We start from the raw sequence: 72089 nt of genomic DNA on the forward strand, positions 1-72089 counted from the left end.
GACTTACAGGTACTTGCTGTTGAAGAACACATAACTCATCTTTGCCCATGTTCTGACCTGCTGTTTGGGGCCATCTGGGGATACTGCAGCTGGAGCACCAAGGAGTAAGTGAGCTTATTTTCCAGATAACCCTTCAGAAGCAGCAGTCACTGGAGTTTGCATTCATTACCCATCAGTAAAAGTCTTCAGAAGGAAGGAAGCAGGCCTAAAGCATGTAATTCTCACAGCATATTTGGACATACCCTCATGCTCTGCCTGTGGCAGCCTGTGCTCCCCTCACTGTGGAGCTGTTCCCTGAGGAACAGCTGAGCATGAACTCCACGTTAGCAACATGCTGCATCATTTCTGCTCTTGGGAATGAGATTTGGAGAAAGCCACAGCTAAGGCAAAGCAACACTTTGTTAATTTAAGACACAGCAGAAGAATCCCAGCTCTCAGCATACAAAAGGACAGCTCACATGGCTCCTCATCCCGTACTTTTCACCCAGGTCCTTGCTGGGAAGATCACACTGCTGTGCTGCCAGTGCTGAGAGGCAGCAGCTGACAGTCACATTCATCTCCCAGCTGCATCACTACTCTCAGTGCATCGCAGCTGGGGAAGGAAGTGTCCTCCCTCTGTTTCCTTCCCTTCCTCCTACCCCCTTTACAAATGATGTTCTTGTACCACCTTGTGCTCTCCTTTTTACAAAAGTGATGAAAGTATAAATCCAACTACTTACACTAATACATTCTATTTGCAAGGCCATAAATCACTGTCATAAATCAGTACTAGTAGTAGCACTGTTTTAATATGAATAAATATTGGAAATTGAAGACTCCATCTGCTTTTTCTTCCTTTGGGGGAGGGGGGTGTGGACATGACCTTGTAGCACTTGTAGGAGTGTTATTTATTTACAGCATCTCCAGATAACATGATTTAACTCACTCATGTGCATTCTTACACAGATTTTATCCATTTACACACACGCGCACGCACACACACGCACCAACACCAGTGCCCATGTGGTTTAACCAGGATTACTTGTGTATGACACAGATTGGGATGCCAGCGTTGAGACCCCATCACACCCCTAAGGGCATGTTCCCTGTGCTTTCACACATGCTCCTGTTCACACTGCAGTCATTGCCACCTTGATATTGCTGGCAAGAACCTCGACATTGGGAATGGCTTCTGCCTTTCTCTGCTCTGCAACTCCCATGGCTGTGCTAGCAGGCATTCACTTGACTTGGCTTTCTAACACCCTGTTCTGTACCAGTCCCAGTGGGGACTCCGCTCCCCTCTGCTGGAGCCATGCAGGGCATAGCTGAATCACTGCTGTGTCTCCAGGGTGGCTGAAGAAAGCATGTGCTCTTCCCCACCAGGCCCCCGCAGCAAGAGCCTGCACAGCTCAGTGGCTGGAGGCTGTCCATGCCCTGCACCCCAGGCTCTGCTGCGACAGGGATCTCAAACTCCTCCACCCCAAGCTGAGGAGCCCTTTCCAGTATTCCCCTGCTCTGGCAGGAAGTGGGGAGCTGCCCGAGTCTTGTAAATCCCCTTTTTCCTGACAGAGGGTTGAGGCAAGGGAGAAAGCTCACAACCAATCCTTATTAGAAGACCTTTTATTCATTAAGCTGTCGCTACCCGGGGAATCAAGCTCTTACCATGCACAGCGGATAACCAGCCCCGCATCCTTCTGTCAGCCACACGATGGCAGAAGAACCAAAGATCATCGCAAAGTTCTGTGCTCTCATCTACGCTCCCGTTAGCGCTCTGGGGAAAATCATGGGGGAAATCACACAACGGGACATGCAGTTATTTGCTGCTTGTGCCACATGGGCTACCTGATCGGGGAAGCTCTTTTTTTAGAGTAAGGTGCTTTAAGATGGACGATTCCCTCCTAAAAGACGCATGAGCTAATTCAGCTACTACCAAATCCAAACTCAAAGCCTACAAGCTCTTTCACAATACAGGAAATTCCAGATTAGTTTATTTTCCTTCCTCTTTTACAGCTGGATCCTGGCTGAGACAGGGGTTTTGCTGCCTTGCCAGGGCATTGTGTCAACCCTGTAAGTAAGGGAGGGTGACAACTGTCTCTATTTCTTAGGTGAAAATAATAGGTTTGGCTAACACAGGGTAAAATAAAGCAGATGCACCAATGTAAACACTCCCTTACATGGTGTTACACTTACCTTTTTACTGTGGTTAAATATGTGGAGCCAAATACTCTTCTAGCTTCATCCTGTGCATCCTCCCCAGTTTTCTTAATTCTCTTCATAAGCCCATCCACACAGCCTCTGAAAGATGATCTTGCCATGAAACATGGCAAGGCACAGTAGAAAAACACCTATTGGTAACACAGAGAGAAGCTCTGTTAGGTGTGAGCTTGAGTGAGCTAGCAGGTCATGCCCACATCCAAGATTTTATAACAACCTCAAAGGTATTTACATGTGCCAGTGGATGTCACAGCACCGCGGGGCTGATGTGAGTCCCGTGGGTGCTGGATGGGCATCATTTGTGCATGCAGGCTTTGGGACTACAGGCAAGCATGACTGCCTGTTCAGGCTTAACATTTCTTTTGCTTAGTTCTGTTGTGCATGATTTCACCACACCTGAGGCAAGAGAAGGTACGTACTGTAGCTTAAAAACTCCTCTCCCATTCTAACATTTTCTAATTATGACTTACCAAGAAGATACCATGCTTCCACGGGTGCCTGGAAGAAGCAACTCACAACAAAACAAGAATATATGAGTCCATTTCAAAGCAAAGAATACTTTAGAAACAGATCTTCAGAAGAAATGTGGGTCTGGAAAGTGGCATGCTCATTGGAGACTTCCAATCCTGTCGTCACTGCAGACTGGAAATCACCTGCCAAGCATAGCCCCAGCAATTCTGGGTTTTGCTGCTGGGAATAAGCTCCTGGTCCACCTCTTCCCAGTGCAGGAAAGCGTGCAGATGAGGAGAAACTCTTCCTAAAGCAACAGAGCACAGAATACAACAATATAGGCATTTTTTCAATGCATTGCACTGGATGTAAATGCCAGATGGCATCCCAGAGAGGCTGAAATGCCATTTCCCCATGTCAGTAATGCACACACTACTGTGCCTGGGTTCTCCATAATCCAGTCCTGCCACTCTTACATTTTTACAACATGATGCACTTTTTATATAAACTAACACCGATTCATTATTTTGCAGGGGTGTCCTTGAAGAATCATGAACAGGACAATCCTGGATTTCAGAACGACTCTATACTCTTCACAGTGGCTATCATTTTGCTGCTCATCCTTTTTGCTGTCTTGGTCTACCTTTTGGTTCACAAGTGGCTCAACATGAGGGGAAAAAGTAATTTCCAGAATTCACATACCTTGTAAAGCAGTAAGTAGCAGAGCAGCTCCAAATGTCAGTATCTTCCTGGTTTTAGGCACTTACAGACTGATTCATCGTCCATCCAGAGCAACTCCCTCGGCTGACCCTCAACTGTACAACTACATTCTGCTCAATAGTCAGTATACAAAAGAAAGATGGGCAGAAGGTGACAGCAAAGTGTTGGTCTTAGTGCTCTGCCCTCATTAGAGGCAGAGCTGAACACAGCTAACCAGCACTGGTTTCTGGTTTCCTCTGCTGCAGTTGGGCTTCCATGCTGAAGATTGGTACCAGCACAACTGCAAAAAGAGTAGTTACGAAGTTGCTCAGAGTATTTATATTACTGATACCTGTACTTCTAAAGCTTCATGGAAAGCTTACGTTCTAAGGACAGAAATTTTGACCTTTCCAGATGCAGCATCAGACCAAAGACTCAAAGTGTTGTTATTCTCTGAGGGGATTTTGTTGGCCAATAGAACAAGTGACAGCTGCTTACCATGGTGTACAAATGGGACTGCTTTCAGCCTAAGTAAAACCAGCACAGTATGACTCTTGAGTTCAGAAGGCCAGGTAAAACATCTCTGTACAATTTTTAGGTCTCCATGGAAAGACATTGATGCATCTGCTCCCCAGACTGTTTCCCACTTCAGTGAGGTGAGTTTTAGTCTTTCTCCAGAACAAAAAGCTCCAGCTGAGGTGGTGCAAAAATCTGAGCAACACAGAGCTTATCTGGTAATGCATTATGCCCAGCCTTCTGCAAATCTGCAGTGCCCCTGCTTCAGGCATTTCTCTAGGGTCAACAAGCACACGCACCTGCAGCACCTGGTGAGACCAAGAAAAAAATATCCAACATGGCAGTGCTGTTCACTTACCCCTGGCTGCTACAGAGAACATAGCTCTGCCCATCAGAGGCTTTTGTGTTGCCAGGTGACAACAATGGCAAAAGCAGAAGAGCCAACAGTTCTGTTAGGTTACACTTCAGCAGTTTCAAGTTGGGGGTTGGGTTTTGGGCATCTTTCTGTGCTCAAATCTTCTCCTGCTCTGTCTCCTTTGGAGCTGGACAATATTTCTTTCAGAAAGCTGCTTCAGGCAACCACTGCTTCCATTTCAGTGCCATAGATCAAAAAGAAGAGAAAGGACGCAGAGACGTGCCAGATGCAAAGGGATCTGAACCACCAAACAGCAACAAGGCCAGAGCTGGTGAGATATAGGACTTGCCATGGATCGACATGGGATTTTTGGCTGTGCAGCAGGAGGTGGGCATCAGGGCCACTGAGTTGCAAGTAGCAGGAGACTAACTCTGAAAATCACTTCTGTCAGGGTCTGGCAGAGCCCCAGGGAGGCACTGGCACATTTGCCCAACAAGCCACTTAATTCCATGTCCAGGACTCCACAGACCAACACAGATAAGAGCCTTCTGCCACTGCTCAACTCCACCACCTCCTCCAGAGTGCTGCAACAATGCAATGAAACATCCTTCCTTCTATCCTAGTCATACTGGACTCCTCCATCTCTCTCAGGTCTGGAAGATGATCTCACACAGTACATCTGGTTGTGAGGGGGTGGTGAGAGGAGAATCAGAGTAATAAAACTAAAGAGAGGATCTCATGCAAGGGGGAGGTGCCATTTATTTGAAGTATCTCTAAATACAGTGGTGTGTCCCACTCCAACACATCCTTGCATGGATTTAATCCTTTCATACACTCAGTACAATCCAACCACGCTTCTGGACTACTTTTTGCCACTTTGGTAGAAAAGTCTTCTAGCCCAAAATCCAAGTAGACTTCTATAACGCCAGCTATGGTCAAGAGGTGCAGCAGTTGTAAACATGCTGATTGCCTGTTTTCACATGCTTTTGTCCACAGACAAGATGTTAAAAATCTTCAGTGTTTGACTACTTAGAGGTGTCCTTGTGACCTCCTCGCTTGGACTGAGTTTTGTAATTTGTCATTTTCTTTCCATGTCACTTTTGCTCTGCAACAGTGATATTGCCCCAGCAAGTCTCCTTTTCTCCTCACACAGATGTGTTATTTCTGAAATACATCCTAGCCTGCAGGCTTTCTGGGCAGGGAAGACAACTCAGGGCTTGTAGCACAACTGCTGGCTTCTTATCACAGCAGCAGTTAAATTGCACCTCAGAAATACAATTTCTTCTCCTTCACAATTGTCTGAGTTCTACAAAAGAATAAAGAGGTATCAGCATTTATATTAAAACTGCATCATGTCAACCTGGCCTCTACTAAGATTTGATAGCACATAGCAGCTATAAACTAGTATATTTTAGCTCACCTGTTTGATCATTTTTAGGCTGCAGCAAAGGCCAGCTGCTCTCCAAGGGATGGGGAACCAGGACGCAAGGGGATAACCCAGCCAGCAGGGTAGGACCTCACCAGCCAGGACCCACCCTGCCACCCCCAGCTTAGGATCAGGTCCAGTAAAAATATCCAGCATCAGACACAGCCCTAGGATGGCCAGGCAAGTCCATGGTGATAAGACAGATGCCATATTGGTCCAGGACATGAGTCTACAGATCAGGGTCCAAGAGACAACCAAGGTATTGCTATGGCTGAGCCAGAGACTAGTTCTTCTGCAGAGCAGTTCAGGCAGACACTGCAAGTCCAGGGCTCAGATTAAAATGGGCTCCTGAGCCTATGGGCAGGGTGTGGAGAGGAGGCCCCAGGTGAGGCTGCTCAGGGCCATTAAGGCCTATTAGTGCCCTCAGGGCTCTGACAGTCAGCAAGACCATATGCTGCAGAGAGGGTCCCGACTCACAGACAGATCATTTTTAACAGATTATTTTTTGCCATTCACCATTTAAAACAGAAAATTAATGGTTGGTGTAAATTAAAATTTTTCTTCCGAATAATAGTGGCAATTAGCTGCTCTTTACCTGCTGAAATGATCCGCTAAAGGCTTAGGTTACAAAAATATCAGAACTGCATCTTTAGTACTCATTTTAGATCATGCAGTTTTGCATGATGTCAGTATTATAGACATCTGAAAGTGTGCTTCTTCTCCAAAAAACAAAATAAAATATAACATAAAATTTTCTTTACATTTGAAAAATCAAAACAGCAGAGGACTCACGTGCAGTGAATTCCTTTTCCTAGACAAACTGTAGTAATCCCAGGTGCTTCTCCTCCTGTAGCACCCTGGTCATCAGTGACAGCTGATGAGGGCAGTATTTGAGCTCTAGCCTCAAGCTGAGCAGCTGAAAAAAATCTGGAGGTGAGGTTAGATTAAATTATTACAGGTAGCTCCTGCCTGCCTCAAAAGCATCTTGCTCAGTGTGGTACCTGCGGCAGGTGGCGCTCCCCGCCTACAAATAGGAGAGAGCTGCGCCCCGGGCGCACGCTGGAAGCCGGGCGCTGGGCAAGGGCCCCTTCCCCAGCCACAAACTGGATCCAGCTCTCAGCTAGCAGAAGGAAAGGCAGGGTTAGCGGCGGGCACTGGACGCCTAGAGCCTTTTGGAGAGCGAAGTGAGAGGGGTAACGGGCATTTTGTGCTCTGAAAAGTCCGGAGGTTTGGCAAAGGCAGATGCACCCATCAGCTGGGCTGCCTCCTGTAAACTGAAGTGCCCTCTTAATGCCACTGCAAAGAGAAAGAAATGAATGCACTGGAGAATAAATAAGAAACCAGGCTAAATGTGGGATCGTTGTGCTGACATTAGCAATTATCACCCTAAACACTGCTGCAGACACTCAGCATCAGGAATAGGTGATCTCTTATAACAGAAACCTTTATGCTGACTTCCTCAGGTGTGGGCTGGGGTAATTTCTTTAGATGAACCACATCGCAGATAGCAACCGAAAAAATGTAGGAGATTGTTTGGTGAGGGACAGGCAATTCATATGTGAAACTCGTCAAGAGAAATCAGGCGCAATTTCATCCAGCAGATTTTCTAGCACTTTTCCAACTTTCATAGAAGCTTGGGTTCTGAGGTCTGTGATGGGCAGCATTAGGGTCACCTAGCCTGACCGCCTGTGTATACAGGTTACAAAATTTTTCCCAGAAGTTGAATAAAGTATATCTTGGAGATGTATTCCAAACAATGACATTCTATGAGCTCACCCGAGCAAGAGCTCTCAATGTACAATCCCCTTACTGGTAAGAAATGGCACCTTCACTGAAGGTAGCAAATTTCTGCTTCTAGCTGTTAAATCTTGCTAGGCCTTTTATAAACACACAGAGAAAGGCCTCCTTTCCAGATATCCTGTTTTATAAGTAACTCAATACTCAAACTACCGCTCTACTATTTTTTTTAATTAACTAAAACCAGGCAGTTTCTCAAATTTAACCTTAAAGACTTTAAGTTCCATTCTTTCAAGTTCATTTGAACTCTCACAAGATGTTCCAGACCTTCCTACAAACTTCTACACCAGAAATGGGCTCCCATTCAAATATACAGGATCCCATTCCCCCCCTTTACTTGATACGCTCCCTCCCCTTACTTGGGGGAACGAACACCAGGTGGACGGTGTGACTTACCTCTCCAGACCCGGGAACAGGAGCCCCACTGCAGGACTGAAGCTGCTGCTTGTGTCTTTGTGTCACCTGCACCATGTTTGTTCCTCAGATCCCACAGGCTAGCAGCAATGTGGGTCTTCTACATCCTAATGAAAAAGCCATTCAAAGCAAAGTTATAAAGAGAAATGGACATTTGCTGGCACTCAGGAAGACAGGGGAAATGAAATAGTGTCGGGGAGGGAGCAGGTGAACTTACTCTACAACAGCTTCTGAGTGTGAACAAGACTATTTGTGCTACAGGCGCATTTCATGTTCATCTGATGCTAGGCTATTTGTGGGATCTCCCTACTATGAATTAAGAACAAGGAGTAACAAATTGTGCTGTCAAGTCAGACACAGCTGGAGAAATCCCAGCGTATAGTCACTTACAAAAAAAGAGACCTGTCCGGAGCCAGGAAATGGAACCGAAGCTGAGAATTCTCTACATTTGAAAACACTTAAGTTGGCAACACTGGGCCAAATTTACCACTGTGACAAGCAGCACAAGCTTCCTAAAGTGGACGTGCTTCTAACAGACCCAAAATTGGCCTTATCTACTCTTTATAATTTAAACTGTTGAGGAGACCAATAGAGCAGTACTTAGTATGTGTCCTTTTCAAGCATGCACTTTTCATTAAGTAACTTTTTTTAGACAAAGAACTTTTCACAGGAAGATGAGAGGAACTGCCTGATGAAATATTGACTCTCCCAATTCATATTAGGTTCTCAAGCATCATTCAACAGCTCTGAATTGACTAATGGCCATCACAGCAAATGGATTTCCACCTTAATCTTTAGTTCTTCTCTGAATGATATTAATACACATTGTTTATCACTAATGAGCTCTAGAATATGATGTTAACAGAGGCAATTAAGGCCCAGCGTAACTGTCTGCAACACTGTGCTGGAGCTGAATATATGGCTAATGAATCACTTCCATAGTTCAGTTCCAGTCTCCTTACTGCAAATTGTACTTCAGATAGGTTAAGCTCATCTTAGTGTCCAGGCTGTTGCCTTTATTTTTAACTTACGTGTTAAAATAAGGGGTTGCTTACATAAGAAAGAAGCAGACAGGTCTTTTGAAGAGCTAGCCTAGTCTTTTTTTGTTTATTGTTCAGTGATAGCAGCTACCTTCAAAAAGAAGTGACATATTTAGACTATTTTTTCCTGTACCGGGAATAGATTTAAACTTCTCCTAAGGTGTTTAAGTTCAGGAGAACAAAGCTTGATTCAGAGCACTGTTTAGCCAGGACTGCCAGACCCTGACTTCTTGTGCAGATAACCACGACAGAGAGGTCAGGCATGTCAGGGGTTTTTTGCCTGGTTGAACCCCTGCTCAAGGCAAAAGGGTGTCTCTAAAATCTTTGGTGAAATGCTGGCTTCAGGGAAACATTTACATGTCATTTGTGGCCACAAGAATTTAAAAGCTAAGACTGAGTTCAACAAGGAAAGCAAAGTATGATGCTACCCATGCAATTTTTTGTTTTGCACTGTTGCCCTGTCCTAGCAAAGGTTGGGCATTCCTGTCTTTAATGAACTGTATTAAACACCGAATATTCAAGGTACTTTGGAGCTGACTCAGCCCTGAGAAGGAAACAAAAGCTGCTACTTGACAGCAACATTCCCAGAAGCAAAGCTGAGAATTGCTGTAAGTCTCCAATTTAATGGCTTGGTGCTACACTTGAAGCTAGAGAATTTTTACTGTTGACATCAGTAGGAACCTGTTGTAGATAAAGCCCAACTTGAAACAGCTGAGCTTTTCCATGTTCTGATACACTAAATAATCCGCTCATCTAGTCTTGAAGGCAAGTGAAGAAAACCGTAAGTATCAGACAACATGATCATTTGATCTCATACTATAAGAAATTGCTGAGACAAGCCAATGCCAGTTTATATTTGCTTTTGTCATATATTTTGGCAGGAGCCTCAAAATCTGCCTGAAGGGACTCTGTCAGTCCAAACTGAGAGCAAGTTAACAGCCATGAAACTCTTTCTGTTCATACGCTCAGCTTCTTTCTTTGCTGCAACAGAGCTGGCATCCTACATCTGTGATTTTTTTCCTCAAAATAAACAGTTTTGCCACTAGGCTCACCTGGCTGGCTTGGACTGTGCTGCACTGCTGTTTCTCTCAGCCCCAGCTCTGGCTGGTGTTTTCAAAACACCCATCTGAACTGAAAGTTGAAACGTAGCTCTTCAGCTAGCAAAGTGGAACACACTTAGCTGCTGCAGGAGAATCAGAACATTTTTACCTGTCTTCACCTACAGATGTTATCATCGCACCTACAAGCAGGCTCTGCACTTTGACATTTTTGATCTCTGACTGATGCTTAGTACCAAATTAGTCAGCAGTTCCTTTTTTATTTTTAAGAAGTTATCTATCTAAGGACCAAGATCAAAGCAGCGAGAGCATCATTTCATTGTGCTAACTTGAATTGCAGTGTCACTTTAATTTGCAATCACTGAAGCAAAGCCTCACCAAAAGCAAAGGAGATACTTCAGCAATTAGCCTGCACTCAACTCAGTGCTGCAGGAGTCACGCTGCTACAGCAGCCATGCTACTGAGCTCTGGGATGTCTCCACCACCCAGCAAAGCCTGCAGGGGAAGGTGCAGCTCTGAAATAATGGAGCTGTGTCACTGGCAATGAGAAAGAGACACTTGCTGGGATGTTTTAGAACAAAATGGTCTGGAAAGGAACTTAAAGAAGTCAAGCTTGTGCTGATATTTTTTGTTTGCTTGCTTGTTTGTTTTTGATATATATAAAAGGGAATTGACAGAAGCTTATTTCATGCAAATTTTAACTTCAGTAAAGGCAAGGTTGTTGAGTAACTTCTGGGCTTAAAAGGTTGCTTGGTTTACTCAGGAGCAGGCAATGTACTTCCACGGAAAAAGATCAGAATAGAAGACCTGTGCTGTAAGTGCTGGGGAAAAAAAATGAACATTAATAGCCAGCTATGCACCACTTGTAATGGCATGTGCATGGATGAGCTTCCTCTTCTCCACATCCAGTTCCCTTGTGCAGTTTCCTGACACATGAAGCTCCATGGCTATCCTCTGCATTCTCCAAACCTGACTGAATAATGCAGATCTAAAGCCGGGGGGGGGGGAATATTCACAGTTCAGCCATGGAAAGCAGCAGAAGATGAACCAGTGCCACTTTTATCACTGTGCACTAGCAGGATGTAGAATAGGATGCACGTCTTCTTCATCGTCTACATTACCCTTGCCACTAATTTGTTTTATGGCAGAAATATCCTCCTGTGTTGGGCATTGTACAGTCACACAGACACATCCCCATCTCCCCAGTTTTACAGTTCCTATCAACAAGGAAAGGAGTGGATAGAAGAGAAAAACCTTCACTCCATTTTACATAGAGGCAACGGAGACGTCAAGTGACAAAGCAGCTTACTCCCGGTTTACAGAAAGCCTGGGACGCTGTTACAGGCCAGACCTTCACCGGCCAAAGCCCCGTATCAAATGGGCAGTCAGTCGCTTTTAGGGCCACCAGCAGCACTGCCCTCCAGGACCGTCCTTCAGTGCCGGGGCAGCTGGGTGCCCACTCTGCCCTGGTGCTGAACAGCGGCAGGTAATTCGGAACAGAGACGGCCCCAGGGCTTGTTTGCCCGTCGAGATGGTGGGAAGAGAGTTTGAGCCCCTTTACGGATCCCCGCACCGGGCAGGCGCGGCCGCTGCCTCTGCAGCGACCGCTACCTCAGAAAGCGTCGCCATCCGTCCGCAACGCCCACCCGTTCCTCGGCGTGCCGCAAACTGCGCGCCCCACACCCCGCGCCAGCCCTCGCCGCTGGGCGAGCGGGTTCGCCAAGGCGGGGGAGGCCGCCGCTCTGAAGCAGAGACGGCCCCCCGAAAAAGCCGGGGCCCAAGCGCCTGCCGGCAGCCCCCTGCCAGCAGCAGCGCCCTGCCCATCTGCCCGCGGCCGCGCACCCGCCTCCGGCCTGCCCGGGCCCCTTTGTCCGGGCCGGTTCTCAGGGGGGGCCGGAGGGGCGGCCATGGGTGCTATATTAGGCACCTGCGGCTCGCACAATGGGCTGTGGGTGCTCGGGGGAGAGACAGATTGATGTATTGTGTGCGGGGGAGGAGGGCTGTCACTTGAATCCATGTGAACCCAGGCTTTCGGGGCAAGGGAGATTGACAGCTTTTGTAGGTCGCAGCTCTCTTTCAAAGCTCTGCTTTATAGACAGTAGGTTAGGGGGCCCGGGCTTTCACTCCCATAATTCGAACAGGGCAATCATCAGCATTGAGAATTTCTTCTTTCTCTCTCTCTCTCTCTCTTTTTTTTAACCCCCCTTGTTATGCATTAAATGATTTCAGTGGAGGAATGTGCAGCATTAATTAGAATTGGTTAGTAGATACCAAGGGGAAAAGTTTCTTCACAACAACTATAGGAGGTGTCACTGCTACAAAGACAGTTTTGTTTTCGCTCTCCCCCGCATTATCAGTGCAATATGTAAGGTAGCGATTCTTTTCATTTAAATTAAGTGGAAAGCTACTAAATCTTGTTTTATTCTCCAAAAAGAAAAAGGTCCTTAACACTTATCTTTTAACTTCTTTTATTTTGTAAGGTTAGTGTTTACTTTTGCTTTCAGTCCTCCCCATTAATCGGCCTGCAAAGATGTGTATCCAGTTTTGTGTATCATTTAGCTCTTACAATTATAGGCGAGTACAACTAATATATAAGGATTGTCTCCTGATTAAAGCAACAACGTTACCATTTAAAATCAAAGGCGCTCGTCTAGAAGGAGACATTGAAATTCAGAAGTGTGGCTGGCTGTTCTCTGCAGGGATTTCCTAGTTTCTTTCAACTTTTTAAATAGAAGTTAAGCTAAAAGATGGGCTTGAGCATATAAAATAAGAGCTTAGAAGAAACGCTCATTAATATATTTATGTACGGGTTTTTTATCTCATTCCTTAAAAACTTTTCCCATCGACAACGTGCAAACAAATATTAGCCCTGGTAGTGTTTAAATATTTTCTTCCACCAAATGTACTCAGCTAGTTTATCAAAAATGATTAGAAAAATACATTTAAAAAAAAAATCTGAAGTGGGTTTTGACATTTAACAATAGACACGATCCTAAGTGCTACATCATAGGGCAATACCACTTTTTTTTTTTTTTTCTGTTAGGGGTTTGAAAATTACCAAATTATTACCACCATAAAGCATCATGTCTTAAGACATGTAAAGCCAACTGCTGTCTCTAGAAGTAAATTACTAAGGCTCCACGCCCTGCAGATTCTCTTGCAGCAAATTCACCCAAAATGTGAAGATATTTATACTTTGCCCACAGTATCAGTCAGCAAACACCGCTAGTGTTCTTTGTACCAGGAAAAATATAATTCTTGCTTGTTCCCCCTGAGGGAGTGCTGGAAAGCACAGCTGCAGGCAGAACTGCCTGGGCAGGACAGAGCAGGTATTCCTAGAGAGGCAGCGGTTCTTCTCCTGCAGGGCAGGTACCAGTGCCTAATTTTTTTGCTTGACCCACACACAGACAGTCTGGCCTATGCATTATGTAGTCAAAACCACAGCTTAAAAGATAAGCTTTGTTATTCAGTATCTGGATCATAATGAGCTTGATTATATTTTCATCTTACTGATAAATCAGGAGTTACTAGTGGGACACATGATGTTAAACGGTTTTTTAACATAACTCAGCATTGGCACAACAACTTTAGAAGCTGCATAAAGATGAGCTAAACAGACCCTGTGCAAAGGAAGAGGGGAGCAGTTTCTACTAAGTATGGGATGCAGTTTTATAAGTGGAAATTTAACTGAGTGAGTAAAAGCCAACTAAAATATTTCACCTTCTGGCTGGAGACTTTTCTCCACCATGAACAGGAGGAACAAGGCTATTAAACATCTGACATTGTCTTGCAAGGAAAAATCCATTGGATATGAAGAGTTATTTTCCATTGTGCAGGGGAAGGGAGAAGCAGAGTCTCTTCCCTTCCACCTCCCTAAAACCTCCAGTTCAGCTTCAGTGGCTGGGATTTAAGCCCTGGAGGTTGCACCTTAGAGAATGCTCTATGAGCAATAATTAATTAATTAATCAGGTGCCAATGTGCAGAGGATCCCAGGCAGTCGAGCTCTTTGCTGCCTCAGACACAGAGCAGCACTCCTCTGGGGAGCTGAGGTCACTGCAAAGATTGGTTTTGAAGTAAGCCCCAGCCCCGGGGTCAGTCAAGGCAGCCCCAAGCTCTCTCAGCAGCAGTTCACTTCCCCACACAGCACCGGCACTGCGCAGCGGGACCAGCTCGCTTGCTCCAGAGATGCAAAGCCGCTACGCGAGTCGCTCTTGCCAAGTTTTCCCGTGTCTCCTGCACCCTGGCCCAAGGGCCGTCTCCTCTTTTTTTTTTTTTTTTTTTTTAGACCACAGTACCTCTCTCAGAATTATGCATCCCTCATGCATGTAAATGAGAGGGGTCCAATTACACGCGAGGGAGAAAGGGTTTAATGAATCATGAAAAAGCAAGGGTTGCATAGAAAAAGCTCAATCCCAGTGCCCCCTCATCCCCCCACTTGGAAACGTGCGTTTCTCATTTTTGAGAGTGATGAGAGAATGCAGAGGAGTGAATGGGAGAAACCCACAGCTGAATGAATACAACGCTTGTTTGTGTTTATTACAGCCTGTACTTGAAATCTGTGATACGCACTTTTAAAGAAAAATAGTTAAGCACAGAAGTTATGTTCTGCTACACAGCAGAAACAAATGCAATACATGATTGTAGATAACTCCATGTTCAAGCTCTCCCATCTGCAGTACATTCCTCTTCTTGCTCTCCTTTCCTCTGCATGTATATGTAAGGTCTTACATGAACTTAAAGGACAAAGAACAGGCAAAAGCTGGTTGTTATTTATGAGGTCCTGTAAAATACAGTCACAGGTTACACAGTCTAAGTTGTGTGAGTAACTTCCACACCTGGCTGACCCTGAAATTCGATGTTTATCACTGGCTATTCCAGGTGAATGTGAACTAGACAGCATGGGATATGATGAGCATTTTAAGGCAAACCACATTAAAGCAATACTATTAATGTCAAGTATGATTTCATGTGATTACATTTAAAACAACATTATAGCAAACTGATTTGTAAATATTCTGGGACTCTCCAGAGGTCTTTTCCCTCTGCTGTTGTGTTTTGGTTTTTTTTTTCTTTAACAGGTTTAATGATTAGTCACTGACTGTTGCTAAAATGACTTTAATATCTAAAATTATGGTGTAGGAAAAACTCCCAGTGCCCCCAATGGGAATTATACAGCATTGTGGCCCCAAGTTTTGAAAAGAAACAGACATAAACACTTGAGCATGAAGATGGTCTCCCTTTTCCATACCAATGAGGGAATCACAAGTAGTAAGCAATTACATCTCCCACTGAAATGTAGCAGAGCTATTATCTGTTCAGCATCTTTAAAATTTGTCCCCAACATTTCCTTCTTTATTTGGGCATAGAAATGCCTGTGAAATTGTACATGGAAGTGATTTCTCATTAAGGTAGGATGCAGCTAGAAAGAAGAATAACTTCCACAACAATCGCAATAGGATAACTCCATGTGTGCACAAATTTACACAGGAGTATGAATAACTTGTGGAATTACACCAAGCCTGCTCCAATTTTTTACTAACTTGATCTAGAACCCTGCAGGCAAAATGCATAAGAAGGCCAGTGCCATAACTTCTAGTGGTTATGAGTAAGTATTTCTCATTAGAAGCATGTGAAATAAAAAGGAAGACTTACGGCTTTAGTGTTGCACATTCTGAGTTATTTCTGCACAGGTAAAAGAACCCTGGACCACTGCTGGTGATCCAGGATGCTGCTTTGGTTAGTTTAGCTACTGCCATGAGTAGTAGAGCTAAACTCTATGATCTTAAAAAGAAGCTGCCACTATCTCAATTGCTCCTTCATTGAAGTGGTTCAAGCCAACAGAAGCCCCTCGATGGTGAAGAGAAAATGGAAGTGGTGCACAAGAGATGCCTGCCTTTGTGTCATCTACTAATTTTGCTAATCTTCCAGTGATGTCTTTATTGGAATTTCTATCTGGCAGGGCTTATGGATACATTGCTAGTAGGGAGGACATGCTGGTTAGTAAACTCTGCATCCTGGATGGAAGTGCTTCCATCTGCGCTGCTGGAATTGGGAGGTAAGGGATGATGTCAGTACAGAGAGTAGCTGGAGCAGCCCAGCTCCCTTAGGAAAGGAAATAAAAGGAACAATGTGGAAATACCATAGGATAGCAAGGGTTTGCCTGTCCCCATATCCACAAAATCCGTTAGCCTACACTGTGGGCTTTCCCAAAGAGAAGTCATTGCTGAATCTTGTGAGGTTCATCTCCTGTCATTGTCTCAGGCTATTTATCCTGGCCTCTGCACAGCAGGTGTTCCAAAATCCTAAATTATTGGCCAGATTCACACAGATGAGTGCTATTCCCTGATCTGACTGAAAATGGATGAAAATTTATAAGTTGTCAGAAAGAAAAAAACAAATTGTTACTTTTGCACTTAAGAGCGCAAAATTTTTTTCAGTCTATTAAATTAATTTCATCCAAATATGGCACAGAAAATATTCCAAAGAGCACACATGTTGTAGAACAAATTTTCATGTAAATCACTTGTTCTTGAGCTGTCTGGCCCACAGAATGACTCTGTCAGCTAGATAAATAAAATCTTGCTCAGAAACTAACATTTATAGAAGCACAGAGGGAAGAAATACCATCCGAGATCCACAACTTTCAGAGATACCTGAGGGCCTGTGCAAATCCTGTGCAGTCTTGGGTTATTGTCTCCTTTGGTCACCTTTGCTGTGTCGTCTTTGTGCAGTGTCATGAATACAGTGCTCTAATACATCTTGTTCTGTAGTCTTTCTGAGCATTATTCCGTAATTTTTTGCCTGGCTAGGAGTTTTGCTAGTTTCAGAGGAGTGGCAGTAGCAGTGCAAGGTAAGCAGCAAGACTATGATCCTTCTGGCAACAGGCAGCTCCTAGTTTGGCTCATCTGCGTTGTCAAACCACAAATGCACTGCTCATGTGGGGTCCATACAGCTACCCTCCAAAGCTGTCACCTACTTCATATGATTCTGGTTGTGGCACAGGAGCAACCTGTGGTGAAAATGCAAAGTTTAGGTTGGGATTTTAGAATGCCTTCTTATGAATAATTCCCATGCACATCAGCCTCCTTTCCCTTTGAACTGGTAACCTTTGTATCCATTATTAGAAAACATCATATACAACTGTGTTAAGAAAAATACACATTCTGGAGCTCATAACTGGGATACATTTCATCATGGAAGGTGGATAAACAAAATGTTTTCAGTTACAAATTTTACCAATAGGCAGCTAACATGCTATTAGCATGTTTTCATGAAGGACCAAACACTACTTGGAGTTGAAGGACTTCTTTTTGGTTTAAGTTTTGTTTTAACTTATTTAAGGTCAATGCCTTCTTAATGCATTTGGGGCTTATCTTCTTCTTTGTAGAGGAGTGCAGAAGAACAGATCTTTAATACAACATCCAAGTAAAAAAGAAATATCAGTACAAAATACCAGGTCACTCATGAGATATCTTTTTTGTATATTAACTTACCAAACCAAGAATAGTAAAAAGCACAAAATCACACAAATGCTACATTCCCATATCAATGGGACACACCTCTACCAGAAAGACCATTTTCTGCATCAAATCATATACCTGCAATCTTTCTCTCCCATCAGTTTTCTCCACAGTGTTTCTTTGGTGTTTTTATCACATTACTATTTCTCCCCTGCCCATGCATAGCAGATACTTGGGGTGGTGGTCAGTTGGGTTGGGACAGCTTTCATGGGTCATCAATTCAACTTCCACCTGGTGGTGGTACTTTTCTAAGGTCTCTTCTCAGCAACGATGTGGGAAGAGACCCAGGGGGCTAAGTTCTCGCTGCTGAAGTGCACACAACATTTTGCACGCTCCCAGACTCTCTAACCCAGCCCTTTTTGCCCTGTTTACTTGCTAGCTCAGTGGTAAGAGCATATACACCTTGCCTTGTTCATCAAACCTCCTGTCTGTTTCTATGCTTGACTGCCACCAAGAAGAGCACAGGCAGGTGAGCCAGAGGGGAATGGCACAATGTACAGTCACCAACAAGGTATTTCTAGCAATGATCTATCTCAGTTTTGGTTCACCAGCTCTGGCACATCTGCCTTTGAGATTTAACTGCACATGAGTTGTGTTTTCAGTAATCAGTTCTGATTTTTACAACCCAGGATTTGCCTATCTGCACAAAAGCATTTGCTATTCTTTCAACAGAAAATGTACTAAAATACACTTTAAAGTTGTTGTAGATTTTTTTTTTTTAAACGGGGAAACATTAGGTAATTAAGGAAATCATGCACCATGCCATGTGGAGGCCTCCTGACAAATACAACTTTGGTGGCCATGACCCTGGCCAGAGGAAGAAGGCTGTGATGTCACCTCATCCCCAAGTCCCAGTTTCACGGGTAGTATCTCTGAAAGGAATTGTCTAAAGGAGATTGTTCCTTATGAAAAGTTCACATGATGGAGTCTGAAGGGCTTGTTTCACTTGAAGCCCAGCAGGACAGAGCTGTTTGGAAAGAAGCATTCAGTGTGTTCTGTTTTGCTGAAAGCTGTCACAGTGAACAAGTACTTAGCAAACAGCATGAACAAGGATTTGAACTAGAAAACTAGCAGGACCCTGACAACATTGTAATAGTGGACTTGTCTGTTCAGAGCCTGTACAATGATGCATGGGGGCATGAGAAGGAAAACAGGAGAACTGGATTTTTGTATTTTTAATTTTTTTAAAGGTGACAGTTTATCATTGCTCTGATCTCTTTTGTATTATTGTGGTTGCCTTTGGCATCAGTAGGAGGGGAAAGCATCCTGGCGAGAAGGGGCGCGGGGCAGAGGCACAGTGCCTGGCCCAAAGGGTGAACTGATTGATTAACCAAAAAGCAGTCAGTTCTTTTCCTATTGTCCTGTTTTGTAATGTTTTTACTTCTGTTATGATGGGCTGACTGTTTAAGCTGTTTCTCTTTACATCTCTAATCCATATTTAGCAGTGAACAGAAACTGTCTGAATCCCAGTCCAGAACTGAAAGAGAACCTGCCATTCCACACCTTTGAAAACAAGCTGCTTTCACACAAGCACCTAGCTGCTGACACCACACAGGTATAGGAGACACACAGGTTACAGACTATCCTCCCTCTCCCCCGTCATAGAAGAGACTACTGAAGGCAGCACAACATTAAGAGACATCAAATGAGTAGGAAATTAGAATAGGATAAACAAAAAATTCTCCTTTTAGTTTTACATACTGCAACCATGTCTTTATTTCTAAAGCAAACCTCAAAAACACACTAACCACACCTTTTCACCATGATTATGACAGTTGTCTAGTTTATGACGAGTTTCAAAAGCTGTAATAAATAACTTTTTATTTATCACTTCTAACATCTTATGCATTTTCCTAGACGTGGAAAGTCCCTAACTGGTGTCCTTCTTAGCTACAGAAGACTAACAGTCCCTTCTTCAGGTTGTCTTCTACTAAGCAATTTACACAAAATCCTTGTTTTTCTCCTTCCCTTTACAAGGACAAAAGACTTGCAATGTTTAAGTGCACATCTCAGCATAGCACCCACCTCTTTCCTTAGAGACCTCAACAGGCTTAGGATGAAAAGCACTTTTCTAGCCTATAGGAAAACCTGTTGATTTTATCAGGTCTTGGGGTAAGTTCCTGGACCTACCATTCATTCCCTTCATACTCTGTGCCATGGCTGAAAACCTCTGCTAATGGTTTGTGGAAAGAGCACAGGTGGAGGTAGACAGACTGAAGAAGAACCTGCTCCTACCGAAGCCTAATCTTGCACAGGGACATTGCTCACCTAAGTTATTCCTGGAGGACTTGATCCTAGGAATACATTCACTGATTAAATGAATCAGAGACGCTAATTCAGTCCTGACTCTCTTACTGCATGCACTTATTTTCTCCATTCATGCTCAGTAATAGTATTATTGCTTCTGTCTGTAAATTTGGATCTTAATTTATAAGTATGATATACATTGCTTTAAAACAATTATAAAGATTATTTTGCCTGGCCTCCTGTCTCAATGCGGCCTATATGCCATATATAGTAAATCTTGGCATCTGAGGAATATCTACCTTTAATCTGAAGCTTCCAAACCCTTTAGCATTAAGGACTATTCAAAGCTGCAAAGGCAGGAATGTTTTCTAGTAATTCACATGGTTTCTGGGTAAGTTCTCCACTAAATCCCTTCATAACACTGCTAAACGGCTAGGTTTAGGATGAGCTGTGTTCTAGGGAATCCAGAATTGTGACCACCAAAGTGACAAGTCTGTGCTGGCTTTGTCCAGATCTGAGGAACATGTTTTACCACTTTTATGATACTGCAGATGTATTATCCTCTAATAAACATGTAAACCAGGTCTCAGATGTTTCCTCAGACTCAAAAATATCTTGTGGGATTGAACTTAGTCCAACGATATTCAAAGCTAGTATGTCCCTCTGATACCCACATCCCTCAGATCCCCATAATTGTATTACAAGTTTCTTATCACTATGAGTATAACAGATTTTTTTCAGCAAAGCAAGTCTCTTTTGCAGGGATACCAATTATGATAAGACTGTTCTCCCACTGCTTTTTTTTCAGCTGCTCCCTGAACCAGATAGCATGTTTTCACTCTGAAAAAAAGAAGGGATCTTCCCCTCTTTTTCTTTGCTTTTCCAGCCCAAATCTTCTCTCATTTCATGTATACTACAGTGCAGAAGTTTGAAAGAGAAAGGACTAGGCTTTTTCAAAAATGCCAGCATTATTTAGGGACCTGTAAAACTTATAGGCCAAATGCCTACTCAGAATAGTTTTGTACAGAAGCAGAACAGCTCCTGTTTACCCAGCAGTGCCATACTCACTCGTTCTCAGGCACAGCTCTCTCTGGTGGCGTTTCTACTACAGATACACTTCAGTCTGTGAGACAACAGTCCTTTGAACTCAAGATCTCTATGAAAAAGCCATGCTGATTTGGCTAGAAAGGTGAAATCCTAGTCATTAATAATATCGTCTGGAAATTTTACCCATACTTATGCTGCACCAAAGCAGCTACCACCCCCTGGTCTTTTTTTAGCCCTTGAAGATACAGGCAGATGTCCACTCCGCAGGCAGCTGTTGCCACAGTGCAGAAGTCACCACTGTCCAGCTGCTTGTCTGATTTGTGGGATGGCTTCTCTGAGTGCCCTCAGACTGCTCGAGACAAAACCTGGATGGCTTAACTTTTTAGCAAGCTACCGTGGGTTAGCCTGAAAAATTTTGTCTGCAGCGAGAAAACACTCACATTATGCCCTCACCACAGAACTGAGAGTGACTCGTGACTCCCATGCAGAGATGACCTCTGGATAGAAATGGCGACATTTCCAGCTGGCAGAGCTGGCTATGGAAAATGCCACCACTGCACACTGATTCTGGACAGCTGGACAGCTGCAGTTGTGCAGGATGCAATCATATCTCTCACCTCTGTCACTCCACCTCTATAATATATCCACTGTCATTTTTATGACTAGTGTCTCTGGCTTTTGTCTCTAAATTTGCAAAACTACTTTGCCCCACCTGCACTGTTCCTTGCAGCATTTGAAGCACCACAAACAGGATGGCAGCTACAGATCTGCTGCTAAAACTGTTACTGTCCCATCTGCCTGCCTAGAAAATAACACCCAGCAGCAGGATTTTATGCCCTTGCATATCATGGGAAAAAGACATTGTTTCTTCCATTCTCCACCCCCATAGATAAACCATGTTACTTGTCTTTAAGTTGTTCTCTTCCCAGGCTAGCCTATCTTTAACCCATGCACTGTTTGAAACTGTAAAATACAGAGCCCCTTTCATGTGGGAAGGGATGTGTTCCTGCCAGGTCCCAGTGTTCTAGGGAATTTGCCAGATCCCTCAATAATCTGATCCTCTGCCTTTTGGCTCCAATATTCAGAGTTGGCTCTTTGGTCTGAGTTCTCCCAAACCAGGATCTCCATCCCCTCCCGTATCGTGCTTTCCCTACTGCCTGGTAACTGTGTGTAAGCTCCATCCCCTTTAGCATTTCCTTCCCCAGCAGAGCAGCCTGAGGAAACAGCAGGAGCAGTCAGTCCTCCCACTCTCCAGACAACACAGGCATATGCAAGAACAAAGGATTTATATTTGCAGTGTCCCATTTAAGTTTTCTGATGCTTAGATCACTGCAGTAAATGCACTGGGTTTGATTACCACAAAATACCCATCATGGGGCTGCAGGAAACCAGCAGAAGTGCCAGGAGCAAGGAGAGGGAAAGCCACGTAAAAGATGGGCCAAAAAGGGACTGGGAGGGGACCAGGTACAGCTGAGCTGCACTATACTGAGTCACCAATTACTGTTAGGCACACCTTCCCCTAGCTGGGGAAGTCAATGGCACATACCAGCCTTAGTGGCCAAAGATAAGGGACATCCCCTACCCTCTGGGGCTGCGGCTTGGATGAGAATTAGAATTTAGGCCAATTAATCATTATGGACAATGCTAAGTAAAAAGTCCATGCCAGCAAGACTGCAATACTGCCAGACTGAGAGAGGAGAGAGGTGACACCCTGTTTAGCCCGTTATATCATTACACAGACACAGTGGCTGGAAGATATTGCTGCTCCAGACAGTTATCAGCCATCTGACTGACTTCCCTCGCAAGCTCTTGTTCCCTCTTCTAACCAAAATGAACAGATTTTGCAGAAAAGGAATGTAATTTTAAAAGTCCTGAGTTAATCAAACACTTTAAAAACACAGTGCCTGTGATACAATGGATCAACTTTGTCCTGGGTGTCAGCCCATTCACTCCAACCAGCTTACACCAGAGATGAATTTGCTCTGGTGCCTTTGTCAATAAAATTCTAGATTAAAAGAGCCCCTATATAGAGCTGGTCCCAGAGGTAATTGCTAGTTAATCAGCCAATTAACTGACCCAACGAGTAGGAAAAGAGGAAGGGGGAGTAAGGGGGAAAACAAATCAGTCAAGGTATGGTAGAACGTAATTCTTTAGGAGTTAATGTTAGAAACCTTTTCAAAGAGATTACAGCCTACCTTGACTCATTCCCCCTTCTTCTTTCCTTTTTCTCTTCTTCCCAATTTGTAATTGTTGGTTCCCCTAATTGGCTGATTAACTACTTATTACAGACAGACCTGGAGGTATGTGGGATCCTGTTAGCTTTCATCTAGCGAAGCAAGGCTGAATGCAGCAGAGCATCTGTATGGGCTGTTTTTCTCCTATCCAGGCTGATGGCTTCGAGTCAAGTAGCATTTCACTTGAGAAGATTCTTATTTAAACTAGTTTCTATTTTATTTATTTAATACTACAAAGAAAGGGAAGGATTTTTTTTTAACAGTTTGCTATGCAAACAGAATGATTTTAGCAACGGAGTTTGTACCTCTCAAACTAACCTATTTACTATTCACTGATACATTATTGACACTATCAATATATTTTAATGAAAGAGCTGTTACAGCTGCTTGACGTTATGATAATAAGTAATGACAATAGAATTAACCTCTATTTTCCTTTGATAGTGTTACCAGGCTGGTTTCTGCCAGCAGAATCCTGGGAGATGAGTCTTAACGGTGAAAAGGGCAAGCTGAGAAAGTTGCCCTGATTTCCTCTCCTTGGAGTTCTGTGGGGGAAAAGAGCAGAGCTCACCCTTGCAGTTGTTGGCTTCGCATAAGATTTATAGTAGGTCAAAAGGGAGGTACCAGTCTGTTCTGGTACATCCTGAAACCACACAACCAAGGAGGAATCTAAAGTTGCTCTCTGAAGCTTCAAAGAGGAGTTTTGCCGCATGTTCAACATAAAGCAAATCTTATAGCATCTCATTAATGCACCTTTTCCAGCATGGTGTAGTCAGAGATGGAGCTGCTACCCTTAAAACAGTGACGTCATAGCTAGACAGGGCACTAAGTCTGACCTTTCTAAAACAATACCTATCAGTGCACATGGCTGTGCATATGCAGGTGTTTTTCTAAAGCTGGTGGATTATTTTGGTTGCTTACACTCCTGTGTAGATGGCAAATAATATTTTCTCTCCTCATTGCTTGGGCAGCAGGACCCTGTGCAAAGCAGCAACTCTGAGTGTGATTGTCCAGGGAGATGGGCACAGAATGGAGTTCTAATGTAGCCTCTATTGCATAAACCTCTCCTTCTGATTCCACTTCTCTCCTTCAGCTTCGGAAGACAGTTTGGGATTTTAGTTCTGTTTAATATTTGTGACAATTTATTCCTCCTACCCCTCTTTTCTCCCTTAGCAAAAGAGCAGGCTGAGCCTAGGCAGCCCATCCTCAACTGCATGTAAATCACAATCTGATTAGGAAGTGATATATTCATCTCTAACTCCTGCATAAAAGTTATTCAAGTATTTTGACAAAATAAGTGCTGTTTACTTTATACGTTTTCTGCTAATTCTAAAGATTTCTGCAAACCTAAAGGATCTCATGGAATTTACAGGCTTGTGGCTTTGCTATTGAAAGTATAAAAGCATGCTAAATTAAGTTGATTTGCCTGTGAAAGAAACACGTCCATTATTCATGTCAGGGCCCTGTCACATCAAATTGAGGGAGTGAAGAAAACCCTTTTTTAACAACGTTTAGAAGCAAGGAAAAAAACAACCATTCAGGGACTGAATTTCAATTGGGAGAAAGTCAGTCTGAAAGCAAGGTTAAAAAAAAAAAAAAGTTGGGGACATGTCTAATGTTGGAAATCAGCAAAGGGTGGGTTGATTTAACTTTGGCTGGAATCTTTGAAACAGAAAGCCAGGACGAAACTTAAAGTAGCAAGTAGTACACACAGTCTCGATGTCTCCTATGTGTAAACTTGTCAAAAGTAGTTAAGCTAATTCAGATTTAAGTCTTTTCAGACCCCGTTTTTCTTGGATGCTTCAAAATAATGATAAAAACTGTTAAGCAGGTAGAGCATTGCATCTGTGTACTACTATTATTTTTATCCACTGGTTATTACATGATTTCATTCTTATTAAATTAGCAGACAACGTGTACGTTTTTTTAAGTTTGATTAGCTGACAGAGAAATTGAAAAAAAATTAGTTTAGGTATGGCTGTTCTACAGCTGTGCATATCTGTAACAGGGGAAGCTGACAGGATCAAAAATACTCAGGACATTTTCGTGTCCACTATAAGACACATATTACTTCACGTAGCCAGAAAATCTTGGCTGATTTTTTTTATGACATAGTGTGATAGGTACAGACAAAATAAATGGCACATGTATACATGCCATTTTTTAAATAAAAAATTAATTTGTAGTCTACTAAACTATTCCAATATACATAGAGTTAAATGAGAAACTGTAAGGGGAATTGTTTTATATACTGAAATTCTTCTCATTGCCTGATTATAATTTCTCGTGTGGCTTGCTTATTTAGCAAAACAAAAAGCTTAGAGTTCCTTCTTACTACAGTTGGCTTTTATAAGCTTAAAACCAGGATGCTAAGTGGCATTTCACAGTCTTCTGCTTAAAGCCTAATTGGTTTAGACTGGAAACCTTAGAGATATTCTTTAAAAGAAGTCCAGTTTTTATGTCTCTAATATTATTATACTGTACAAAGGGTAATTCAGCAACTTGTTTGCCTTAAATCATGTTTCTAGGTACAAGGCCCATACATCATTTCTGCATGAGATTTGTTTTCCTACCTTTTGTTTTTCCCTAACCTCAGAGCCCTTGGGTTAACATGTTTTCTGCTTTAAAGCTCTTATCTGAAAGACACTTTACCACCTCATCCAGCCACTCTCTCATGCTTCCCAACTTCAAAGTCTCAAGCTGGGAAAGCAAATCTAAGTCCCAAATGCTGGACTCTGCAGCTTCTATAGGACCCTCCGCTAAAGTTAAGTTCTTGTCTTTAATTGAAAATTGCAGCCAGTGTAAATAGGAGTTAGTTTGCAGCAAGCTTGCCACAAAAGGGATTACTTCGTGGAGTGGCTGCATTGGGGTAAACACAGGGGATAAAAAAAAGAAAGAAAAAGCAAAAGAAAAAAAGCCAGGGGTAAAAGAGAGGGGCATTGTACTGTGAAGGTAGCATCAAGACAAGGATTAATGGCTAGAGGAATTGTATTTTGTGTGCTTTCAGCAACATTACAATCTCCCAAAAGCAAGTGTTACTAATAAGCGGGCCAATAAAGAAAGGTTAGCGTATTAAGGGAAATAGAAAAATTAGGCTCTGTAAATAACAGAAGATTTTTATTCCATAAAGACCAAGCAAAGTGTTGCTGATGTGTTTATTTTTAGTACTTACATTTGGGTCAACTAATGAAGTTTGTTATTTTATAGAGTTGACAAGTGATAGGAAGTGATACATATATACCACACAAATGACACTTTCTGCCAACTTCAGTTACTTCCATCTACCCACAATTCACTTATTTTACAGTGCCTAGCTGGCAAGGAGAAACCCAGTCTGCATTTCGCTGTTGGCATATTATATGGATCTAACGGTGAAATCCAAGCAGCCATGCTGGAAGCGTGCCAGGCCCTAACAGACCAGAACAGGGAGAGTAGTGGTGGTGGAAAGGAGGGCAGGATCCCTTTTCAATGCTCAAACCTCTGCTGCCCTGGGATTATGGTGTTGATACAGGCTCACAAAACATTATCAGACCTTTGCAGTAACCCAAAAAGACACAGTAAGAGAAAGTGAGGAGAACCCAGAGGTGTTCCCCTTCTCCTTTCTCCTGCTTCCAGGAGTGGGGGTAAGTTGGGTTTTTTGCTTGTTAGACTCCCTGAACTGGCTCAGTGAATGGTCAGACAAGCGCCAGCATTGGCAGAAGGGAATGGATGAGGGGAAATAAGATCTCCCTTTTCAGTGGGAGCTACAGTTTTGGTAGCTCAGCTACATTATGGAACTGCACCCTGAGACTTACTAAGTTTGACTCAGTTCATAGTTCCTTTACCAACCTCCCACGTCAACCTGGACATGTCACTTGGTATCTTAATGATAGGATTCTCCACCCACAAAATGGGAAGAATAACTCTTCCTTTTCTTCCAAATTCCAGACCTTTTCTATATAAACACAAGCACAGTATGAACACTATTTTCATGGGAATCCATTCAGCAACTATGATACATTTTTGTATTAAAATTATTATTATTAAAATGATTGTTTAAGCAAACATACTGACCTCTATTCTGTCTTGAGTAGATCACTTAAGCCGTGCATCACATCACTCCATAACAATGGAAACAGTTCAGCTATGGAAACTCTAGATATTCTGAAAAGTAACAGTATGGATATTATCAGGCAATAAGACTGTTCCATTGCTATCAGTGCACCTACTGTTGGCTTTGTTGGTTTTTTTTAATAATTCATAGCTCATCATATTCACAATGCAGTTTTGAATGGAAGCCAATGGAACCAGAGTCTAAAAATCTAGTGGAAGTATAATTGAGTGTGTTAATACATAATACAGAATTACAGGAAACTGTAATGAGATTCAGTAAAACATACTCCAACATGTTCTTTCATGTTACATAACCTATTTTTAATAAAATACAGAATCTGTGAATTTAAGAGCACTACTTATACAAAACAGAATCATATTGTCTTAAAGCAGGAAATTTCATTTGTTTCTAGTCACTTTTCAGTGGCTTACAAGTTGCATTGATTTAAAACTCTCTCAAAAGTTTCTGCACCATGAATCCATTGGATGCATCTGTTAGAAACAGAACTGATTAAAAATCCAAAATATATCCTCACTATCCAAATAAAGCAACTTAGAAATGGCATTTTTTTGGAGAGTTCTAAAAATTACTCACTTAGCCAAGAATTCATGAAGTCCTCTTTAAGTTTTTCCTCTTGGACTTTAATATTTGCATACTTTTAAACTTTATATTTTTAGTAGTATTTTCCTTTTTTTATTTACTGTCATACGAAATAATTGAATAGTGCATGGTATGAGACTCTCTCCATGTGTACACAAACACAAATGCCATGCCTTTTAAACTTGGATCAAAATGAAGCCAGAGAAAGAAAACACTTAGCTTGAGACATTGCCCATTATTATTCTGCTTACAGTACACACTTGGGAAGTTTTCATGTTCATAACTCAATGTCTCCAGTGCACCATACCTCTTAAAGATATGCAAGTTCATTTCAGCATTTATCTGCTCTTTTCTCCTCAGGAGTTTGACTGTTTTTCCGCCTGATGGTTAGAATGAATTGAATATTTTGAACTCATCCATCAGATTTGGAAATGATCCCTGAATTGATGAGAGTGTTTAACAGTTAATTGAACATTTCTGTTGTGAACTTTCATTGTTTCAAAGTGCAAAAATACTGCACCCAGGAACGTGGACAAAGAAAAGAGGATCCATGACACATTCTTGTACCACAAATGTTTTCTTTCTCTAGAGAGCAGCAGGCATTTAAATAACAGGGGCGTCACTCTGGTCTCGCTCTTCGATATCGCAAGGAATGGTGATCTGAAAAGGACTTTTGCAGGACCTGAGGGCTCCCATGTTCTGTAGCAGGAAATAATTCCACATTTTTCAAATCCATGTTTTATTTGTGCTCATCTCGCACAGACTGATTTCCCTAAACATAAAATTCAGCCACCTGACTGCTACCCATGCCCATGTGGGACAGATATTCATAACAGCAGCCTGAAACATTGGTCTGCCTGTGTGACACACGCAGCATGGCTTATTTTGTTGCATTGGTAAATAGCTCATTATAGGCAAGTATAGATACAACACACACATTTTGCAGCCACTGAGGCTTTCCAAAGGGACCTGATGATGCCAGTAAGTATTTAGTTGTTTTGTAATCTTAATGTAATCTGTATACTCCACTGTCTTAGGTGACTTTGCAAATTCACATCTGCAACCAAGGAAACAATAAAGGAATCTGGACTTTTTCTCCCTCCTTGAGATTCATGAAAAACTTCATCTTTCAGACTTTCTTCTCCCATTATAGCCCTTCAGCTAACGAAAAATTATTTTTCTCCATTCTGACACTCCACCAAATTGCTTTATTGTACTTCATCTTTCTCCTTTTCACCAACTTTTGTACAATTCTTTAAGAACATGACTTGAATTTCTTCATTCTTCTGTGGCAAGTCCTTAACTCAGTGTCACCACTTCCTACTGTCTCTGGCACCCAGCAGGACATCGGCAGCATGTCCCACCTCCTAAAGCACCTTCATCAAACTCCACTGCCTCTTAACAAGGACCTCAAGAAAGTGTTTTCTTCCTTGCACCTCTCTCAGACCACGATGCTTTTCCACTGCAGAGCTGCCTGCTCTGCTTCACTGACAAACCTAATTCCTCTTGACCATCTCCCTTTATTTAGTAGCTTTTTTTTTTTTAGCTAAATGGTGAATTAGCTCTCCTCCCAGGTTTTCCAGTGTCCTGTGGTAGGAGGAGTCTGGCCTTGGTCCTACAGCACTGGCTAAGTAGTCACATTCCTCAGCCCTGTGAGGTGGAGGTCTGGGCTCAATTTCCTTTGGAAGATTTCAAAACAAAAAGATATCTTTCTAAACTGTGGGAAACTGCTGAACGTGGACTTTATATTTCCAGGGAGGATAACATTTTTGGGGGGATAAATTCTAATTCAGAACAAGCTCTGCTCAGCACCAACTTGGTAAAAGGCACTTAGCCCAGGGTTTGCTGTACCTTTAAACCAGAGGTAACAGCCACATCCCCCTCTCCATCCTGTGTTTCTTGTTCCTCCTTCACGTATGTGCCTATGCCATGACAGCATCTGTGCAGTTCTAGGGTGAAGCAAGCTGTGAAATTGATCCATCTGAAAGATGATGATTTTTTTTATTTTTGCTGGGCTACTTTTCAGCCAGTATCAGTTGACGATGTGGCTTACAAGCACCACAGCCAGAGAAGAGGTAGAAATCAGCAGTTGGGACAAGGGGTTGCTTTTCTTCAAGAGCCACTGCTGAATGTCTGCAGAGCAGTCACCTCCTGAAGGATCAGGGGAAAGCCAGGCATCCTCAGACATAACCACGCTTATCGTGGCCTTCATCTGCTTTCAGACATTGCAAACACCAATTACAACAGATACATCAGAGGAATACTGCAAGTGATCTGAAATTCATACACACGCAAATCAAACCATCCCCAGCCTCTGGAGTCCCTGCCATTACATGCAGAGATCTAGCAACATTAATTAATATCCTGGTGCAATGCACACGCATAAGTGCACAACAGCTCACCAGAAGAAACATAGCCCTAGAGGAATTTAAATCCATTCACTGCAGCATATTCCTACTTATGCTCAAAACACCCTTTGGACAGTGTCAGCATAATTTCCAGTACATTACCAATGAGAACAGACCTGTGCAAATAGGTAGGGATAGTTTGGAGGGGATTAGATTCTTGTGGTACAGCAATTTTCTGTAAGTTTGAAACACAACTGTTCTCTTTATTGTACTGCAGTCAGCTCTATCTGGCTAAACCGTATTTCTCTCCAGGTGTTAGGCGGTTTTTAAAGTACATAAAAACTATGGTTTTGTGACGTTCCCTGTTGTCCATCCCCTTTCCTATTCCTAGTCTTCGCCGCAAGCAGCACTGCCCCGAGGTTACCCCCACAGCGCCGGGCTCCCATCATTTGCCGGTTACTTTGTGCTCCCTCTGCTGTACACGCAGCAGAAAAGCAAGCACGGAGGCTCCTGTCTTGCATGAACTCCTGTTCCCTTATCCTTCAGTACACGGGTGTGCTGGTGCCATCCCTCTAGCTATCTTATGTTTCGGTACGTATGGTTCTGTAGAGAAATATTTGGCGTATATGCAACCAGGATTTGATAAAATCACTAGAAATTTCACATCAGATTAAATGTATATGTGCAAGTCCCTGGTCTGAATACATATACAAGCAGCATCGAGAGATTTAGCCTAACCGAGATTGTTGGCTAAATATAAGTTATCAACAGGGAAAGGAGTTTTTTAACTGTGTTGTCATGGAAATCTACGGGAATCACATCTCCAGCTTCAGCGGGGTGAAGAGGAGGGAAACTTTGGAAAGACATTGCCCAGAGAAGTCTGACGGACCAACTTACCCAGATTACCCTTGCTGCTTCATGCCCACTCTGGCTTACGCCTGAGACTGGAAACTCCTTAGAGCTGCAAAAGCCCTCCAGCCCTCGGCACACCAGGCCTTCCAAGCTGAGCTGGCTTCCACAGCAGCAACAACAAATATAACGAGCCTTAAGTAAGGAGTGGAAGCAGAAATGTTAAGTTCATCAGTTGGAAGTGACAGAGAAAGGAAAAGACAGGGTGGGAGGGAGTTTCTAATCAATCATGGGCCAATAAAGATTGACTGAAGTGATGCAGCTGCAAAAAAAGGTGAAGGTAAACCCAGGACCCAGCTGGGAAGGACTGATACCACCACACAGGATACCACTGAGACTTCAGCAGATATAACCATGGCGAGTTCTCTTTAAGAAAGTGGGATCCAACCTAAATCCAGTGCAAAGATATATAAAAAAAAAATAGCTTTACGGAAGGAGATTAAAAGAACTTCCTGCAGGTTACAACTGAATTGCAGTACAAATCGTTTTTTAGAGACACCCACGGGTAAAAATAAGGGAGAGCAAAAGCTACTTCAGCTGAAAGACAATCTGACACAAAACCAAATTAACTGCTTGTGAAGAGTCATGGGGCTTAGGGACCTCGCAGTCCATCCCCAGAGAAGCACCCTCATTACTGTGATAATTTATTCTTTCTCTTTTTCTGGCCCTGGGAGTTTTCACTCCTTTCTGCCCCATGGCACAGCTTCAGCTGAAGCACTGAAGAACAGCCTTAGCCAGAACAGCCTCTAAGCATGATTATGTTTGAAATCTGTTAGGATGAGGATCAGTTAAACCCAGGTATTGCATTTGTGGTAAAGGTTGTGGCCATAAGACATTGCCTGGGATCATATGCAATGGCACCAATGTTTTCCAGCAGGTTTAAAACTACAGACTGCACCAGGGAACCTAAAAACAGGGCATGGTGCCACTCAGCATTGGTGACCATCGGGGAGTCAGGAGTGCACAACACCACAAGGGCAGAGCTTCTCACACAGCACTGGGTAGGGACGCAGGTATCATCAGCTTCAAGTTTAATCTCAATGCATAATGAAAGAAAAGCAAAAAACAATTCCTCTCTATTTACAGTTTCACAAATAATAAAGAACAGGTAAAGTCCAAGACGATGATTCACTTATGGCATTGTCAGTATTGACATTCAAATATAACGAATCCCACCATGAGGCTGGCTTAAAATTTATTCTTTCAAGGACTGTTTATAGAAATTATAAAGTTTGTACTCTTTTTTGCATCCTACTATTTAAGATACTAACATGTATTTTGGTCATGGGACCCAGCTTCTGTTTGCAACTGTGAATTGATTTTAAAAAAATCTCTACATTGTAGGAACACAAGGTTCTTGGAAAATGCCCTGATTTCATAAGCTAGTTAACTCCTAAAAGTTAACTAATTCTTCTCCAAATCAAAACACAGTGCTTTATCCTGTATTGAATCTGGATACAATTTGTGAGCTAGTGATGTCAAAAAACACATAAGAAGAAAATCGATGCAATAATTAAAATGATGAGATTTACATATCCAGACAGAGTGAGGTTAGATGCTTTTAACTCCAACAGCTTTTCTGCTAGCAGGTCTAGAGCAGTGTGTAGGAAGAGGTGTTTGCAAGGCTGCCTGGTAAATGCATTCCTGACACTGCTCTTCCTACCACCTAATGATGGATGGTTATGACACTATGGATGTGGGAATAAAGGACTTCTGCGCATATCCAGCAGCCCCTATAATGACATAGCTTCAAGCGCTGTAAATATTGGTCCAACCCCCAGTGTTTTAACAGGCTGTTAAAGGTACTGATTACACAACAGATTACTTCAGACACCCTTGAGATTCATATCATCTAACAAGATATGAGGTGCTGAGGGGAGGAGGGGCAGGGTTTACACAGTGATGCACTGCTCTGTAGGAGCTATTGAGAGATTTGCCAATATAAAGACTGTGAGTGGCTTTACAGATTGTTCAATGAGAGCCTCAAAAGGTATTCTGTATCTTTATACATATACAAATATTTACAGATCTTTTAAAGATCAAGACAGTCGTTATCAGTTTATGTGCTATATATTGGCATTATCCAGTGTGACCTCAGGAAAGCCGATGCTCTGCAGTGGTAATGCGATGGTATGTTCAGCTCTGCTGGATCTCCATAGAGTGGGCCTGGAATGCATTGGTGAACAATACCCAGGACTGCACAGAGCAAAGAATGAAGGGCAGCAGAGTTTGATAACCACATTAAAGCACTACCAACATCTGTTCAATCCAAAGACAACACTATCTCCAGGAATTAACCTTCTGAACCACTTAATCATTAACCTCAGCAGAGAGAAAGTTAGACAACAAGAGCCTATTTGTCAGTAGCCCCTCAGAGAGATGCAGCGAGCAATATTTTACTGAGAACAGCGTGAGAAGGGCTTGCCCAGCTTTATAAATTTTAAACACAGAATATATTTGTGTGGGAAACAAGGAGACAATGGATGTAAATAAACAGCTGATCCTACCTTGAAGCCTTCATTCATTTATGCTGTTTAAAGTGGCTCGACTGCTTTGTCCTGCATTGTGTAACGTTTCCTCTAAACATGTAGAGATGCTTCAGTTCTTACTCAGAAATATTCCTGGTTGTGGAAAGATTTACAAATTGATAGGATGTTACAATTTTAACCTTGCAACCCTATCCGCAAGTTTTCTACTGAAAACCAAATCGGGGACTATTGCTTTGCAAGAAGCAGTAGAGCTAGAGAAGCAAAGTGGTTTTGTTTAATAATTATTTGTCTATATATACTGTTTGACATGTAAGGTCACCCATTAAGTTATTCTGCTATAACCTGGCCAAATGCCCTCCCTTCACATGATTACCATTGTTACAGATTTTGTTTCTTTTGGTTTTGATTTTGTTTTTCAAAGGAGGAAAGGCTTTGGTTTCTTCAAGCGACAGTGCCCCAAATTTGTAGCAGAACTGCACTGTGGTGTATTGGAGCTGACAGTTTATTTCTCTGGACCTCACGTAATCATTTACCAAGGGGGTGTAAAACACTGCCACATAAGAATGATGCTGTTTAACACCCACTTTGCACCAACCTCTGTGGCCACACAAGGTGTAGGACAATGCATAATGAGGGCCCATATGTCTGCTTAGATATTGCCGCAGCTGGAGGGGGCAAAAAGAAGAAAAAAAAAAAAAAACCCCAGTGGGAAGACGACTGACTGAAGGGCTGCAAACAGCAATCTGCTCCAAGCCAGGAGTTATAAAATAACAAAACTGGGTTATCCCAGGAATGGCCCAAGGTCTCAGCCCATCAGTGCAGGGAACAGGAAGCACGTTGCAAGGGAAAAACCACTTGATTCAAGTATATTGTCCAGGTGACAGACTGGTCCTTACTGTCCACATGGGGGGATCCTGTCTATTACTACTTAAACTGCCCTACTTAAAAGAGAATTATGATGTCTCTGGTGGGGCGAAAAGGGATGGTCTAACACCAAAGGATGAGGAAGGAAGATCTCAGCCATCTGCTATTTTTTCTGGGTTAACTTTCTGTTGGTCAGCAAGTTGAACTGACTCAGTACAGAGCCTCATGTATGTCAGAGCCAGCACAAGGACAGCATCACACAACCAGGGACAGAGACCCACTCTTTCACACAGCAGCAAGACGTTAAATCAGCTCAAACCACAATGCATAACTTCACCTTTATGCATTTGCTTACAAAGCAGACTGGTAACTTCAGCTAAAAGATCAATAATGCTTCATTTTTCAATAAATGGTACAATATTAACACCCTTGGTAGAGAATCCATGGCTGAATGGACATAGAAACTGAATTACCCACTCAGGTTGGGGTCAGATTGAAGAAAGCATGGACTGCACCTGGTCTAGAGGCACCATTCCTTACCTGTGCCTGTCCAGACACAAGACAGAGACACCGCAGTCCAACAGTAATCTACATGTTACATTAGGTGATAATTATGCCCCCCAGCTCACCTGACCTTAATGCTTTCCATGTGATTAGTGGTGTGCTGACAAAAAAAAAAGGCATAATAATTAACTTTTTAAATCAGTAAAAGGTAAACAGTGTTGTCTCCCCAAAGACGGTCACATTTTCAAACACACTGGGAAGATGCTCCTCTGGTCAAGACATCTTAAGGAAACATTCCTCAGACAATTAATTTGTTCAGCAGGATTATTCATCATAGTCTATACTCCCACAAATTGATTTCTCAGGGTTTATCATGGTAATTTAATCCTTACTGTTGGTGCTCTTCAGAGGCTGAGCTGCATAACTGGTTTTTAAACCACTGTCTGCTGAGAAGACTAAACTGGCGCAGCAGACAAGGCACTCTCCTTTCACGTGGATCGCTGAGATCATTAATGTGGATAATTAATTGGAGCTTTGTAGCTCTCCCTTTGTACACCGACAACAAGCAAGTCACAGTAGCTGTACTACCCCCCCCTCACCTGAGCACCCTTGCACAGACACCTGCTGCTCATAATTAAGATCCATTGCCCAAATTTACATATCCTGATTTCTATCACTCAGCTCCTAGAGACAAAGGAAAGCATTTACTGCAGGGAAATGACAGCTCAAATTATGCTTCTCGTGTATGGCTTGCCTGGGCAGCTGCTTATACCAAAGGGCCCTGACATGAAACACCAGAGTGTTTCTATTTAAAAAGTATATGTTTGGATTGAATTTAAAGAAAAGCACACGGGTGATTTCCCCCTTAGGGAGATAATAGTCTTTTCATTAGATAACAAGTGTCAAAAGATGCCATAAACTTCACGGCAGGCTTTGTTAAGGCACAGAGCTCAGCAGTGAACTTGCGGAGTTCCCCCTTCCTTCCCTGAACTGCCTGTTCAAGTGCGTGCGTCTGGTTTAGGAAGAGCAGATGTCTCACAAACCACGCAGTGAAGACCTTACCCTTGGCTCACGTGTGAAGAGGAGACTGACCCTTGCATCCACAATTCAGCAAGGCTAATATGGCACAGGAGAGACAGCTACTGTGAAGTCAGTTGACAGTCTTTGAAAATACAGTCAAAAATGCCAGATATTCCTATGCAGAGCAAATGGAGCGTGCAGCTCGCACTGATACTTCAGAGGGAGGCAACTTTCCACATACATACCTTTATTGCACTGGTAACATCAGCTATCACCTGTTCCTTAGCTTTTTGAGTGATGCTAATGGCCAGAATGAATCTCCTGGTAATAGCTCAAGTTGTTCCTCACTACATTTTTCCTCCAGGTTTATTAGGTTGCTGCAACGCCCCATGGCAAGATTCAGCTTTCATTGGAAGCCTTGTAGAGTCTTCACTGAGTTTAAATCAGTCATCCAGATGATTAAAATTATTCTAAATCTGATTTACTCACATACCAAATAGGGGCTAACCCAGAACAGCTACCAGGGCAGAACTTTGGTGTCAGTGGGATTTGGATGTACAACTTGCTTCAGTTCATTTCCAAACCTGGAATTCAGATTCAAGCATGTTTTCAGATCATAGTCAAGAGAAGGAACAAAATTAAAACTATGAATGGGAAACAGTAGAGCGAATACAGAGGGCCGTAGTGTGATCTCAGTACAAATATCAATATATAATGTTAATCGAGAGCGATCTGCAGGAAGTCCAAGGGGTAGTGGTGCAAAACTAGATCAATAGAGAGTGTAATCTGGGTGAGTGTCATGATGCCCTGCCCCTGGTTTGCTCCTTAGCTGAGGATCAAGAAGAAAAACGGACTTTCATTCCCACTTCACTGTTTGCTCTGTGCTTTATTTACATTTTTATATGAGCTAATCTAAAAAGTGATGGCTACACTTTTTAAAGCACTGTCTCCAAATTTTCCTAGTTCTGCTCAGAAAAATGAGATGGCATTCAAGACAGAGGACTCTTGAGAGTCTCATAGCATGTGTCTCAGATTCTTTCTACATGTCCCTTTTGGAAGTATTTTTCCTTTCACTTTTTCCTTAATAAAAAACATCAGATAGACGTTAGATGCATTTTTCTGCTGCTTGAACTTTGAAACAGATAGTGCTTGCTACTGGTGGAGCTAGGATGATAAGCTAGATACACCTGAGGTTTGATCCAGCTCAGCAGTTCCCCTTTGCAAGGATGAAACCAAACATCCAGTTCATGGCCTCTGAAGAGCAAAGTTCCACACTGAGTTTTTTCTTTAAGGGAATGTAAAAAAGATCTAACATTAAAGTTACCTAAAATCATGACTGTTTCTGAAAATAATAAAGTGATGGATATTTGATTGCTTACATTTAAGAAAAAAAGAAAAGAAACTAATTTCTAATGGAATTAACAGCTACCAAACTTATTAAAAAAATAAGACACTTCAGAACTAGACATGAAAATGGTACATTATTCCTTATCTGTGACATAACTTCAGACTACATCCATAGGAGTACCTGTTCAGCAGCCTGTGGCAAATGAGAAAGACAAAGAAAAACATTGCATTGGGAGTCATTAATTGAATTAATTAACCTAGTGACATTGTCATAAGAAGAATTTATCTGGCAACCAGCAGGAGCAGATCTCCAATCATTTCACCCTGGCTTCTTCCACAGATTAACAGTCACACAAGCCCCTGGCAGCTTGCTGTTAACATTGCAAATTATCGGAAATTAATTAGCCAAATGCTGTGCACCCATGTGGATATTTTTGTTTTTAAGTAAAGATTATGAAGCCAATAGCTCATCTGATGATTTATTGAGAGAAAACATCACTGTTTAAACAAATAGGTTGCAGCATGGCTTTCTAATGGGAGAAAGAAAAAAAAAAAAAGGAGCAGGGGGGAAGCTTACAGCAAACTGTAGCAACAAAAGCCAAACACTTGTAAACAGGAATTAAACAATCCACTCTGAAAACAGGGACATACAGAAATTAATTCAGAAAGGTCCATTATTTTTTTAAGAATAAAAATAATTCCATTTGCATACTTTTCAGAATTAAGCTTGCTGCTTCAATTTATTAAGCTGGGATTCAACTATTCAGAAGTACTTCTGCAAGATAGCTTTGTTCATCCAGATAGTAATCACTATATCACACATGAAAAACAGAATTTTAAGGAAACTGAAAGAGCAACATGAAGCTTAGCCTTATTATTTTCTGCAACCTCTTGTCAAAGTAACAAGCAATGTAACCATAGCACTTTGGAAAGACTCCTTTTGATACTACAGTGCTGCTTAGGAGTAGTCAAGGACTTGTCTAAAATAAAGTCTTAATCTCCATGTGATTTAAACAAAAGGAAAACAGATTCATTCTCACTAATGGGTTTCAACTGTCCTCTTCAAAATCTCTTTTACTCCATTTGACAGTGCTTTATTTGTATGTTTTCTATTTAAATGGACTTGGAAAATGCCAGGAAGGAGTTTTTAAACATGCAAAACTGACACTTTACAATCAGTTGGGAAGTGTAATGTATTTATATTTAACAGCCTACAATAATCCATGTTTTTGGAGGAGTGGGGTTTATAGAATGCAGCCAATAACAAATTTAGCCCAATGTTGTGGTTTAACCCCACCCAGCAACCAAGCACCATGCAGCAGCTCGCTCAGTCCTCCCCACTCCCAGTGGGATGGGGAGTAGAATTGGAAAAAAAATACCAAAAACCCATGGGTTGAGATAAGAATGGTTTAATAACTAAAATAAATTATTATTGTTATTGTTATGACAAGGAATGTAACAAAAAGAGAGAGAAATAAAACCCAAGAAAAGACAAGTGATGCACAATGCAATTGCTCACCACCAGCTGACCGATGCCCAAGCAGTGATCCGCCCTTCCCAGCCAACTCCCCAGTTTATGTACTGAGTGTGACATTCTATGGTATGGAATATCCCTTTGGCTAGTTCAGGTCAGCTGTCCTGGCTATGTTCCTTCCCAGCTTCTTGTATACCTGCTTGCTGGCAGAGCATGGGAAACTGAAAAATCCTTAACTTAGTCTAAACACTACTTAGCAACAACTAAACCTTTGGTGTGTTATCAACATTCTTCTCACACTAAATCCAAAACACACTGTGCCAGCTACTAGGAAGAAAATTCACTCTATCCCAGCTGAAACCAGGACACCCAAGAATGCACATCCGGACACAGAGCTGCTGTGAGGGTAAAAGAGGGGCAGGGGGAAAGAGAAAAGGAGAAAAGAAAGATTAGAGTGGTGACTAACTTTCTTTGAGGATGTATGGAAACACAGAGGGTCAGACAGGATGTTGCTGACACTTAATACTGAGGCTCTGAGAAGGCGATCGCAGGTTTGAAATAATATCTTGTAAGAGACCCCAAGGGGAACGTGACTGGCCAGGTTATCATTCCAGGCTAATGTGATATTCTTCCCGTTGGGAGCTGCAGGCTCACAGTCTCAAGTTTCTAGTCCCTGCGGGAAGATGAGGCTGTGAGGGTCTTTCTGAGGACAAGGCAACCCTGTGAGCTGGGAAGGGGCCTCCCACGGTGGGTATGGATGCAGAGCTGTCCAAACACAGCCAGGGCAGTGCAAGGAGAAAGAATAGGTGATGCTCTCCCCTCTCTCAGTGAAAGCAAAAATATCCCAAAACTAAGGAGCACTGGACCTACCCGGGCCAAGCTATCCCCCCCAGGCCTCCTGGGTAGGGCATGTCACAGACTCAGAACACTCATTTATGCGTGGCTGAAAATAAGGACTTCTATTTATGGGAAACTGGAGGTTTCTATAAGGGAACAAAGTCCACATGCCAGAAACTCCTCTAAACCAGAATGCTCTGTGCCAATGCCTATCCAAAAAATAGGGATGTTCAGAGCCAATCCATTGGCAAAGCAGCCAGCTGCCAACTTTGCTTATTCCCTATTTGCCCAGCTAGCTGACAGGTTACTTCCACGCCAGGTATGGAGCTAGGAAATGGGCCTATGTTCAGGCAGCTGAAAAGTCTTGCCTGGAGAACATGTGACATCTAGAAACCTGAAGTTCTCAGACATCAACAACTTCCAGTGCTACTAAAGCAGTCTTAAAAGACTGTTATTTTCTAGTACATTCCCATGCTCCTGTTAGTGGATGTACAGTTACTTGTTAACATGTGTACTGTTCTAATTTTAAACAGCTGATTCTCTTCCTATGCTTGAGAGGAGGCTTAGGGGATAAATACCGCAGAAGCAAAATAAAACCCAGCTTCTTGAAAGCTGATACCTCAGCTAGGCTCAGTTTCTTGCTTCTTGAGAAGCTGCTTTATCACAGCATGAGTCCTACTGTTGCATGGCACAAATCTTCAACTCAGGGACTTACAATTAAGCTCCTAAATCCACATTTATGCAACAAAAAAGCAAATAACTTGATTTTTTGAATGTTGATTTCTCAGTGCCTGGCTGTAGAAACCTGAACTTTGTATCTTTATACATTATACCTTCCTGTTTTCCTACCTATAAGCTGTTGCCTCCTTGACTCCACTGAGAAAGAATGAGGTGTTGGGAAAAGGCTACAAGGAATAACATGGCTAAATAGTACTTGAGCACTTAATTATGGGATCATTTTCTTAGGACCTGAAAATTTCTACTGTAAGACTCTTCAACTTTTTATTACTGACAACCATAAGCATTAAAATAATGAAGAGCCAACCTGCCTAAACTCTTCAGGTAATTTTCACTATTACATCTCACAGTGCTTGAATTCTTATGGACCCCTTTCAAGCATTTATCTTACAGGACTGTCATAATGTAAAAACTATGTAACTCTTGTAAATCAGTTTTTAAATAAAGCTATCAAATACCATAAAAAAAGAGAACACCATTGCAAAAACAAACTGTAGCTGAACTCCTCTTAGCATAAACTTGTTGGACATTTCCAACTATGCAGCACTTCAGGAGAACTGAAAAACACACTTAATATAAGCACGTGTACAAGGATTTACAGTATTTTTTGTGCAACAGTCTGTGTGCATAGATGCTCAGGCAAAGGAGCAGTGGAAGAAGGCTGCATTTCATCCTGAGAATAACTTTAGAAGCCCTGCGAAAATTTTGCATATCATATCCCGAGCATGGTATGGAGCCAGAAGTAAAGAGAACAACTCTACTGTTAGAGGAGCCTTTTTCCTTAGGTCTATGAAACTCCTGGGTTTTTATTTTTCAGTATTCTTGTGCCAGAAGTGTCTTGTGTGAGTACTTTCAAGCAGAAGAATTCTTCAGCATGTATGATGTGCTGCCATATAAAGTTACATAGGTGTCTAATTTCTTTTGTGGATCTTGTCAAAAGCCCTCGTGCATACATGTGCATGTGTGTTTGTCCCTACATCACAAAAGCACTTGTGCTTTGTGTGAAGAGTTTTGTACCTCTTCAACTTCTGATATCCAAAGAGAAATAAGGTTCCCAAAGGCTTCCACTGTGAAAAGACTGCAGGAACACTTTTTGTGTAAGTTTTATTATGCTCAGATGACAATAGCTTGTATTTTTTCTACATCAGAAAATCTTTTCATGTATTTTCCCTCCCCCTACCCATTATAAAACATATGTTCCCCAGTGCAATGTAAAACAAAACATGGGAAAAGACAGCAGCTTTAACCAGAATTTTCAGAAAAACATGTTTTTTGTTTTCTTGCACTTTCCTGGGTGACTTGTCATGTCAAATAGTGTCAGTCACATCTGATTAGGTGACTTTATGACTCCAAGACATAAAGCTGCATGACTGATGCACCTCGATGCAATGCACTGCAAGATGACTCACCCTCTGGGAAACTTAAAACAATGCACTTTTCAAAAAGCTTAACCCTTAACACTCAGAGTAAAATTCCACTAGCATGCTTCCATCATGGTGACATGATAGAGGTTGACCGTTGACTTAAAGGTGTAAAGAAGCAGCATGGCTTTTCAGAAAGTAAAATGATTTAGTCAGAGATCTGAAGAATATGCTGATGAGTTTTTGAATTGTTATTAACATACCAGACAGTGGCTCAATACACCTTATAAAAATTGTTTTCAGTAAAATACTTAATTTTTGATAAATTTAGAATATTTTGCTCAAGATTCACATGGAATAAATAGGACAGATCATTTCTTTGTATCATTTACCCAGCCTTCCAGTCTGCAGAATCATTTATACAGGTCATACATTGCATCTCTATGTTGAAGAATCACTGGCAATGGTCTTATGCATCTGCAAATATTGAGGCACTATAATTGAAACAACAGTAGACAGTTCACAGAGTAACAATTTACAAATCATTGTGGTTTTACCATAGCATTTTTTGTGCCTAAATGAGATGTTTTAGTAAAATATTAATTCGATGATGAAAAATTTGGGGGGAGGTCACATTAATTGCCACCTATGGTTATTTCCCCATTTTATTTAAACTCAGTGATAAGACAGACATGCTCTGAGGTGTTTTTCGAGAAGAAAAATCTCTGTCTTTTGAGAAGAAACATTTTTAATGAGATTTTGAAAGTAATTTAGTATTTATTTTATGCAGGAAGAGACACACAAAGCGATATACACATGGCATTATTCATCACAGAGTTCTGCTTTTTTTAACAAAAGCTAGTCCAGATATCTACTTAGATATAATCTAACAACACAGAAATAATTGTGCTGCATTAAAGTAATACAGGTGTTTTACCTGTAGACAGTAACACATTTCAACATTAGCTATTACCATACCATAAAGTAATATTATTTTCTTGCATTACATGATTATTAGATCTCAAAAAAATCACACTGTTTATCTGCAAAATCTTCATTTTAGCTATTTTACCTATTTAAAAATAATCCACCAGTAAAGAAAATGGAACAGGTTGTAATGATATTATTTTGAGATATTTCATTAGCTGTATGCGGAAATATTAAACCATGTGGTGTCCAAACAAATAAGTAAGAAATACTGCAACAGCAACAAAGGAGCTGCACTTTGCCTTAGAGCTCATGGTGAGCCATGGACACCATCCACCTCCCACTTTGGACCTTTCTGTGAACTTTGGGAGGTTGAACTTCTCACTTGCTAAGAGCCATCTCCCCAGGAGAGTCAAACAACACAACACCTACTAAAGACAGACACTAGTAACAATGAAGGCATCAGCCCAGTTTATCTACAACTTATGCTGTCAGACTAATTCAAAATCAAAAGTTTTTGTGCCAGCATTGATGCAAAGTGTTTGTATGCCTGTGATGTTTTATGGGTGACATCTTGATTAATAAACCAGACCAATAAAAACCTAAAATTATGTACATTAAATGGATCAAAAGCTAGTTAAATAATAGTCTTCCACATGTAATTATAAATAGGAATTGTGTGCAACACCTGTTTCAAGTGCAGTCCCTAAGGATCTACTCCCTGCTACTTAACATTTCTATCAACGACTTGGGGAAAAAAACAAATATAAAAACATTACTGATTGATAAAGAATACAGACTGGGGGAATGTTAACTAAAGAAGACTAGACCAATAATACAAGTAAGCTGGATGGCTTGGTAAATTATGCACAATGAGCAAATGCACATTTCAGTAGAGCCAAATATAAAATCACAAACCTGGAAATGAAGTATGCAGGCCACAATAATGGGCTGACGAATCTATCTGGGGGACCAACAACTTTGAAAAAAATCTGTGGGGTTGTGGATGAAAATTAGTCTCCTGCACAATAAAGTAACCAAAGGGGTCAGAGTAATCTTGGGGTATATAAGCAGCAGAACCTCAAGAACCAGCAGGCTATATTACCTTTTGGTATTGGTACTACTGTTCCTGAAATCTGTGCACAGTTCTGGCATTTACAATTCAAAAACAATACTGGAGAATCCAAGAGTCCAGAGAAGAGCCACATGAATGAGTAAAAGGCAGGAAAACATGCTTTGTGGTGAAAGACTCCAAGAGCTCAATCTATTTAGCTCCTTTCAAAAAAGACCATCTGACTCGATCATAGTCCCTACACAGTACAAAAGGAAGAGAAATGTGACAGCTGATGCTGCTGTATTTTAAACAGAAGATGCAGTGGCTGGATTTTGAAACTTGATAAATTCACATTAACTGCAAAGTTCAGATTTCACTCCAAAGTTGAGCTGGTAGAAGAACAGAGTAAGTGCAGAGAATCCATAATTTTTTTTTCGTTATTGTGCATGGATGGTTCTGTAAAGATGATATTCTAGTTGAAGCACAAGTACTGACCTTGCAGCAACAATCATAGGGGAGTCTTAGGCTATTCAGGAAGTTAAGATAGATGACCACAATCATCCCTGTGGACCTTCAAATCCATGACACTAGCTGAAGATTAGACCCTAAGTCCGGAAGAAAAAACAATGTTCACTTTCAGGATAGCTAGCCACTAGAAACCACTCTAAGAACCATCTCTAGTGTGCATGCTATTGACCATGAACTCCAGTTTGTCCCTCACAGCCGTGCATTGGCTAAAAAATCCTAAGACTGACATAACATTTTCACCTCTACATAAGCTGCACAAGAGGCTCAAGAATAATTGTTCCCAGTGGGAAGGGGGAAACTAGAACAAGGGAACCTTATGAACCTTGCACTATTGGTTAGCTGCACTCAGCTAGGACAGTAGTAAATACCAAAGGACTATTGCCTATCACTGCTAGTCAAGGTTGCCATGTGCACTGGTGTAGAAGAGACCAGAAGCATATGACACTTCACTGAAGAGAGGAGATTTATAAATCTATTTGCTGAAAAGAAGTTGCATTCAGTTATTAAAATTCAACCCAATTTTTCACAACTGCAGAACTTATTTGGCTCTGCTAGGAGGATGGGATTGAAAACCAGCCACTAGTAGCTTTTACTTGCATTTATTCTGCTATTCTAACACAAGACGTGACTGGAAGTTACCCCAGCATCATGCCATCTGTATTAGTAAAACCTGCTATAGCCTTATGATAGTTGAAAGGAGACATTGGCTGATTCAACTCTTCATTACTCTGCTCTACCACTCTCTTCTTTGCTTGCATTCTTAAACTAGGAATAAGAAGACTGAGATGCTGTAAGCAGGCACACTCCTATGCAATTGCAGCCTGAGTGCAAAAAGACACTGCATGATAAATTCCCACCTGCATCAAACACTCTTATCTTCTTCTCATTTCTTGTGCCCTCTCCCACTCACCTGGAACTGAACACTTCCCCTTTGTTTTATCTTATCTTGAAAACAAGGAAATACCATGAGTTACATGTCAATATGACCTCTGTGAACTAGGAAAAAGCTGTCTAATGTAATGCCTTGTGGCTCCATTAAACCAATTAAAGATGCATCTTGAATTTTAGCAGTGTTGGGAAAAGAAAATATGCTTTAGGCTGTGAGTTTAAAAAATGTAAATAGGCTAGAGATAAAGACTTGCTCTTCTGCTCAGAGATCCTTCGTAAGATGAGCTTACATAGGAGTTTCCCCAAATTAGCTTTAAACTCTGCTTTTCCATTTATTGAATATTTTCACTTCATATATATTTCATGGATTAAATGGAAAATGTTAGCATTTTAGGCAAGCTGAAGGTTAACTGGGGAAATAGGAAGTAACCTCTAACAAAATGGTTAGGAATTTTCTTTCCATAGTTTAGGAATCAATGAAATGATAAGCAAGATGAAACATCTGTATTTATGGCATTTCCTTTGCCTTATCAATGTACCAATTCCTTGCCCTGTGGAAGACTTTGGACTGAGTTTTGCCTTTAGCTTTCCTTTTATACTTCCATATCAGACTATACCTTCTGACCAGAAAAAGTTAAGATACATTACTCTTCTAGATCAGAGCAGATCCCTGTAGGTTTGATTCATGACTGTGCTGCCCACATTGACCATACTGCAGTGTATAGCAGAGCAGATCCAGTGTGGAGGAGCAAAGGCAGGATGCTGTCTCTCTCTGAGGACACCTGAAATGGTTGTGCAGTCCCTGGACTGTGCAGAAAAAATTATGAAAGAGCTGTCTTGAATGGCCTGCTCTTCTGCAGTTGGTACTTACCTTTGAGTGGAATCAGCACCAGACTGATGTTGTCTGAAGCCAGGGATGGCCAAGTCTAAGAAGCTCTAAGCATCCAGATGAAATCTGTAATTTAGACCTGTATTTGCCAGGAAGAGCCCAAGTTTCCTAATGCTGTGGAGGTAAAAAGTCACTTTTCATTATAACATTAAACTAAGCAAAGTCAAACAGACCTTAAAAACTTCTCAAGATCTTTGGAGAATGGAGGAGGACAAAGTTCCTGTATGAGTCTTGCCCTACTGAAGTCTGGACTTGATCCAAAGACACATGACATTGGATATATGCCAACTACATTAATACATTTTCACTGGACAAATTAATACAGAGACCTTTTCCACACCCAACTGTTGCAGCAGTATACACTATTTTGGTTGGGGGTGTCATCTAATTAAATAGATAAGCTGCTATGACCTTTAGTATGGGCACCTGTATAAAGATCTCTTACACATCAGACCATTTTTTTGCCCTTCCTATAGAGGAAAAGCTGTAGTGAATGCTTACAGTGACATGTTTGGTCCCTGACTATACCAGTGTAACAATACTGCATTTTAGGAAAGCAGTGTAATTTCTGGGTGCGGTGTCAGAACAAGATTTGACAGAAAGTTACCTTTGATTACCTTCAACTTAAGTTGCCTTTGATTTCAGCTTTACTCATATAGGAAAATCATTAGCAAAAAATTTATAATGTAACAGAGGTATTCACAGTTTACCTGAAAATGTTTTGTATTTCTTTAATTTCTACCCCACTGGTGAGGTCAAGAAGCCACTTCCCTGTGGGCCTGTCTGACTGCAGAGAGGATCTGTAGTCACTTCTCAGCTGCATCTGGAGATACCTGATCTTGGATGAAAAGAACTGGTGAACTTTTGATAAATGCTTTGCTGAGATGAAGTCTGAAGACCTGCCCTCAGGTGTGACAACAAGATGCTTCTGCAGATATCCCACAGAAATACAGATACTGCTCCATTAGATGACATTAAACTAGAATTACATTTCACCATCTTCATTGTCAGTCCAGGGGAAAAATAAAACATTTACTACCCTGAATCCAAAGGGACAGCACTAGCAAATTCCCCACCTCATCCTGTCTGTGCAGCATAATTCTCTTCCGAGAGTGGAAGACAGTTCTGTTTCTACAGCCAGCATGCTGCAACTGCTAGTAAGGGAAAGAAATAATCTCTCCATGAAAGACAGCTGGGGTGGAGCTCATCTGCTTGTAAATGAACTCAGAACAACCTATCACAAGCTACTATCACTGCTTCTGATCCTGGTCATCACTCCCAAATGGTGCCACATTAAAATGCGAGGGCCAGAGTCTTACATACAACCAGCTATAAAGCATCTACCATCATAGCTTAGCTACTTTCTGAGGGTTAGCAGGAGCCATCACTGTGCACTTCTGGCCTGGCTGGTTTGCATCCCAACTTAATGCTATTTACTCACAGTCCTGCTGTGAGCGTTATCAGACTTGCACAGCCAAGGGGGCAGCCACTGTGTATTGCTCTGCTCAGCTCCTCAGGTTTGGCAAGGATAGATCTGAAAAGAATTGGAATAGTAAGAAAATGCAGTGTACTAACAACAACAAAAACAACAGAAACTCTGGTAGCAAATGACTGCTTTTTGGCTTTGCACCTAGCTTGGACATTTTTTCTGAACAATAATAAGTCAATAAATCACAATAAGCCAGTTGGGACAGAAGTGTTTAACTAACTAAACCACTGAGCCTTATCTGTTAGCAGATAAGAGGGAACCAGATTAAGGAGATCAGTAACTTTAAAGACGACAGATAGCATGGAGACGAGGAGCAAAAATAGATGTCAGAATTTCTCTTTCTCTGGATTAACACAGCAGCAAGGACACAGAAGCAACAAATTCGAGACAAACTTTTTACAAAAAGAAAAGGATTCTCAGTCAAATGCTCCATTCCTTACACTTTCACCAACACTTTCAAAGACCACCTAGTTTGTGCCAGATGTGTACAAAAAAATTGACATGAAAGACTACAGCCAGTGCAAAACACTGTGGGCAAGAACGAATGAGTGTATTACAGGACTTTCTGTATTCCCTCACTGTTTGAAGTGAAAATTTAACTATGTTTCACACTACAGAGATAGCTCTGAGTAATCACTATTTCTGTCCTCTAAAACAAAACACATCAACTACCTTTCATAAAACTCTATTCTGTGAAGCATCATTGGTCTAGGAAAATATCTAAATATTCCTATAACATCAGTGGAAACAAAGCAAGACTGTAACTATTCTGTGTTACAATTTTTCATATATTCCAAAAATCTTTTGAAATGAGGGAATACGTAGCAGCATATATTTTAATAGGAAATTTTAGGGGAACATGATATGCATTTAGCTGCTCTGCAGAATGAGTAATTTAAACAACATTTACTCTTAAAGAAAATGCGGGTATTACTTCCTGCTTCTCCCCCACACCACACATGCACAAAAAGAAATGTTTTGAGAAAATTACTTTAATATTGATATTCTTCTTGTAATAGAGTCCTTGTTACTAAGGCAGGACTCAGAGCACAGTAGCACATTATTGGGGCTGGAAGGTGAAGGCAGATTGATGTTTAACTCTGCAGTATGCTTTGTAAACTGGGAGAATGGAAATGCGAACCAAAATCAGGAAATGCTATTACTGGTCATAGAGAGAGGTGCTGGTTTGCCAAGCCTCTTGCATGGGAACAGTCGTGAGCAAGCGATGTTGCGGGAGCTTAGCAATCCAGGGCCAGCCCCAGGGGCAACATGAGGCATGCAGTTCTCTGACCTGCTTCTCACTTACAGTGGGCAGAGAGGAAAGGAGACGTCGGCTGTTCTTCTGTGGCAGCAGTGAAGCAGGACACACTGGACAGCAGGCTTTCTGCGCTGGCCAGTGAGGAAGGGCAGGAGAGGACTGAAGCATTTGTTCAGCTAGGAGAAAAGTAAGGTGGCAGCCACAAGTCATTTGGCAATTTTTATCTGAGAGTGTTGTAACTCATATCCACTGTTTTTCCCAGGTATGTCTGGGATTGTGTTAAGTCAAAGAACATTTCATTTGCCAGATAGAGGAGCCAGTGGCAGAAAGCTGGTAATGCCTTGCCTGACCCAAGTGAGCCTGCAGAGCATTCAACGAACTCTACTTATAGTGCATGTAAGAATACTGACTAACGGTTTCACGCTCCCAGGAAAACAGGCTTCTTCACATTCCCCTCAGTCATTGCACACTATCTGCAATCAGGCCCCAGTTCTGCTTGTTGAAGCCTGCACACTGTGATTTCAGTGCAGTTTTGCAGGGGCAAAGGGAAACAGGATTTTAAGGATCAGAGCTTTACACTGTGAACGCCTGTGTTGGCCTTCTGTTGTCCTAAACTGCCTTTAGTGCACTTGAAGGTGTCAAGAAATGACAGTTTCCCCTGGAGGAGGAGAACAACAGAGGGGAAGTTCCACAGCTCAGCAAGGCTTTATATTAATCTGTTCAATGATCCCTCATCACAACCCACAGTGCCCAGACATATTAGGGAACACTGATAACTGTCTCTCTTAGTATGAAAACTACATTTATCCTCAAGAAACAGGCAATGCATTCCTGTGTTTTTCAGATTTCATTTTAACGTAATCAGATACAGAACCCAACAACTGTTGGATGAGGTACTCCCATAGGATTATACAAAATGAGCATCATATTCAGGGGGATGCTTTAAACTGCAGCCTCCAGTGGTCTCTGCTTCTCTCTTTATCCTCTTTTGTTTCTGAACCATGGTACTTACCATGTGCTGTGTGTGATGTTCAATATTACATACATTGAAGTCTTTATTTCTGGCAAAAATTAACATATGCTTGAGCTCTTACTGCTCTGTGATAGGCTATGTGAGAGAGGTAGAAGCCAATCTGACAAGCATGAAGTTATTTAAAAGACCTTATTTACAATCATGAAACAAAGATAGGAAAAAATCAATTTACATCAAAGTCAAATAATATTCGATTTTCATAATCCTATATTTATAGAATTAGGCTTATGACAGACTATTGTTGACTTTGTGTCCAGAAAGGTTTGGGGGTGACTATTTGGTGACACTTGTCTTCTAAAGCAGTGTTTTGATGTCTTCTGCTGAGGGTTATTTTTGCCCTGTAAATACACACATGTAAAACATCTAAGCCATGAGAAATATTTTGTTTAGAAGTACTGCATTTATGTGATCCACCATCTCATCCAGAAATCAATTTCTTGTAATCAGTACTTTCTTTGTAATGCAAAGAAACTTTGTTATTTATTTCAGTATTTCCTACACATCGGAACAATCTTGGCTGTCCTGCAAGTCACAAACATCCTCTAACTAATGGTACCAGGCTCCCTAGATATTCCTGTTTCTCAGGACTCTAACAACTTGACTGTTCAAAGAGAGACCAATAGTTTATACATATTGTTCAGTTACTTAGTAGATCTTAGACAGAGCATCCTTGCCCATATTTGGGTGTATTCCCTCATTATATTCTCTTCCAGGGTAGTTGTTGCTTTGAATTAAAGGGGAGAAACATATAACCTGAGACATGTTGCTTAGAAGATTATCCCCTTGACAAGTGGCACGATAGTATGTGCCTCTAGAATGAAAACTGAGTAGAGCTGACAGCCATATAATTCCATAGGTCATGAATTTTAATGAGACTAGAGTTTGTGGCTAGTCTTAAAAGTGTTCAGTAAAACTATGCCAATGCTTCCTTTGCTTATAAATTCTTGGCATTTATTTCACCAGGGAAAAAAGATTGTTAAAAACAGTATCTTTGTGGTCAAGACTTCATCTTGTCATGTTACTATTTTAATGTATAGCTATGAGGAGAAACAAATACCTTTCCTGTATTCCATGACATAGTTTAAGAGGATCCTTTCTGGCTCATCCCATGCAAAACTCCTACTGAAATCACAAGGAAAGGAATGGAAGATAGGGCACTTCGAGCTTTTTATTGTTCAAAAAAGATCTCTGAAGCAAATACAGTGTGAAGTTCCAGTAAGTGATAAACTTCCTCTTTAGCTGATGTCATTCAGCCTTTTTCTTCTTGTTGCTTAGTCAGGATTCTCTAACCACAGATTTTAAGTGTCTCACCTAACATTTTCACAGATGTGGTTATTCATGAGGACACTATTCATGATGACCAGTTTAAACCAGAATACAGAGATGTCAGGAAATCACACAACACAATTACTGTGTTTTGAGAAGCCTCTGATCTTCTATGGGAAACCTGCAAACTCCTAAGAAGGCGCTTATTCAGTGAGGTTAACTTTTATCACATTTTGAGAACAAAATCTGCCTCGATCCATTATTCTGAAATAATTAATTAAGACAGTAGTTGCCTGTACCTGAGTCTTAAGTTCAAATACTAATGAATGGAACAACTTTTAAAATCACTGAATTCTCATTATGATCAACAGGAGGATTCTGGCTTTTCTGAACATTAGAAAACCTGAGCATTTATTCATTTTCTCAGATGCAGACTGAGAAACGTGATTTTAAGTGATTATATAGTGTAATACCTTGTGATATAGCTCACTGATTTAGGAATCAAACCATACTTAAGTTGGTATACTTTCCCTGACTTTAAAAAGATACGGCAAAATCTTTTTGTTCTGTTCCAGTTCTTCCATTGCTCTCAACACAATATCAGACTGGAAAGCAATGAGGAGCCTAATTTCCTACATCTGTCCAGCTGGAAAACACCATAATAGTCTGAAAATACCCCAGGCAAACTAATGCCTTCATTTTGTCCTGGTTTTGGGGGGGCTTTTGGCTACCGTTGATTACATTCACTATCAAAATCTAAATTTGTTTATTTTACAAAGTGTAGCCCTTGCAAGACCTGCGTACTGTATGCTAAGGTGCAATGATTACACCTGACAGTAACTGCTGAGGCACCTGGTTTTTGAAATACAAAACCAAGAAAGCGGCTTATGAAGCCAAGTGTCTTCATGTTTGCAATTGTCACCCAAGCTGCACAAATAAGCACAACAAACGAACCCATTACACCAGTGGGGAATCTGGATCTGCAATAAATAGATAGATACATAGATAGATAGATAAAAACATTTCCTTTCTGACAAGCCACGTGATTTCAGTTGGAACTTCTCAACATGTTGTGATTCACATTGTGAACATGGTCTTGTATGGACCCAGCAGAGAAGATGCCAAGTAATAAAGAAAGAAGATCCTGAGAGCTAAAATAATAGTCATAAATTCTGATCACAGTCACATAACAGCATCCTAATAACCTGGCCTAGAGCAAGACATCAGCATCTCACTGAAACAGTAATCACTGTACCTAGAAATGTGTGCTCATCTCTCCTTTAAATCTTTCATAATTTAAAATAATTAATCATCTCACTTTGTTCATGTCAAGTATTGTTTCACTTTCTTATTTTTATCACTTCTGAAAGCTATGAAGAAAACCTCCTACCTGAGGAGGTAAAATAAACCAAAACTGGCATTCAGAAGGGAATTCTACTTTTGTTAGAAAGGGCAGAGCCTGTGATATCAGAGATATCACACAAGTGTATCTTCAAGATTGATCTGCCCCACAGAAAGAGAATATGTAACTTTAAAAATATTTTTACCTTTACAAAAAATCTACTAATCTAGGGAAAATATCTTTGTTAACATTTACAAATCCAGCTTGCTTGCATTTACATTTTACTTGTAATGAATCACTAAAAGGATTAGGAAGGCAGTCAATCAACTAAGAGGAAAAGCAAAGTTTATGCAGACTATTTTTAGATTTGCAAGCCCCATCACAAGGAGGCTCCCGGCTCTCGGAACAGCCAGAAAGCACTGCAGATTTGCAAATAAGCCATGATCTAGATATATTTTCAGGATGACTATTTCTCTCCAGCTTTGTAGAGAAAATCAATATCTTGTTTTCAGATGTGTAAATGTAGTCGTCTCTCTAAAGTGCCCCGGTCAGTTTACCACACGTTCAGCAGCTGCTTCTTTCCAGGCTATCCCACGATTCCCAGCCTATGAGGATTGACAAGGCAATGATAAACTAATGTGCCCCCTCAGCTCTGTGCGCAGCCCATTGTTCCAGCAGCTGAGACCCTCTGCTTCTATTTGCTTTCTCCCACATACATTATTCAACAGCCCAGGAAAAGGCCAAGAACCTCTTTCATTCAGGAATTCTGTATTAAAATAATCAATTTCAAACTGAAGCGGGGAAAGGAGGCTTGCTACAGGCGAGGCCTATTAATAAGCCACCAGTCTCTGCCATTTGCATTGGAATCATGCTATCATGAGGTAATATATTATTATATTTCTTATCCATAAAAGGAAGAAGAAACCTAAGAATACTTTCCCCTCTTTCTCAGCAAAAACATTAATTATAGCAACACCTTCCTGATGTCATATTTTGACACTATTTCCAATGTAAACACCTCATTTATGAGGGTCTACATAATAGACTACATAGGCTACAACTTGATTTAGAAAGTCTTAGGGAGAGAAGGAGATTTTTAGTTCCACAACAGACAGACAAGCTGGATGTTAAAAATAACTTAAAACACTTTTTCTGAACATTTCAACAGAGGACCCAAAATCCATTATTCTATGCAAATGTTTTCGTGGCATTAGAACATATTCAGTCATGCCAAAAAGATGCCCAACACTGTTAAGTCATTCAAGTGCAATATTTCTCCTTACAGTGCTACCAGGAAAAGAACACAAGAATAAAGACAGGACAAGTCATTACTGTTGCACATCACGATTTTTTTCTATGGCACATTTAAGGAAAATAAGAGCACCACCTTCAGAAAAAGTGAAAAGTGTCACTTCTACAGCCAAAGAGCAGCAATCTCTTGGAAGAAAATCCTGCACAGAGGCATTGCTTTTTATGGTATTAATTGGGTCTACTTATCGGGGCCAGTTCTGCTCACTCACCAGTTGTTAAACCGTCCTACTGCACTGTTGAGTTTCAGCCTAACTTTTCCTCTCACTTTTCTGGAGTCATACACATTTATGATGGCAGCATTTTTAATTTGTCCACTCTTGACATCTTGCAGGTCAATAATATAAAAGAAACACCAATGTCAACATTAAGAAAGGATGGAAAAACCCAGGCCTGTGGCCGTGGGAGTTAATGGGAGGCATCTTACTGCCTTCAAAGGGTATTGACCATTGTCCCCTTCTGTATTCATGTTTTCCCTTCTTTTCTACTTGAGATATTGATAGGTCCTAGTTATGAATGTTCCACCCACTATTTGACATTTCTGCTAACAAGTATTGTCAGTATTGTTTAAAAATGATTGAAACCTGGTAAGACTTCGGTGAGGTAAACATTATATCTACTTTACCAGCAGCAGCAGCAGCCTAATAAGCACAGCGCTGGTGAGTGACTAACTAAAGCTGGTTGTGGACAAGCTCTGCTCAACTTCATTAAAGCGGAAAAGCTGCACTAATGGCCCTATACTTTCTGGCCAGTATCTTGGCTGTGAAGTCAAACAAAGTGTAAAACTTTAGATGCTGCTTTCAGAAGTCTGAACTTGCATCTCAGTGGGGAATAGCAAAATAAAGGAATTTGACCCATTCTAATAGCAGACAGATGGTTTTTTACCAGTCTGTTCTGATGCTGGCACTGAATCTACGCATTCAGAGACTGCTATTCTGACAGGAAAATCCAACAAATGTTTGATGTTGGAAACACACAATCTAAAGTGAAAAAGGCTAAATGTACTGGGATTTGTGCTCATGAGTCACTTCCAAAGCTCAAAATGCTCAGTGAGTGAATAAAACATTCCAGAAAGTGCCATGTACAGCATGAAGCATCCAGCTTCAATAAGCAGATGATTTTTTGCCAGCCAATGAGCAGTGCCACGTAACTATTGAAACTTTTGTTTTGCACTCTGGAGAGTTTCATTTCATAACTGCAAGAGATGTGCATGAGACTCACCTAGAGATGAGCCAGTAAAGCACTTCTTTGTGTCCAGATTTTCCATGGTCTGAACATACCAAACCCTCATATTTTCACTGTGCAAAACAAACCAATCCCTCCTGCTTAACATGCGTAGTTTTGAGGATAGGAAATCATTAATATGACAGCCGTCAGCTGCTACCTGCTTTGTGGGAGCAAGAGAGCAGAACTTTGGATCTTACACTTTTGCACAAACTATTCAATTGGCAGAGCTGAAAGCAACTGGTAAGGAGGGAGAAGAACCAAGTCAGAGCAAGATGAAGGATACTCCAGTCTCTTCCCCTACCAAGCCATGGTTTCAGCGGGAAGGAAACTTAGGAGCACAAGCAGGAAGACTTGTGGCAGACTGACCGAGTCTGTGCGGCTGAAGCCTGCACCTGCTCCAGGGAGACTGCTATACTGCCAGGTCTAGTAACACAGACATAGTCTAGAACAGTTGTACAGTGTGCATTTACCTGTATCACTCAAGACATGCTCATTTTCTCAAAGTCTGCCTTTAAAAGAAGGCTAATATTCAATTTTACCATGGCTTTTCTCTGTCAATACAACTTAAGATTTACGAATATCTCATTTTTACTCTAAAAGACCCTGGAAATCCTGGAAATGTCATACTTCTTTACGAAGGTCTACTTCTGAACCTAGTTATCCACCACCATTAAGTCTCTAAAATTAATACAGGCTATCTAAAGTATAGAAGCTACCCCAAAATGTTTCTAACACAAAGTTTCCACAGCAAAGTTGGTCTACAGACCTGTATGTATTTTCTAACAATAGCTAGTATGCAATTCTTCCACACAGAATTTGCACTCTAGAAAGCCTCCAAGTTAAACGAACCAGGGTAATAATACAACAGGGGGTAGGAAAAACATTAGGAAGTGAAACTGTCTTCCTTGCACAACTAACTCAGGATTTAAAAGAGTGGGATACCTTGTAACATGTGCCAAAATCTTGTGGCCACTGTAAAAACCCTCTACTTTTCATTTTCTTCTAATGAACTGATTCAAAACGCATATTGATACAAAAAAGAATTAGAGTTCAAAACTCCATGCAGGCAAACTATACTGTTCTTTTTCATAGGTATGTTTACCTTTTATAAGTGTCTCACTAAGCTAAATGCTTTAGTAACTGCAGGCAGCTTCAGTTACTCATTATTAGATCTTTGATGTAATTCTTCTCCAGTATTCAGCATGTGAATTTATTCTGCAATTTGCACTCAATGCTTGCAGTAAGCCCAACATGTACAAAGACAAAATGCTGTCAACATTTATCTGCTGCTTTACACATGCCTGGAGCAGAGCAAAGGGAAAGTGGCAAGCATTTATATTCCTGAACTCAAAACAAGCTACATTCACTTGACACAGTGCAGGATAAAAGACAGAGTAGCAGAGATGAAAAAGTAAACAGAAAGTGAAAGAGTAAGGAAAGGGTAAGAATACACACAAAAAAATTTTCAAAAGAGAAAGAAGGATAAAGTAGAATGCATGGTCAAAGAGAGAAAGAAATCAAAGTCTTAAAAATAAACTCAGACCTGTAACATACTGAGTTCTCCCAGGAACAAGCAGAGCTCCCCACCACTACTAAGAGGAGCCCAGTGGTAGCAAAAGGGCAGGTCTGACCACTGGCAACCTGGGTGACTGCAAACACCACCGCTAACAGCACGCAAAGGCAGTAATTCACACCGAGTCCAGTGCAAATCTCAGCCCCGTTCTGAACATATAAGCAGGGAGTAAGAAAGGAACGATTGCCTGCCAAATGGGCATGCACAAACTTACACAGAGAAAGAAATTTGATTCTCAAACCTCTGAAAACTCACCAAATTGCACAAAAAACGTCCAGGTATCTCTGCATTACAATGAAAAACAAGCTCATACAGTTACGAGGGAGAACATCACAGAATGAGTAATTCGAAGGATAAGCTATATGGGTCCTGTGTAACTATGGCTAGTTCAAAGCGCACTTTTTCCTTGGAAATTGATACAACTATAGTAAAAATCCTATATGTATGTACAGGTTCCTTTTTTTTTCCTGGAAAATGGTTGAAACGTTATTTCTACAAGGTGAATATGCATTTTTAGAAAATCTCACCAATACCAAATTCCAAGATTTTTACATTTTGTTATACATGTGGTGACAAAGGTTTTGGACTCTCAGAATTTTTCCACTAGCAGAAATTTCATTTTTATTCCTATTCAATTTCCTCCTTCTTTAACAAACATTTTTAAGAAAGGAAGGAAGAAAGAAAGATATAAATCCTATGCAGTGCACTTGCAGATGAGTTGAATCGCTAATTACATCTTACAGACCAATCCCATAAGGTGCCAAATCCTGCTAAAGTCGACTATCCAGCAGCACTGGCACTGGATGGTGCCCAGTACTTTGTTAGGAAGATCCTTGCCAGTACTGAAATGAGCTGCATTGTACTATTATGTACTTGCTACTAGAACTGATCCAGAGAAGGGCTAAGTGTCCTCAGCTCTGATTACCTCTCATTGGGAATTGAGAGCACTTGGCAAGATCCAGCCTTAAAGCTGCTGGCACATTATCCTATTTCATAGAGTGATTTATTTTAAATGAAAGCATATGGATAGCAAGTGTCAATGGTGCAATAATGCTAATGTTAGGTGATGCACCCATCATACATGAGAAGAAATGCGGTCTCTCCAAGCAGAAGGTAGGAGGCATATGCTTCTGTCAGTAAGATCCTACACACGTTCCCGATGAGCACATTTTGAGCTCCTATTATCATTAGTGGGAGGGGGATGGGGGACGTCCATGTCTCTACGTGTTTTCTGTGCTAATCTGAGAGCTGGACCAAATCCCAGTACTTGGGTCACTTGTACACAGAGTTCTCATTGTGAATCAGGGGTAAAATGGCAGCCTCTCAGTTGTGCTTTGAAACTATGCATTTTTTAAAACTTGTGTATGCATAAGCCTCTTATTTAATGAATGACTCCCTTTGTATTTACATGTTCCACCATCCACAGAACAAATAGGGTTTAGTCATTTGAGAATGAAAACTTCTAGTCCTCAAGGGAGAGAAAGGAAAGGGAAAAAATCATTGCAGCTATTTTATGGAAATGGTAAAAAATCAATTAGGCTCTTAGTTTTAGATCTTACCTGATCTTCAAGGTATTCTGTGGACACAGATGTATTCTTTCTTAACTTACATATTCCACAGCTTCAATCAGAAAAAAATTCTGATATAAATATGACTGAAACATATTGGTTTCAATGCAGCTGAATTCAGATCAAATGTGGTCAGAAAAGTTATTTTAGGCTGCTCTGGATCATTATCCTAAATTAGAAGACTCTTACCAGACCTGAAGGCTTCTTAATCTTATGCTTTTTTTATTCCTCCCTTTAAATTCGGCTGATAAATGAAATATGTGAAATAATAAATAAATTAAAAATATATGGCAGAAATAATTTCAAAGGATTTAGCAGCCAAGATAGGAATGTACTGAAAGCAGCATTTTAAGTTGTCTTGATTTCCAAAAGGAAATAGTTATAAATTAGTTCTAGGGCACTCTGACTCATTTATAAGAGTGGTTCAAGAAACTCTTCAATATTAATTAGTAGCCTGTGAATTCAGCCTATGCAATTATGATGAGACAGTTCTTTGGGTATGAAAGAGCTAACTTATCATATTTTTGAATTCACCATCTATAAGCTTGAATATTTTTGTATTTCCATATTTCTCAAGTAGCACTTAATTTAATCTTATCCACATTTCTTTCAATAAACCATTGTTGCGTCTCTTAAGCAGCACAGCTTCCTCCTCTAACTCATCTCCCCGTGAAATTGGTTTAATGAAGCAGAAAGGTATGAAGCATTAACAACACTGGAATTCATGTGGTAGCACTTCATTTTTCAGAGGCACTCACATTTCCTACCTAATTTATAAAATCAGCACACAAATGATTTTTATCACAGCCATTACATCAGTATAAATTACTGCCTTTTCTATAACACGGCAGTTAGTCAAACTGTTGAAATTATATCTATTAGTCATAGAGAGGAGGAGGGAAAAAGAAAAACCTGTAGGAAAGATTTAGTGTAAAATAAGGACCGATAGCAGCATTATTAAAACACTAATATTAATTTACTCAATGAGCCCAAAGTGCGGATATTTTGCAAAGGAAAATTAAAAACACACAAAGTAAAGCAAATGGGTCAATTTGTAAGGAGGCAAAAAGGAAACTCAGCAAACAAACTGTGCTGTATCAGAGGCAGTCAGAAATGCAATTAGGAAGAAGTTCCGCACATCCAAGAAGGCAAGACATGCCTCACTTCCAGTCATAGCCCCACACTCCTCCCAAGCTTTCCCATTCACCTCATCACTCTAGCACTGGTATTCTGCTTTTGTGCATGGTAGCTCCTCTAAAATCATCACTATCCTCCTAACTTCTTCCACGTGCACTGTTACCTACTTGCATCCTGGCTGTTCCTTTCCAGGCTAGTGGGAATCAGCCCCTACCACCTGTGCTGCTGCACAGCAAAAATATAATGATGCTTGCTGGGAAAAAGTTTTAGTGCCCTCTGCTTTCCCAGTGAGTATAAACTGCTTTTCCAGGACCTGCATCCCAATTTGCAAAGTTTAGCCTGTAAGAAAATAACCGCTCACTCCGCAGATGCGTCACGTACTTGAAAATACTTCGCTCTTGTACTGCTCTGTAAACAACACCTGTCTCCGCTAGATCTGCTGCTGGTCTTACAAGGGTGTCCTGGGCCTCCTTTCCTGTTTGCTATTCTTCAAGCATGACTCCTTCCAGAATTGTTCTGTAAATTCACTGTTACCTGCTTTGTCAGATCTCTCCTCCAGATCTGCCTACGTGAAATAGCCATCTGACAGGGGGCAGACAAAAGGTCAGCAGGAAATACTCTTTCAGAGTCACGAAGACGCTCCAGAAAATCTACCCTTCCTATAACTTTTATTTGCACTCTCCTTTTTCCAATTATTTCCCCTTGATGTACTTCCTCCCTCAGATCGGACGGGAAACGCTCGGAGGCAGGGACCACGCCTTCTGATTTGTCCTTTCACAGCAGCAAACATAATAGGACACAAGGCTTCACAGACACTGCTTGATGTCATTGTCATTGGGGGCACTAAGTATTAAAATCAGTTTTTAAAAAAAAAAATCTGAGCTGATTAGGTTGTCAGTGCAACAGCATAAAACATGCAAGGTGCACACAGTTCAAGCCGCCTTTCCTTGGTGTGTTTTGCCTTATATTTTGATCTCCTTCTGCTTACAGTTTTCATTAATTAGCCTTCCCTTCTACATAAGATCAGGGACTTTTTGTCTGGCTTTCTCTATTTCCAGCGGATGTAATACTGGTGTAGAAGTGTCTACTGATGGCACCTTGTGGCTAAACCAGAGAAATGCTTGGGAATAGGAACAAGCATGAAGTAAGCCAGGAAAATATCAAGAAAAGGCTATAATATGAGAGCACATCCCTCCTCCTATAGCGACTGCTGCAAAAATGGTGCAACATTGTAAATCTCTGCAGACATCTTCTCAGCAAGGCACTGCACAAACCCTGCCGAGGGCACCAAGAGCTGCTCCCCCCGCACCCCCCAGCCCCTCGCAGAGTCCGGGGGTGCAAGCTGGGGACTTGGCCTAAAACCTCATCCCAGCAGGAGGCAGGAGAAGGGGGAAGGGGCCTGAGGCTTGCACTAGGCAAAGTGAACCAGCAAATCCAACTAATTCAGTGTGTGAGGGGGAGAAAGGACCCAGGCTTTATCTGCTACCCAGAGCCCCGGAGTTTAACGCTAGCTTTGTTGGGTGCGCTTTGACTCTGCAGAAGAGAAAGTCAGCTTGAACCCAGGGATCAGTTTCTGGTCTGCGCTGGTCAGCAAAAACACGGACCCCCACGGCAGCCCTTTCTGCATCCCTTTTTAGAGGCATTGCAGTACCTGCTGCCATGGGCTGGGATGTAACCGCTCCGAAAAGTTGACGGTATTGGAGAGACCCTGAATGCCCGCTGATCGCTGTTTCTGGAGGCACATAGTGATGCATTTGGTCCCTGTCTCTCTAGATTCTCCCCTAAAACCTCAGGCGTGGGTGGCAGCTCCTAAATGGGCCCAGACCTGCAAGTCGGCTGTTACTTTACAGTCATGGCCAGGAGTCAGCACGGTGTGACCACAGCCAGTAAGGTCGCTGGGTCCTTGCTGACCAGTTCAGGCACAAGCCCTGGTCAGGACAGCCATCAGCCAGGCGCAGCCAAAGCTGAGCATATACCAGCGCTGGCTCTGTTGGTATTAATGCAATCATGTTCCCCCACACAGAAGTAGCTGATCGGATTCCCACAATGTGATGACTAACAATGGTGGGATTAAGAGACAACAAAGGACACAGATGTACCCTACAGAAACAGGATATTTGGCATCAAGCCGTATCATGTGAGATACAACCTAGGTAGAGAGCAACAAACCAGGAGAGTGTGTTAAGGTACAGACAGATGGGATACCTAAGCCAGCCCAAGGTCTCCTGAGAATTGCTGTGACCACATGAAGAAATCATGACATTGTCCTAACCAGTAAGCAATAACAAAGCTGGTTTAAAACAAGGCTGCCTCTCATTTACCATGTTTTCTCAACTTTGTCTGAGTCCAGTCATTTCTCTCCAACCAGTCCAGGTATTTATCCTGCATGGCTCTCTAGGTCCCACTCTGTTTTATATTACATTTAATATGTCATTAGTGTAATTCCCAGATGTTTTGAAGTCCTTTTAAGAGCTAGCTCCAAGTTTCTGCCCCCAACAGCTTTCAGTATAAGTAAGCAGCATACATATCACTTGGGAAGAGAAAGATGAGTGCTGTGGTTTGCCCAAGATCACCCAACAGATCAGATCTCCTGCATTCCGGAGATGGGAACACGTAATTACAGGATCTAAATACAAGTCCTCACTCTAGAGGAAAACTTCTATGATGGATAACCAGGGAGGTCCATTTCAAGTGTGAAGGCCTGGAAACAACTCATGCTACAGCTGGATATATGAAATCCTGAAGGAGTAACAAAAAAGATGAAATTTATCTTTGCAGGTAGACATACAGATTCTCAGCAGACTAAGGTCTTTAGACCTAATCAAGTGTCATGCAAGCAGTCAAATAAACAGCTCTTCATGCCTTATACGAACACCCAAGGCAGAAAAAATTACCATCACTGTCCATCCAGGGGTTGGTGCATCCATATTAAAAGGCAAATAAGACTTTCAACAACCAGAACAATATAGAAGCAGCAATACAAAATAAACAAAACATTTTTGTGCCAGACCTCACCTGCAGCTATATCAAGACATTGTGTTTTTCACAAATAGCCTACCACAGTACTATACACAGTAATTCTCAACAGCTTTAATACACACAGATTTTCCATGCCACTATAAAAAGGTGTCCTGTCAGGCAAATTTTGGGCTTTCCAAACCAGCAGAGACAGAAGAATTCTCTTCTACTGATTAAAAAAAAAAAGAACTTAATAAAAACATGCTGTGATATGAAAAGCAAAATGACAGACTAAGAGAGGAGATTCAGCCGTAGCTGGTGTAAATTTATTTTTTTTTAGAAAACCTTTTTTTCCTTTCCTGTAAAACCACTTTCTGCCATAAAATGACTCTTGCAACTTTAGCACTACTTTTTGTCCTATCTCTATTTAATACTAAAAGAAAATTAACACCAACAGATGAAGAATAAAAGCCTCACGTCAAGGAGAACTTTTACCCGGAAAAGAAAGAAGAGTGAGAGATTCAATGAAGACCACAAAAGACTTCACTATTCCATATTACCTGGAAGATGCTCAGATACCACTGTGATAAGCAGCCTTACAAAAACTTGGGAAAGGTTGATGGATGAAATTGGAATAATTTTTTTTTCCAAAGTAGATGTTTTACTGCTCTTTTGAAATGGTAAAGCTAAAGACTCGTCTTTACCTTTTTGTGTAAATAACTTCCTTTGCCTGGGGTGTTCATCATCAGTTTGACCTTAAAATGCATGGCAGCGTTCTTAGCAATATTCAATCAATGGTAGGATTAAAGGTGAAATCAGTTACACAGAGGAAGCCTACTGCTGTTTCACCAGTGTGGTGGCTCTAATCTCCCTCCAAGAGACTAAAGATCATAACTGATTTACTTCTCTTCCCTGGGGAACAATTTTCTGTAGCCTGAAGCAATCAGGAAACAGACTGAATTGGCTTTAATACCCATCTGCCCTAGGGGGGAGTCACTGTGAAAAGCTACTAGGTTGTTTCTTCTTCATACTTGTAATTAAATAAACTATGACAAATTTGACAGGCAGAATTTCTAGCAGTACCAGTTGTCTTAAAAATTCCTACTCAGTGTGTAGGAATATAGCAGTGTGTTGATATATAGCAGCTATTCCCAAGCACTACTGGAGAATATTTAAACATTAAAATCAGTGATATTCACTCCATGCCATGATTTAACCTATTGGCAACATACCTCTAACTCTAACACCTACAAAGAGACAAAAATAACTTTTTCAAGACTGTGAGACATGTTTAAGCACAAGTAAATGGGGCTTACTTTGATTATTACTTTTTTTTCCTTGACTGGAATCTTTCTATTATTTCAAGAATGCTAGGCATGTAAATGAGAGGGTATTGATATAGTGGAGAAACAAATCTTACAAGTGGTACCTAAAAAGTTTTTATATCAGAGAAGGACAACCTGGGACCATGAAAGTGTTTTCGTATAGATTAACAACAAAGTACACAGTAACAGCTTAGTCAATAAACTTTTGTTACTACTTTTCAAAACAGTGCCAGAATCAAAGATGACATTTTTCTCTCTGACAAACTTTCCGCAATTCAACCATTTCCCAGAGTTGTCATAACATAAAAATAATGACATTGTTATAAATAAAACCAATGTTTGTATTTTATAGTGTGTAGTAAGCATAGGAGAGATAACAGGGTTGCTGTGAGTACAGTCATTTCAAATATACTGCTGCCTACCTTTCTTATCCAAATAACCCAGCACGAGACATTTTTAAATACTCCATGGGGAAGCCAAGTGAACTCATGATTTTTCAGTTTACTGTGTTAGAACCAGAGACATCTTGACATCTTTATTCACATGACCTTAGCTGAGACAGTTTACAGTCCCAGATGATTCTGATTTTTTCATAATTATTTAACAAATTTTAGGCTTATTCATAGATTACTGGAGAAAAGCAGAGAATTTAAGAAATGTTCTGGTTTCTCTGCCCAGATCTGTTGCCAAATGATGCTGAGGCCTGACATCCTGGCATTCAGAGGTGAAAGAATTGCTACTACGCCTGCTAAGTGTTTTCAAAGCACAGTACCAACCCTCCAGCAGTGCAGAGGATGGCATTGCTTAGCCCTGTTTCACAGACGGAAACATAGACATGGAAATACAACAGAGGCTTTGTCAAAAACATCCACTGATATTTCTGCCCAGCTTGAGGTAACTCAGTGATAACCTCCCAAACCTGGTTATGACACCTTTGAAAAATAACCCACATCAGCCAAGCCACACTTCCAAAAATCAGCATTACTGAAGAGTTTGCATATGAAAACATTTAATCCTCATAGGACCGATGATGAGAAGCTAAATTCTGTTTTTCAATGTTAGTGGAAAATACAGCAGAATTATCACCACCTCTTTGGACCACACTGCCTGCTGCATCCAGTTACTAAGGAAATATAGAGGAGATAACCCTGGTAATCAGCTATCTAAAGCAGAATTACAGGCTTTAGTTTTAAACAGTCACCTATTACAGTAAAACTACCCAAGTCTACTCAAAGTTCTGAAGTTAGGATTGCTGTCTGTGAAGATCCATGGGCTGCTATTCCTAAATACATTTTCCATAAAATATCAGTCAATGTGCAATTACAAACTCTTAACAGCAACTTACACAACTATCTGAAAAACAGAAATTCTGTGCTGTAACACACACTGACATGGTAGTACAGGACAGATTTTGCAAAAGAATCTGTTGTGCTTCTCTGGTGCCTGAAAAACTGTGGAGACATCTGAGGGGCACCAGTCCTGAACTTGTGATTAATTCCCAGTGTTATTATGCTGAATTCTTCCCATCAAAGAAATAAAGGAACTTAAATAAAACAAAGAGCAAACAAGAACTGAATGAGAAGCTAAACACATAAAGCCATTCACCTGAAAATTTTTACTTTGCCAAATTGATAGTAAGGAGAATTGGTGGATATATTTCCATGTTCAACTCTGTATTTAGTTTTTATCCTGTTCTTCAAAAACAAATTATGTTTTAACACATGGCAAGTATTTAAATTGGGTATTGTACAATTTTATTTGTTTAAAAGAACACAAATACTTAGCAACAAGCACCTAAGACTGGAGAGTCATTTTCCTAAGAGCTAAACATTTACCTGTGTGTGATTAAGAGTGATACAAAGAGCCAATGGTGACTGCTAAAAATCTACTTCATGCTGAGACTGCTGATCAAGAAAATTATGCTGCAAACAAAATCTAGTCTGTCAGTTTTGTCCTAAAATTGGAAGAATCCAAATATATTGCAAGACTTATAGCTAACTTTAAAAAAATGAGTGTTATCATATAAAAACTTTTAAAAATTCCCATTTCCCCTATTTCTGTTCTGCACCTGCTTTTTATTGCAATAGCCACAGGCTGTAATAAGACAGCCTTGTGGCTTCAAGCCCTGATACAAAGGAAGCTCTGTCCGAGCCAGTTACTCATCCACATGACATGATAGCTCCCATTTCCTCCTCAGTCTTGCTTTCCCAGAGCAGTGACAGAAACCACATTGCAGAACTGTCAAGATCCTAAAACCTGATTGTTAAATGCCAATTACCTTGATCAGGTTTCCTAAAAAAGGGGGGAAAAAAGAGCGAGAGATGAGGACCGAAGATTTACCTGCTATGCACCAACTTGATAAACTGGAACTCAAGCATATCTTGTCTACTCACAGATCCCACCCATAGATCTGCTCAAAAAACCTAGTTGTTTCACTTCGGCTAAGAAAATTGCACCCAGAATCAATCAATCACAATGAACTTTCCTGTTATTTTTAAACAGCTGTTTGAAAGTCACATTTCTCTTCAAAGAAGAATTATCTGTAAAAATGGATGTAAAGATACCTGGGTTTATTCAAAATTTCCCAAGGGAACCAATGATACCAACTGGGTGAGAAAATTAAAATCAGACTGAAGCTCATACAAAACAGGAGGCAGCCAAGAATAAGGCTGTTGGGCCTCTGAAATCTACAGGAGCAGGGGATGCTCAGCATTTAGAAAGATCGTACACAAATCTTTATCCTTCACCTGAAAGGATTTGCCAATTCCTCTGAAGACCAACGCCACCACAACCCGCACACAGAGGTTGGTGTTCAGCCCCCAAATCTATTTACACAGTGGCTAATGCCAGCGTGATGGTGACAAGAAGCTGAGGCAACAAGGTCAGAGAAGTACAACTGCTGCCCTGGGGCACAACTCATCACCCACCATGATGGGCGCACAACCCCTCTTGCCTCCCTGAGCGTAAGCAGAGAACAACATTGTGTGGGACATAACGTAACACCACAGATGGACAGATGTGGCCTCGCTGCTTCAGCACTCAGTCCTGTTAAGTATGTGTCTTGTCACCTTCCTCCTTGGTTACTGGGGCAGGAGGTGAGAAAGCATCAACATGCTTCAGATGCACAAGCAGAGCAACAGCGCACATATCTTCTGGCCTGGCTGGGAGGCACAGCATCGTGGTGGAAATAGTTTTTCATTGCTTGACTCTGCTACCTACTGGCCTGGAGTAGCCCTGTCTAGGGGCAGAAAGGGAAGGAGAGCACAAGGAAGGACTCTGGTTCTGGTTCTGCTCCAGCGTGGGGTCCCTCCCACAGGAGACAGTCATTCATGAACTTCTCCAATGTGAGTCCTTCCCATGGGCTGCAGTTCTTCAGGAACTGCTCCAGTCTGGGTCCTTCCCATGGTGCCTTCCACAGGCTGCAGTCCTTCAGGCACAGACTGCTCCAGCATATGTCCCCCGCTGGGTCACAAGTCCTGCCAGCAAACCTGCTCCAGCGTGGACTTCTCTCTCCACGGGGCCACAGGTCCTGCCAGGAGCCTACTCCAGCACAGGTTTCCCACAGGGTCATAGCCTCCTTTGGGCATCCCCCTGCTCCAGCATGGGCTCCTCCCCGGGCTGCAGGTGGAGATCTGCTGCACCGTGGACCTCCCTGGGCTGCAGGGGGACAGCCTGCCTCACCATGGTCTTCCCCGCGGGCTGCAGGGGAATCTCTGCTCCGGTGCCTGAGCATCTCCTCCCCCTCCTTCTTCACTGACCTGGGGGTCTGCAGGGTTGTTTCTCTTACATGTTCTCACTCCTCTCTCTGGCTGCAGTTTCTGTGCTGCAGCAACTTTTTTTTTTCCCTTCTTAAATCTGTTCTCCCAGAGGCACTATCACCGTTGCTGATGGGCCCGGCCTTGTCCACCGGTGGGTCCATCTTGGAGCTGGCTGGCATTGGCTCCATTGGACATGGGGGAAGCTTCTAGCAGCTTCTCACAGAAACCACCCCTGTAGCTCCCCCACTACCAAAACCTTGCCATGCAAACTCAACACAGGAGTGCACTGGGAGCAGCAAGGAAGGGAGGATGGCACTGAAGATCTGTCCCTGGACAGCAGACCACATTCTTCTTCTACATGCACAAGAATTAAATCATTCTGAAAAGCCTTGAGCTGGCTGTGTTTTAACCCTCAGCTCAGAAAAAATCCATGCTCAGCTACAACCACCTAGATCTTGGTCTGCAATGCACAGCTATCTTGGGTGCCAGGGTGGCAGTTAGCATGACATCACCATCATTACAGCAAAATCATACTTGCCCTGCTGTGACCTCATTCTGTGGGATGTATGGGTCTACAGACACATCCCATGTGCAGTTCTAGGCAGTTCTAGGTTTCTCCCACAATCAAATGCAAGTAACTTACCAATTCTTCAGCCACATTATGGGAAGTCATTGACTATCTGCACTTAATGACTTTGTATCTTAATGAAGATACGAAGTACATCTTCATTACAGCTTCAAGCTCTGACATCTTACTACAAGTATTAAAAGTTCCAGCCTAAGCTAAACAGGGACCTGGACTGTAACCCTGCACAAGCAAAGCAGCAGGAGCCAAAACCCTTTTCTGTTCCAAGGGGAGGTTTTCCTGTAGCAGCTATAGCTGAAATTCAGCTAACGGCCCAAGTTAGCTGTGCAGTCTGGTAAACAACTGTGACATGTATTTTCAAACAACAAATCTAAATGTAACCCTTATTACAGTTATGCACCACAGAGAGTACAAATTATCCTGTCCTTCACATCAGTATGCCTCTCCTGACCCTCTGTTTCTTTTTCTTCTTTTAACTAATCACCTTTACTTTCTGTGTCCCCCTGGTCCATCTGTGCAGCAGTGCTATGAATGAGCCAGAATCGCAGCTGTAAAAAGAAAGGGAACATTTATAATTTTTATTTAGTTCTGTTATGTGGCTCATTGTTGAACACAGAAAATAATTTTCTATAAAGAAGGATTCTGGCTCATCAGCTGAGAATAATCTAATTCTTTTTGCTTCAATTACATTTAAAATAAATTATTTTTAAGAGTCCTTACAACCACTTTATCACCCATGCAACTCCCACTGCATATCAGAAGGTGGCAGACCAAACAGCTGGGGATTTCTGTACCCACTGTCAACCTGTTTCAGAGACAGTCTGCAGCACAGAAAAACACCAGACACCTGGCTAGACATGATTGTCCCCTGGGAAGAAGCACACATACTGCTTTGTCACCAGTGGTAAAATTTCAGCAAATTCTTCAAGACAGAAAGTCTAACAACACCAACTGAATGCAGCCTGCAGGGTCAAAACTTCTCTCTTGTTCTCATAGATCACCAAGCAATGACATCTGGATATTACCACCAAATGATGTATGATTTATTCAGACTGGAAAAATCTACAGTTGAACTGATCTGATTCAGGGATCTTGCTAACAGTCTGCTTTAATGCTCCAAGTCTCAACCCTTCCAAGCAGGCACGTCAGAAATCTGGATCTGAATCCTAACCTTGGCATCCAGTAACACTGTGGAGTAACCTGACATTGAGGGTTGTACTGATCAATCACCGTTCCACCTGAACTGCTAGTGTTACTGAGTAAAACAAGCACTTTTGTAGGACTTGAGCAAGGGGAAAATTATACAGAAAATGAAGAGCAAGAAAAGTTATAGTTCAAAACCCCTTTTCCTTCTGCAAAATAAGATGACAAAAATACTGCCACAATAACTTTTTAATAGATATTCAGCTTTGTCATGGAGTTTTGGAGCAAAAGCTTCTAAACTGTAACTCTGTTCTATGAAACAGCAACAACAACAACAACAAAGGGTAATTTTGCAATCTTTAAAATCCTGGAAACATCAGAAAGTCCCTACATGCATATCTCTCTATTTATAATGGGTTAACGCAACAAAAACTCAGATATTTTCCCCAGCTCCCTTCACCTTTGGCAGATATACCAGGGAGATAAGAAAGTTGTGATGTTCTTTTGACCTTCTTTCTGCCAAAGGTAAGGACCACCTGTCGATCTGAATTTCCCTTGCAAATCTGCTGGAGCTGCAATACTGAAACTGCACTGCTGGTGCCTGCTTTATCTCTGATTAGCCATCATTTGGGACAACTGTTCAATTGATGGAGCAAATGACTGCACTGAGCTGGCATTTCCTACCTCCCCATCACACAACTGTTTAGAATAATATCTTAATGCAACTGAAATGCAGTTTTATTTCTCCTCTCTCATCCAATCCCAGAAGAATAAGAAAAAAACTTTATACAAAGGTTTATTTTTATCTTATTGGAGAAGGATATTGTATACTCTGATGAACAATACTAGGATTAAGGTGGTCTCAAAGAGGTGTTTTTGGCTAAGTATACACCCACAATGCTCAGAAAGGATGTTTCTCTCCAAAGGGCACAATATTGCCCAGGAATATAGTTTTAGTCTTGTGGCAGGATTTCTCAGGGTTTTCCTGAATAGCTGCCAAAACCAGACCTAATGGTCTGCTGTCTGTATTAAATGTCACCTGACATTCCCCACTTTTCCCTAGAGATAGCTGCCTTTTCTGTGGTAGACAGAGCAATCCATGAGCACTATCTGCCAGTCTTTGCCCCCTGAGAGTGCAATACTGGAGTCAGATTACTAGAGTGATTACAGGTATTACTTGTCATCTCCTCTCTCCTTCTCTTTCTTTCCTTCTTTCACTACAATATACAAGTTTAAAATGGACCTGATCCTTTGTCTACTGTAGTGTCCAACCCTCAACGTGTGAGTGTGCTCAGACGAGTCTGTCTATTCTGCTGTTCGTGCTAATGTCAGCTTTACATTTCTGCCACAAACTCCTTCACTTCCCCGTCCATCCTCTGCATGTGGCCCCAGATAACAGTCACTGGGAAAGCAGGCTGAATGTTTGGGGTGCCCCAGGTTAATTATCTGGTCCTATGTTGTTGGTATAGGCAAGTTGCTCCAGTCCAGGAAGATGTGCAAAGAAGCTGTAGTGAACTGTTCTGCTCAAAAATGAACAATTAAGCCCTACCTTGAACTCAGTGGATCTGATTCACAGCAGAACTTCCAATAGTTGTAACAAAACTAAAATACAATCTTAAATAGAAAGGTATCAGAAAGCATTGAAAGTGGGATGTGGAAAAAAAGCTGTACTCATCTGCCTGACTCAGTTGAGTAGTACACCAGTAAATATCAGGAATGCATCCCTTCTATTTTTCTTTTTTTCTTTTTTTTTTTTTTCCCCAGAGGAAGAAATTACAAAACTTGAAATGCAGAGGGCTGAGTTCCACACTTTAACTTAGCTGAGTGAACTCAGATCTACAACAGGATGATTCTTTTGATCTGCATATCTGTCCCAACTATTTCTTATTTGTATGAACACAGCACCCATCAGCCCAGAGAAGTAAACATGCCCCTGTTGGGCTACTCACTGAAAAAAAGCAGAAACTAAAGCAGTGTTTCTTTCCTCAATGATTTAAAAGCCAGTAATATTCAAACTGTAAGAATTAAATACATGTGCCAAAAAGAGATCAAAATATGCAAAGCAACTATTCTTTCTCCCCCACACACTGTAGCCCCCTTTCCCAGGTAGTTCAAGGCATTTGTATCAATATTTCGTACTGACAACATCACTCTGGTACACAGACATACCATTCAACGTCCTTCCAATTTTTGCTTTCCATCACTTACTTTCTTACTCTTACTTTACTACACTGACATCATTCACTAACATAAATAGCACCCTCTCCAATGGACACAGGTAGCAGCTTCACACGTGCCTGGGGCAGGGAACAGCTGGCATGGGGTGATCCAAGGGGTGAAAGGACCTGGACACCACATTGCTACATCTGCTATATGCTTCAGTTTCCTCCCTGTACAGATGGGGTAATCATCCAGCATTGGGTATATCTATATACAAGAGTGCTATAAAATGGTCAAATATTATTTAGTAAAATCAGCTTCTACCTGTGCAGGTGTTTAACAGATACATTAATTTAGCAAATGTTTCTCCTGTTGATTCTTAGCATTAGAAAGTATTTAAAAAAAAAAAAATCACTTGGGAATATTAGAAATATGCATGAGATCAGAAGAACATTTTGCTTGCCATATTGGTGGTATTAAAATCTTTTGCTCAAGACTTCCATTAATTCAGATGAAAATAAAATATTTTATTTTTAAGACGATATATCACACAAATTAACTATGGAAAAAGCTTGGGGGAAAAAAGCACTTCTGATGCTTTGAAATCACATAAACTGTATTTTGGCTAGTATGGTCTTGTCAGTCACCTTTTCTTCCAACTGTTTTATGAAGAAAGTAGATCTGTTCAAACCATGAGCCCCTGCTCTGTCAGACCTAAGCCCCAATGTTTGCAAATACGCATTTGAGTGACAAGCCAATGAACAACATCCTCTTTCAAAAAATGTCCTTGTACACTTTAAAAAGAGAGAGGTGTGGCTTATAGATTTCTGATTTATGAATTAAATAGGACCTAGGAGCTATTTAAATAAAATCTCCATGGAAACTTGTATTTCACAAGATAAGCCTGTGAAAGAAAAGAGCAATGACAGCTTAAGAAGAGAAAATAATCTTAACAGATATAACCTGCTGTAAAAAGTCTGCAAGACAAAATGAATTAAAAATTCCACGTAGAAAGCTGAAGCAAGCAGATATTCACTGCAAATGTTTTGCCATAACTGAGATATTTTTAAGATAATTAGACTGAACCAGCAG

The 72089-nt window shown here is 41.3% G+C and overlaps 1 long non-coding RNA gene across 1 annotated transcript; it reads right to left on the reverse strand.

The window, feature by feature from the left end:
* Positions 1 to 6775: 6775 nt before the first annotated feature.
* LOC115333901 lies at positions 6776 to 56440 on the reverse strand. The gene is made up of 3 exons (XR_003920946.1): positions 56333 to 56440; positions 7833 to 7950; positions 6776 to 6935 (listed from the first exon to the last, which is right to left on the reverse strand). It is a non-coding gene; the product is annotated as an uncharacterized LOC115333901 (long non-coding RNA).
* Between the last annotated feature and the right edge of the window lie 15649 nt (positions 56441 to 72089).

The sequence above is a fragment of the Aquila chrysaetos genome, chromosome 21, assembly GCF_900496995.4.
Source record: "Aquila chrysaetos chrysaetos chromosome 21, bAquChr1.4, whole genome shotgun sequence".
NCBI lineage: Eukaryota > Metazoa > Chordata > Aves > Accipitriformes > Accipitridae > Aquila > Aquila chrysaetos.